At 37.4% G+C, this 68,504-nt stretch overlaps 2 protein-coding genes and 1 long non-coding RNA gene across 4 annotated transcripts in view; 1 reads left to right on the forward strand and 2 right to left on the reverse strand.

The window, feature by feature from the left end:
- Window positions 1–16,361: 16,361 nt before the first annotated feature.
- On the reverse strand, window positions 16,362–49,463 carry LOC113121024 (uncharacterized). Its single transcript, XR_003294663.1, has 9 exons — window positions 49,375–49,463; window positions 48,280–48,375; window positions 47,847–48,131; window positions 37,484–37,548; window positions 37,042–37,112; window positions 36,636–36,688; window positions 35,764–36,035; window positions 17,528–17,708; window positions 16,362–17,154 (listed from the first exon to the last, which is right to left on the reverse strand). It is a non-coding gene; the product is annotated as an uncharacterized LOC113121024 (long non-coding RNA).
- Window positions 49,464–54,186: 4,723 nt separating this feature from the next.
- btbd6b (BTB (POZ) domain containing 6b) lies at window positions 54,187–60,142 on the forward strand. Of its 2 annotated transcripts, XM_026291229.1 has the most exons (5): window positions 54,187–54,342; window positions 56,250–56,544; window positions 56,633–56,723; window positions 56,815–56,933; window positions 57,665–60,142. In XM_026291229.1, exons 2-5 carry the CDS (start codon window positions 56,339–56,341, stop codon window positions 58,695–58,697), a joined length of 1,449 nt encoding a protein of 482 aa, XP_026147014.1. In that variant the 5' UTR covers window positions 54,187–54,342; window positions 56,250–56,338; the 3' UTR covers window positions 58,698–60,142. The 2 variants fall into 2 exon arrangements, with proteins under 2 accessions (XP_026147014.1, XP_026147013.1); XM_026291228.1 differs by lacking the exon at window positions 54,187–54,342 and having other exon boundaries at window positions 55,730–56,544.
- Window positions 60,143–64,462: 4,320 nt separating this feature from the next.
- The window catches only part of LOC113037951 (transcription factor IIIB 90 kDa subunit-like), a 9,762-nt gene continuing 5,720 nt past the window's right edge, over window positions 64,463–68,504 (reverse strand). The window contains exon 3 of the mRNA XM_026195263.1: window positions 64,463–65,896. Coding sequence (XP_026051048.1) covers window positions 65,691–65,896 — 206 coding nt within the window. The 3' untranslated portion in view covers window positions 64,463–65,690. The remainder of the gene's footprint in view (window positions 65,897–68,504) is intronic.

A 68,504-nucleotide genomic window follows, 5' to 3' on the forward strand; every position in this document is an offset into this window, starting at 1 on the left:
CCTATCATGTGTTCCCGGGGAATCAAACCCCCAACCTTGCGCTTGATAGAGCAATGCTCTACCAATTGAGCTACAGGAACACTTTAAACATAGAAGTGACATGTTCGCAGCCCTTGTACACAAATTTTTAATGCGTGTCTATGCCACAGAAAGACGTGTCTCACAGCCCGTGAACACCAAATTTAATTCGGCATCTTCTTGTACTTGAAAGGAAAAACTTGAAATACATAAAAGTTTTGCCAAAATACCTTGGTGAGTGTCCTCGAAAAACTGTCGGTTATGTCTTAATTGAATGTGCAGAAATCAGAAATGTGAATTTGTGTATTGGATTCTGGCATTGTTGTCTTAAAGTGACCATGCCTAATTTACTAGCTGCCATCAGTGTCTTTATTGTTTATCCAGAAAAAAAGAGAGAAAATCTCTCACTGCTCTTGACTGAATTACTTTTGCAGTTTTAATAAGAATTAATATATATCAAAGTTAAAGTTTTAAGTTTATTGTAAGCCCAAGGGGCAATTTTTGATGCAGCATAAAATCTGTAAACATCACACAACCATCATACTAAAAACAGTCCATAAACAATACAAACAACACTCTCACAGGTTTAGGAGTCTAACAGCAATAGGAAGTTTTAACTCTTAAGTTTAGACATTCTATAACGTAACCCAGAAGGAAGCATTTTAAACTCATGGAACAGCGGATGAGTATGATCTCCAAGAATAGTTTTAGCTTTCTGTAAGACGAACCACTCCAAACTGTCTGATAACTATCTGATATTTAATTTATACAGTGAATACCATACATATGCAATGTTATTTTAAACAAGATTATTCGGTTTCTGTACCTGAAAAACCTACAAACTTGAAAAAAAAAAAGATTTGTATCTGTTTTCTGTGTATTTATTTGTGCTATTTAAACATTTGCAAAACACAGCTATGGCCCTGCTAATTGCCATTATCAAAAACTGTCTCTACATACTTTGAGCCAGTTTACTTGGCAGCCATAATTTCTTTCTTAATTCATGTGGCGATTACCTATATTACCTATATAAATTAGCATTTACAATATGGCTGCATGAATGAACTTACTGCTGAAATGAGTGAAATGCTAAATCTTTGGAATATTGATACTTGAATGGGGCGAGAAATCTCCATATCCATTTGTTTTGTTTGTTTTAATAGCATATTACAAATCAATATTACATTTTCAAATGTTGCTTTAAAAAAAAACAGGCTAATCTAGCACATTCTGAAGGATAAAAGGAAGGTCTTCAATTTCTGTTGTCACCATACTGAGTGTCACAATTTCTCCTCTCATAGACTCCCTGATCTATACACAGCCAGTATTCTAAGTGTAGAGCATGAGCTTCCACAGTGTAATGTGGAAGTGTGTCAGGAGACCCACAGACTGCAGTGTGGGGAGAGGCCATCTGCCGCTCTGCACCCAGTCTCCATCCTCAATTAAACACTCACCAATACAGGCACTTTTACAGATACCCAGTGAAATCTGAAACAACCCTGACCTTAGTTGGGATGCCATTCAGTGCAATTAGCAATGTCAATTAGTCCGATTCCATGTGTTCCCCATGAGTCGACTCGGCTAATAATGAGCCATATCATTTGGCAGGAAAGTGACTTATGCTGAATACCAAAAAGACCTCTGTGACCCTGGATATTCATAATCGACACCAATTATGCCACGAGCCAAAGTGTATCGGAGCACCAGCGCCTCTCACACCCAAAAATATAGTCTCATTAACATCATTTATTCACTGTCAGGCTGTTCCAAACCAACATGGCTTTCTTTTTCTGTAGAGCACAAAAAATATATATATTTTGAAAAACATTTTCAAGTTTTTAATTATTTTTCCCATACAATGAAAGCCAGTGTGGTTCAGAGTGTGGTTCTTCTTTTGTGTTCTACAGCAGTTTGGAAGTCATTCAAGTATGTTATTTTCATTTTTTGGTGACCTATCCCTTTAAGAGACATATGCACATAAAATATACATGCACTGTATTCATATGCAGTGTCTATAAATCATCAACTATTGATGTGAATTGGTGATAGGAAAATATTATAGAAGTACCTCCCTTTGTTTGTGTTTTCATTTAGTGTTTTCAGCCTTCAGCAACTTACCTGTTAGCTTAGCATAGCATAAATTATTGAGAAAAGCTCTTTTGATTAGCTGGAGCAAGACATCATAACACTGTTTTTGATCAAGCAATGAGTAAGGAGGGATGATTTTGTCAACTCGTGACCAACAGAGATCTGACTGTCTCCAGCAATAAAATCGCTGTCAGTGTAAACAGTATGTGAGCGAGCGCTTCCCTCTCAAACTATCATTCCTTCTTTCTCTACATATGCTGTAAACTAAGATCACAGCAGATGGTGGCAGAGAACTAGGCTGACAGCTGGTACATCACATCATACTCTTAAATAACAAATATAATCGTGTCTGTACTGAGGAAAATCGAAACCGTGAACACAAAGGACAGAAAGCCCCTGTCCATGAGTAAAACATTTTTTAATCTTGACTCTAAAGCAAAGCATTTTTTTCATCCTGAGGAACAAAATGACATACCGTGCTTGAAATTGTCATTAAACCTGCTAGTCTTAATTACTTTAAGAACAGGTCTTACGGTTCTTAATTATCCTGAGACGAGGGGAACTGACTGGGGATCCAAATTCAAACACCCACATGCCATGTGGAAAACATAAAAGAACCATTCACATAATGAGCTGCCATATACAGTATAAGGGGCATTAATCAGGAGTTCATTTGAGGTTTGGGATGTGAGAAACCCCTAAAATCTGGAGGATATCACATTAGATGGCAATATCCAATATATGACCTGACTCCTCCCCCACCAAGAAAAAAAAAAAAAAAAACATGGGTTGACATTGTTTTATAATAATGGGGTAAAACAAAAAGAATAAATGAACAAAAAAGTTATTTGAAACTTTTTAAATCACAATTCAGGCTTTTTTATAAACTCAGAATTGTGAGTGTAAACTCAGATTTCATGCTTTTTAACATCTTGCAATTCAGTTTTTATTTTTCAGAATAAAAAAGGTTATTTCAAGTTTTTATTTTACAGTTTTGCCCTTTTCCTTGCAATTGTAACTTTTCTTCTAAGAATATCTTGCAATTCCAACTGTATATTTAGCAATTCAATTTACACTGAATTGTGAGAACAAAAATGTTATCCTTCTGCAGAACAAGCTTACGTAAAATACATAAATAGATATATTTAAAGAAAAAATATATAAAATGAAAGATCAGTCAATATGGAAACAAATGATTCACTTTTTTTGGACATGTAGTCTTGGGTTTAAGATCCTTTTACAGTAATAAACCAAGCAAAATTTATAATAAACAGATATAGAAACAGAGTGCATTTGAACTTTAAAGGTTGTTTTGAGTGAGCAAACTCACTGAATCAAGACAGATTGTGTTTACTGGATCAAACAACCTCTGGTCTGGAACATACAGGAAATGCAATGGAATGACAAATATACCATAATATTTATGACAATATTTATTATATATTATGAATATTATCATATACTAGAATATTTAATATTTATTATACATATACATAAATATGTTAAGCAATATATTTGTTATACATTACATATATATATATATATATATATATATATATATATATATATATATATATATATATATATATATATATATATATATATATATATATATATATATATACATATATATGCCTAAAGCTGTGTGCACATGCTTTGTGAAAACGTTCTATAAAAACAACATCTGGCATCGGTGCCACACTATCTGTTGCTCACTGTAAATGAAAATACTCGAAGATGATCCATGCATTTTCCTGCTAAGATAATCAGTTGGTGTCTCAATAATTAAAAAGCCATTAAAGGTGCAACAGTCCTTGCTCTCCTCGCAAAATGACACAGTGAAGAAATGATGTACTGTAGGCTTTGAAAACAAATCTGTAATACCTGCTGCATAATGGTACCTGTAATGTTGCACCACTGAAACATCACCTATCATTTCTGAAGCAGTATGTCAACCATGGAGGCACTTTTTCTGCTCCACTGCATGTACATTCATATTATGTGATACATGCTATTATTTATAAAAGGGAATTGCAGTGTTCTGAGTGATATGGCTAACAATAGCACACATGCATGAGTCAGACAGTTGTGTAAAAATATGAATGGGAAAATATGAAAGGGTGCAAATCGTGGTGAGGATTGCATATTAACAGCCTGTCAACTAACATAAAAAATGAGCACCAGATTATATGGCCTAGTTATGATTATCAAAAACTGTCACTGTAATTATGTGTGATGTGTTTGACTAAGAAGGCCTGCTGCCAGCAACAGTCAGAAGAGCCTGTTCAAATTTAGTTTTTTTCTTGTACATGAGATATATATATATATATATAACTGTACTTTTTGGATATTTTGCCAATTTAAGGCAGCCTAATGCATTTCCATGACCCTAATATCTGCATATATAAAAATATTATACACAATAAAAATGTTAAAACACAAAACACACTATGAAAAATATATTTTGTAGATTTTGCAGATATTTTGTACATTTTTCTACTTAAAAATGTAATGTTTAATTCAATGTTACATTTAATGTTGCATTTAGCCACAATAGACTGTTACTGTTATGTTGTAACTACACAATTATGGGGAAAAAGCATGTTTCCCCGTCTCAACTGTAGGCCACTCACAAGTAATCATCTTTTCTGACTACAGTAGTTTTTGAAGGCAATATATCATTCACATGTATTTCATTATATCATAGAGGATATTTTGGAGGGCAGCTGAGCTACTGCCATTGAGATTAATGAAATGCTAGGATAGCTTTCTCCGCGTATTTTACGCTCAAGCATTGTAACGCGACACTCATAGTTCAAACAATTTCAACTTTGACCTCATTTGCTGCTGACCTTTCAAAGCACAGCCAATTATTATCAGACAATACACAAAGCATATGAAACATCCTTGCAGTGACTGCTCCACGTTGCCTTTTAGAGCAAAAGCAACAGAAAATATTTTAAAACAGTCAAAATTCATAAAGAGAATTTCTTCTTTTTTATTTGTACACTGTTTCTCAGTTTGTGAACTAATTTAAATTCAAGAGAATCCTGCAATAGTTATGGCTTTTGATACAATGTATCAAAAGCCATCAGCAGGAGGTTATTGCTGTTTTAAGCTCAAATTCAAGTTTTTTTTTGTTTTTTTTACTGTGTAGCAGCACTTACTGATTTCTTTCTGTCTAAAAAATGTTACTGTAAGCTGTCTGCTATGCTTTTCATGTGGCAGTTAAAGCAATGAATGATAACTCCCATGCCCTGATGCAAGTCATTTGAAAGGGCCTTAAAGGTACACAAAGGTAGTGTATGCCAAAAATAAACTGCAAATTGTATTAGTAAATTCACACCAGTGTGATTGGTTATGCAGTGAGAGCTCTTCTCTGTGATTCTAATTCAAAATGGAAAATAATTTCATTTAAGTTTTTTTTAATTTATATTAATCTTCAAAAAAAGTATGTTTTATTTTATATATATTTTCATATTTTTTCATATTTATAACAAAATGATGCATTTAAATAAATATTTTTAAAGATTTAGAAAATTATAAGCATAACAAAATAAATACAAAATTAAAACCTGTACCTTTGATGATTATCCAGAACGAAGAGTGGAAGTCATTATGTCTCATATGGTCTCAGCAGAACCCCTGTGGAGTGTGTCCATCTGTTGCATCTCACCCTCTGTGGTCTCTCTGGTCCATGCAGTGCTCGCCTCTCCACCTGCACTTCATAAAAACACTCAATCTGACCTCTATTGTTCAATTCATGTCAACACAGGGCTGAAGGTCAGCGTTCACTAGGTCACTAACCCTGCTCTTAGGAGACATCTGAGAGGCCCCACATGGAGTTGCCATGGAGCTAGACTGATCAGAAGTGATCAAAACAGACACGGCGTGTTTATGAGAGTGTATGGGTAGAGTTTGGGGTCTGGATCTGAGGATCTACCCTGTCCACGATCTGGTGACCAAAGGGGCCACAGTGAAGTCAGTCGCCTCAGGGGGCGTTTCTGCTCCGGGCCTCTTAATCTATTAATGAATTCAATTACAAAAGCTACAGCATGAGGCACAAAGGGCTGAGGGATGTCTAACCGGCCAAGAACTTCACCACAGAGACTGACGCATAATCAGGATTCTCTTTCCCCTAACAACCAACAGAAAGAACAACGTCAAAGACTCTTTAAAGACTAAAAAGGTATCTTTCTGAGGATTAATAAGGAATATGTCAGTGACAGCGTTAAAATTAAAATGGTTACCGTTTTTGATCATTAAAAATGAAGCTGAAGTTACTGAAACTAAAACCGAAATACAGGTGAATTAAAGCAATCTAGAAAAAAAACAACTAATTGAAATTATGCAATGCATATAAAATTACTAAAATAAAAAAAGTACTAAAAAAATAAAAGCTAATCCAGAATATTAATAAATTCTATAAATAATAACAAATGGAGAAATTAACTAAAATAAAAATAAACACTATAAAGGCGAGTTATCATCCTCGTGCACATAAAAAAATAATAATAGTGCTAATTTTTGGGTTTTATTCAAGCAAAATGTTATTTAACCTGACTAAAATTAGCCCAAGTTAATTTTGGATCAAGTAAAAAATGTGCAGGTTACCACTTTTTTGTTCATTTTATCTTTATTTGATGAATCAATGCCACCATTATCAACAGAAAGTGTACAAGGATCTACATATAGAATGACTAGTTAAAGCTGCAGTCCATAACTTTTTCAGGTTTCAAACACGGATAGCGACTGAGGAAAAACTTATGAACTGCAGCTTTTACTAAATCTCCCCAAAAAAACATTTGTTATTTTAAACTATATATATAAAACATACTGTTCAGTGTTTTTAGAACCTGGCGAAACTAGATTGCATAAAAGATGCAGGTTTTTGCAATGAAATACTGGACACAAAGAAGCGTAACTTAATGAATTTGCACTGTAACAAGCAAACATCACTCAGCTCAGCCTTTTTCAACTTTAGAGAACATCTTGTTATCTTAAAAAACAGCTGACAGAAAATACATGAACCCCACAGGAAGGGCAATTTTTGTACGAAATCTGCCAACACAGATTTCATTCTCTTATTAAATTATTCTCAGACCTTAGGGTGGCATTGAGAGAAAGGGTAATTTAAAGAGTGACAGTGAAAATGGATGAGAGCTGATCCAGGGAAAGATGGAGGCACCCTCACGGCCCAGGAGAGGCGCTGATTTATGAGACCTGAGGGGGAGATCAATGCTGACCTCAACCAAACCTCCCTACTGACACCACAACCACCCTGAGCCTTCATGAGCCCTTACCCTGTGGCCCAGAAAGGGATGAGGGAAAGTCAGTCAACCCTGAGGGAAAGGGATGGAGGAGCAAGTGCCGATCCAGGAGAAATGTCTCTTTCACCTGGTTCTCCTCCCACGTTATCCATCTCTGTTTCCAAACACCCACACACACAGAATGAATTTCCAACATGCACACATGCTATTACAAACATGCTTAATATGCAGTGAACGAAACACAGTCTGATTAGTGTCACCTTTGCCCTCTAGCATTGGTTATGTAAGAAAAGTCATTTGAATCCTGGCTGTTGTTTTATTGGCCCTGCGTAGGATGGAAAACTGCAAGTTCATTTTTAAATGGAAAACAACAACACTTAAGCTATTTTCACCCTGTTGATTGAAAGGTATTTATTTTTGTATATTAGTGGGTTATGTGATGTTAAGTGCATCAATGCATGACTAAAATCTAACATTTCGAAAGTTTACACCTAGAATATGTTGCAACAAAAAGCCCTGAAATTTTCCCTGAGAGACAATAAAATTTTTCAGCAACCTGTGTTCACGTTATCTAGTGGCATTTTCATGTTTAATGCAGGCTGTGAATGATAAGATTTTAAGTTTAAGTTACAATAAGCCATGTATCATCAACTAAAAACAATATATTTTTTTTTTTTTGGAGAAAATTTATTTTTTAATATTTTAGTTTTTCTTTTTGTAATTATATTATATTATATTATATTATATTATATTATTTTATATTATATTATATTATATTATATTATATTATATTATATTATATTATATTATATTATATTATATTATATTATATTATATTATATTATATTATATTATATTATAAATTAGGGTTATTATTGTATTATTAACCCTTTTGTTATTCAGTTAACAAATGTTTTAATTTAGTTTGCATTATTCTGCTAAGTCTGTTTTTCACACAAAGCTGTCATATGACCGCAGAAAAGTTGTCTTTTTTTTCTTTTTCTTTTTTTCTTTCAAACCTGTAAACACTACCAAAAATAGAGATCATTTTATTGTGTTATTATGAATACATTATACACATTGATTTTTCACAGTTGTTTTACGCATATTATAAATAATGCATTGTGTTGTGTTTAAGCGTTAAAGGACATATCTACAAATAATTTAGATTTTCCACAGATTTTTCTTTTCTAAGAGTGACATATATGCTTTTATTGTATAGAAAAGAGCAGCTTGAACATGGATCAAAATATCTCCTTTCATGTTTCAGAGAATAAATGCTTATGCTTTAACTGTCCTTCTATTGCCATTCATTTATTTAATTAACACAAGCCGAACGAGAGCCCTAACTTCTTTGATATAAAACTAATTTCTGAGGAAAAAGGACAGGTTTTTATTCTCTCGTAATGATGCAGATAAATTTGGACAAGAACAGGATGATAATTATGCTTCTTTATGCTCCTTATGAGTATCTGAGCAGCCCAGCAGGTCAAACAAGAAAAGAAGAACCCAAATCAAAAACAGCTATTTCATACCTCCAGTGCGCATATCAATTATTTGCACACACCTTCAACAAACTGTGAAAACGGCCCCGGCAATTTCCTGGGATGGAATGAAGCATAACACGCAGGGTTATTTGTGATCATCACAACATTTTGGGAACGACAGACAGACAGAGCACTTTTACTACACGTAAGAGAGGCTGCTTTCCACACGCAAGATGAAAAAGCCATAAGTGACTTGTTTCAATCTGATTAGACTCTTTAGGGACAGAGTGGACTGTAATGAATAACTATGATGAAAAACAGTATCAATCATGTTTAACCACATCTACAGATAAAAGCTGCGCACTTATGGCTATCATTTACATCCATTTATCAGCACTTGGGACTTTTTACTAGTGTGTGTCAGTGTGGGAGTGTTTCATTGAAAATACTACTAGTTTGACTGCTTCTTGTGTACATGGACACACCAAGTCTATAATTTGTGTAACATTAAAATTGGCCAGGGTTAATGATAGTGTGTATTCACATATATAGCCTACTCTCTCAGCACACAAAGATTTGGTTTTAAAATCTGCTGTTTAAAACTGTCTGCGCTGTAATTTTTTAAGCAATATAATCTGATCAGTCTGTTCAGACCGTGTAGTCAATATCCAGTGTACAACATCTGTTGCTATAGTAATGATGTAAACGTCAACACAATGTCAGCAGACTTTCTCACATTACAACTGTGAGCTGTCAGTGTGTGGAACAAGAGGACGGAAACTGCAAATTTTGCTTCTGCTCATGTTCGTAACGGCATCTGAACTCGTGCGGTGTGTGAGAATATAAATGAAGGGGGATTTTATTGTTTACTGTTTCCAAAACTGCTGTTCATTCGCTTATTCACTAAATAATGAACAGCAGAGTCACTACAATCTTAAAAATAAATGTAGCCTATTATTGGCATCTATGGTTCCGTGAAGAACCTTTGAAATCCACTGAACCTTTCCATTCCACAGACGGTTTTGTAGATTAATCGAATGTTCTTCACACTAAGAAAAACATGGTTCTTTAAAGAACATTTCTTTGAATGATTATTTGAAGAACCCAAACATGGTTCTTCTGTGGCGTTGCTGTGAAAGGTCTCTTTTGAAACTTTCATTTGTGTATGAGGAAAGAGTTAAGATGGCAGCAGTAGGTGTGTGTGTTTGCACCTTTGTGACCAAAGGGTGATAATGTGTTTTGCATGAAGTGACGAATTGCCCTAAAATGGACCCTGATTCTGATTATCACATGGAGCCACATGCAGCTGAGCTCCTGTTAACTGAAGTGATGTTCCGGGTTGGATGTGTCTCTAACAGTGCTGCTGAGGTGTCTAAAAGGAAAGTAAGAAATAAGTATTGGTCGGGATCAGGATACTGTATGTGCAATCCAGACAGTCACAAAATGAATATAAGTGGGAAAGTCCACAACAACTCTATAACAAATTGATAAATGGTGGGAAATGAAGTGGTTAATATAAACTCAATGTTTGACGAGGAAAAACTTACAAAAAGGAACAAAACAAAAGACAAACAAAAAGGTTCAGTATGAAATGCTGCAGTTGCTAAACAACTTCATGCATCCAGACCAATAGATGTCAGTACTGAGACCAAAACCGAAGAAACTTTCGGAGTTGCTAAATTCTGTCATAATCTGCTTACCATTTATGATATTTCTTAAAAATAGCAAGTGTACCATGCAGTCCATCTTATTTTTAACATAGCCGAAACAGACATGTATAACTTGAATGTGCGAGGCTTTCAGTATCGGCAGCTTTCAGTTATTTCCTTTGTACAAAAAGGTTTGCACACTGGATTGTGCAAATACTTCAAAAGTTTACTGCATTGTCATTATTCTTGTTATTTACCTATAGCGGCTAATGAATTTGAAGTCTTGCACATTTACAGCTTATATCAATATTAAAAATAATGTGGATTATAACTTTAACAGAGAAATACATTTCACTGCTGTTTGTCTTGCAGAAGCTAAGGACCAGTTTGTTTATAATGCATGCTGTCAAATGTATTTACATTTATGTTCTATTATTTGATTTTTAATGTTATGAGTCAACAATACACTTGAGTATCCAACCGAGCACCAAGCATGACTGTATATATGAGTGGGTGAGACAATTAAGTCTGATTGGAAGTGCGCCGAACATTTCAAAGTCAGGTTAAATGAAGTGTGCTACACTCTAGATTGAATAGCCAGACTGAAACGCATGACTTCCTAGGTTTACTATGGGTATCAGCTCTGAAATGAAGCGTAACTTTAGGCTTTTATTTTTTACAAAAACAAATAACTTCACGCAAGTAAAACATGTTCTCAGTTTAGCGTGTCAGGCATGTATTGTCTTGTCTGTCATGGCTACCTTGTATTGTTTATTACATTTGAGGTTGTGATGAACATACCTCAGTATCATTTACAGGCTACAAGTGAAGTGTCTGATGTTGAAGAGATTGCTGGAGGCTTTGATGATCAAATGCAACATTATGTCATGATATTATAACTGATGAATGGGACTTTCCCAAAATCTTTCCCACACAGATGGTGCTGCTAGACAGATGACAAGGAAGAGCACTAAGAAGAAACAAAGGTAGCCAAAACGAATTGTTGTTATACTATAAAAAAAGGTAAACCAATCGTTCAACAGACTAAAAATGAAATTAGCAGAAAACAAGTCAGTCCTTAATGAGCGTTAAATGCACATTATGAGAGAAACCAAATCAAAATATAATTTGATGCAATAGGTTTAAAAATAGATGTGGAAACATTGCTGATTTCATTTTCAGTCTTTCATTTACAGACAGCTCTAGCGAATTATTTGCAGACTGTTTTGAAATTGACATATTTTTACAAAAGTACTTCTATTTAATAATGTTAACATGATGCAACCGTGTATCACTGTGCAATGGCATTGCAGCTTTAATGTCAGATGTTGTCCTGTGTTGTTGAACTGCCCCTTTCCCTTTGCATCACAAATGAGAAAGTAATTAGGCCCACTGGTTAAATAAAGGTTATTTAAAAAAAGAAAAAATCTAGTAGAGAATAAAGGTCTGGGCTTAAGAAGCGAGGGTGGAGAATGCACAAGTGGTGGAGCAGCAGATGGCTCGGAGGGGGCTGGGATGAGGCTCGTTGTGTTTAAATAGATCACTAGAATAGGGCCCTGGTGAGTTTGACTCTTCATGGCTACGGTGTGTTATACTTCTTAATGTGCATGTTACATACTATTGTTCGCACCATTGGGCTTTTGTGCGTAATTAAGAGGGAAATGGGTATGGGTGAAGGTACAGAGGATGGGGGTCTTCCTCAACTAAACTGTTTCCCAGAACAGCTGAGCAGTGAGGGGATGCATGGCGCGCTGCCCCATCACGGCGAGCGCGGTAAATTTAGCAGACTACAGCACAAGACAACTCTGCAGGGAATGAAAGTGCAGAGGATGTTTTCTCCGTAGTGTACCGTTACAAGACGGCGATCATTTGGAGACGTGACAGCATCTCTGTGTGCCTGCGTGGGACAACCTCTGAACGGTTACATAATTGGTGCACTGCAGGAAAAGAGAGATAGGTTGCGTAGATCTCTAGTTCAGTCTGCAATAACTCAAAAGAGATGCAGAGAGACATGAAGAGTACGGCAGAGCAGGGGGAGATGAGAGGATGAAAGGACGACTTTCAGTGGAGAAATTTAGATATAACGAGGGCACATTATGTAACACGGTTTTGCTGTTAGAAATGGAAAACATGACAAAAATACTGATTAATAAGGAGGTGTTTACATAGAAAACGTGAGATGCATTGAAGAACAGTAAAAAATTTTGAGTATGACATATGCTACAGCAAAAAAATAAAATAAAAGGAATATAATGGAAAGACAAGATGCTTGGGATGGTTGCCCCACCCTCGAACTCTTCTGATTGGTCCACTGTTTTTAAACTGACATTAATTAGCACACAATTGAAATTTTAAGCTTTTAAATTGATGATGCACAATACACAAGAAAACATATTTTTTTTAAAGTTAAGCTAAGAAAACAAACAAAACAAAAAGACTCTGTTTACCAAATGAAAGTTTAGGATACTTACACATTTTATTCATCAGGATTATCTTCACAAATTAACATGTTTATGAATTTATTATGAATAAATCATAATTCAACTTCCTGAAGTAAAACGCTATTGTCTATAACATACAGTATAATCTAGGCTATAAACAAGCTACACCACGTAGTATGACTTCAATGTTAACATTTATTAAGCCTCTAACATCTTTTTTAGTCATTATATTTGTAGTTATAATAATTATAATAGTTTATGACAGGCCATTGATTTGTTGAAAAATAATGCAGACTCCTCTTCGCACAGTGGTTGCATTGCCACCTCGAGAGTGCGTTGTTTTACGATAATTCAGTGGCCCAAAATCATGTATTCCATTTATTCATAATAGACTTATAAATTCAAAAGTTTTGTAAATGTAAGAAGTTTCTACCGATTAATTGTATGCGGAATTTAGTATCAATAATTGTGTAAGATTTCTTAGTGTGTTTCCTATCTTATACTCACAAAATGATTTCCATATATCAGTTTCTTACATCTGTATATGAAATTCAGCTTCCTCTTAAAATAAAACAACACAAAAGTAAAATAATAACAAGCAACACACACACACACACACACAAAATATCTAGGCACAAACAGCATTTTAAAAATTCAGCACTCATACAACACACAATGTGTGTGGTTGAAAACTATTAAAAAGCAGTGTTCTGTGTTTTTTTTTTTTTTTAAGTGTATATGCTCAGTTTGGCCTGGTCCAAACAAACATAGTGAAGATCAATGAGGTCATGTTTACTCTCACCTGAGCCCAATGGAGTGACTACAGTCAGAGGAGACAGATGAGCTATCGGCCAGCACACAGGAGAAGTGTCACGTTGTATAAATCTCACAGCCCTCTACCCTCAACCTCCAGGACACAGCTGGCCTGTGGCTCACAGGAAAATGATTATGCACAATCCACAGGCTTTATCATAGCTCAAGGCGAAGAGAAGCTCAAAACAGCCTGTGACTAGGAAGGGTGCAAACAGCATGATATGTTGCATTTGCTGTGAAACCTAAAGGGACTGTATTTATCACTTATTCATCACAACCATCATCACCGTCATTGTATCTAATGAGTGTCATACGACATTATCATCCATTATTTTCCACTTAATGTCTACGAACAGCATCTGTGGCATGATGTCGATTACCAAAGATGGTCATTTCAATTCATCCCTCAGCTTTAAAAAAAGAAAAAAACAAAGCACATATTAAAAATTAAAAACAACAACACAAGAATTCAGTTCTGGTTCCCACTGACTTCCGTTAAATGAACAAATACAATGCAATTCAATGAAAGTAAATGTGAACCGAAACTCATGGTTACCAATATACATTAAAATATCTTATTTTGTGTTTAACAAAAAAAAAAAAAAAAATTAGTGTAAATTTGGAACAACATGAGGGAGAGAGTACATGATGACAGAATTTTTATTTTATGGGTCAAACCTTAAAGCTGCATTTAGTCATTTTATTTAAAAGTTTATATAGTATTTTTTTTATTATTTGCATTCAGTTAAGATGAAGACTCCAGTCTCACAAAATCAGTCATTTTATTCTCACAGAATAAATGAACCCTAACCTAAAACGACTATGAATAGTGTATTTCTGTGTTGGTAACTGCAAACTTTGGCATGATAATACATCCACACCACTAAGTGTCAGTATAACTGATGTATCATCTACCAAAACATAATCAACTGAGTGCACCCTTAATTGAAAACATGTCAGTTACTTGAAATTACCTTTATTGTCTTTTGAGGTGAAACTAAATGTTTAGGGAAGACAAACTACACTATGCATTCATTTTCCAGACCTAGGGAGAAAGTCAAACCTACGAACCTAAGAAATGTTTAATACCCAAGTCAAAATGCCCTACCTTCAGTTCAACAGATTGCTCACATCTCTACTTCAATGCAGATCTATGGGACTCTTTCATTGCTTCATCATCATCATCATCCTTCAAACACAATCTCTAAAAAAAGTAACAAATTAGGTAATAAGCATAACTCTCCTTAACAAGCTGCATGGAAACATAACTAAATTCAGTTTGAGATTATGAAACACAGTTCAGCGATACCTTGCGGTTATCTGCAGGATGTTAAAATCACAATGTTGACCTTGCTCCAAGAGGACCATGTGATTAATATACCAGCCTGACTGAAACCAGAGTAGGTCTACATCCAGACAGAGTGGGAAGCAATTTGCACACAATGCTTTGAAGAACTGAACCCGATACAGTTGAAGTATAAGGGCTCCCTGAGCCTGCATCTGTGGACAAATCAAATCAGATGTGAGTGACAGGCTGCAGTACTGCAGAACCAGACCATTATAGTGTCTTGTTACCCTTCAGTCTGATCAGCAGAGCGGGTTAAATAGGCTGGAGTTTCCCCTTACTCTCGAAAGCAAACACATCTTAAACCTCCAGGTAGCTGCATACTGCTCTACCATGTATGAATATGGCCTTTCACACAGAGAGGCTGATGGTTGTTTAGGGGTAAATGGTTCTACAGGATCTCTCTGGAGGCTTTCGTTCTGATGAGCTATCTGTTGATGAGCTCTGTCAGGATATATGAGCCCCAGGCAAAGCCCATGGTATTCATCTGACCGCAGACTATATCATTAGCCATTACAGTACTTACAAATGAAAACCGGTTTCATATGTTTCAGCTCTTGTGGTTCTTGAATGCTCGGATCACAGCCCCACCAAGACATTAAGCTTGATTCTTCTAATGAAATTCAGAAAGCACTGATAAATCGAAGTCTTAAACCACCTTGACCATGACTCCTGAACAAATCTGATTTGAGACATTAGCAATTGGATCACAGACGTGTAGCATGTGGGAAATAAGTCTGTGTAGATGTGTAGCATGCTGTGGTTTGGGAAAATGGGGTTTGTGAGGGAACTGCAAGTGGTTTTTGAGACAATGAAAAGGTAATAATGAATTAAGGTATAAAAATTTTAAAAAATAAAAATAAATTAATGGTTTGTCTGCATGTCATGTGACCATTACCCAAAATCAAAGAACTGTAAACATAGGAATGTGTTATTTAAATATTAACATAACATTTCTGGGTACTTCAAGTAAATATTTCAGTTTAAAAAAAAACATTTAAGAATTTCAGCTGTAAGGTAATACTGTGCATTATTTGCTTTACATGAAATATATATATATATATATATATATATATATATATATATATATATATATATATATATATAAAACAAGAAATGAAATCTAGGGAAAACATATAAAGTACGAACTCTGAAGTCATTTACTCACGTTATGTCATTCCAAATCTGTATAATTTTTGTTCTTTCTTCAGTGGAACATAAAAGAAGAATTCACAAAAGAAGATGTGCTCTCATTCTTTTTCATTTAACTACAATGAACGTGGATTTGGGCTTTTAAACTTCAAGATGAATGCATAAGCAACATAAAATCTTAATTAAAACATCCTAAACATATGTGAATTTATTTACATACAGATTAAAATATTTTGCTTTCACTGTGTACTCTGAAATCCACATTTGATGATCTAATGAAAACAGTACAAATGAGGGTCAACATAACATAGCTGTACAATTCATTAATATTGATCATAATCCAACACAGGAACATTTATCTTTTCATGGAAATAGGAAATATAATAATATCCAATATAACATAGAGACATATAAAAATAAAAAATGAAAACGCAACGTTTTTTCATTTACACAGCTTCCTACAATGAATGTTTTACAGCAAAGGTACATGTAAAACAAACTGTTATTATATTGTCCCACAATGCATTCGATATGGTTTGCAATCTCTGAGATACTCAGGAAACTACTTTAGAGTTTCCTGTCTCTTAAACTTTTAGTGTAACACCAGCAAAGTACTAAAATGGTTTAAAGTTCTTCAATCTAAAGCTGCGAGCCACCTTCTCCCATTGTAGCTCATTCGTCATCCAGATGCTGCAGTTTAACTAGTCATATAATGCATTGTGAGGGAGAATGACCTTTTGTAAACATGCAGCATATTATATGTATTTGAAATGTGCCTTAAAGTCTCCTCTCCTTGTCATAGGGAGTAACAGAAGTGGATAGAAGGATGAGTAGAAGTTCAGGGATCAGACGAGGGTGCAGTCTAAAATACCTCCTCTTCTCATCCGTAGTCTGTAAAGAGAAAGCCTGTGATGAATTCTGTCACTTCTGGATACAAGTTGAAAAAAGAGAATGCTAAAGATTAGATCAAATTACATTGGTAGCCTGCTACTAGGACACTTCTGTGATAAGCAACTATTTGTAGATGTACTGTATGACTTGCAGAGGAGCAGAGATAGGAGCAGTTTATCAAGATGATAAACACTTCAAATGCAGTCTGCCACGAGTGCTAGAGAGTTACAGCTCACTTAGCATTACGCGATTCGTCAAAATGAAGAGCCAGTCCTTGGAACTAATCTAGGAAGCTCTTGATCATTGAACCCTTGAGCCGTGACTTCATTATCCTTGTCAGTGACACGATTACAATCTGATGTGACATACTGACCATTTCCACCTATCAGCTCCATGGCGCTAATGCAAGACTCCTCTGCCTCTTCCTCATTCTCTTCCTCCTCAGCGGGTTCCTCATATGCCACAGGGCCACTTTCCAACACTGGGGGAGGGGTGGGGGCTGGAGGGGGCTCTGGGGCTGCAGGAGGCAACATCATGGTAATGCTAGGAGTGACCTGAAATAAATAATGTTTCAGAACAATAAGAGATTATAGATTTGCATAGAAACTAACAATGTTTCCCTGAAATTCTAATGTCAGATATAAATCATTGTGCTTATGTCATTGTGCTTACAGTTCCAATCTAGTCAGCAGTGTGTCTTGATCCCATTCCCCCTCAGTCTGCCTAATTATCTCCATAATGTTCAATACTGAAGTGTGCATCTAATGAATTGAACTGTGGAGCTCATGTGGGTAATGTAGATTTGAATCTGGCCCGATCCTATTTGCCCCAAATAACTTCCATAATAATGTCCATTATACCGATTCTTAGGTCACATCACAGTGTGATGACTAGCAAATGTGCTGCTGATGTTAAATCAAGGTGCTCATGTGGGAAATGCAGGGTTGAATCTGGTTGGAACAGGTTCCGAGGTCCTATTTCTCCCAAATTATTTCTACAATAATGTTCATACTTAGTCATAGTGTAATGGATAATATATGTGCATCTAACTTATTAAATCTGCTTGTATGTATAATAAAGGTTTAAATCTGGCCTACAAGAAGTCCCAATCCCATTTCCATACTTTATCCTGAATAATTTCCATATTAATTTAAATGCTAATTTTAGTCAGCACCATAGTGTAGTGGCTAGCATACGTGCATCTGACATTTTAAATCATAGCGCTCATGTGGGAAATGCAGGTTTGAACCTGGCTTACAGCAAATTCCAAGCCCATCGCCTGTGTTTCCCAAATAATTTGTACTTCATTCTGTATAATTTCCATAATATATCAATTTAAATGCTATTTTTAGTTAGCACTATAGTGTAGAGGCTAACATACATGCATTTGACATGTAGAATCTTGGTGCTCATGTGGGAAATGCAGGTTTGAATCTCGCCTGCAACAACTCCTAATCCCTTTTTCACAAATTTGTTCTATAATAATGCTTAATACTGATACTTACTCTGCCCCATAGTGCAGTGGCTAGCATTAGTTAATCTGACATATTGAATAATGGTGCTCATGTGAGAAATACAGGTTTGAATCTCGCCTGCAACAACTCCTAATCCCTTTTTCACAAATATGTTCTATAATAATGCTTAATACTGATTCTTACTCTGCCCCATAGTGTAGTGGCTAGCATTAGTGAATCTGACATATTGAATAATGGTGCTCATGTGAGAAATACAGGTTTGAATCTGGCCTGCAACAACTCCTAATCCCCTTTTCACAAATATTTTCTATAACAATGCTCAATACTGATTCTTACTCTGCCCCATAGTGTAGTGGCTAGCATTAGTGCATCTGACACGTTGAATCTTGGTGCTCATGTGGGAAATGCAGGATTCACTCTGGCCTTGAACGTGCGCTGATTCCCCTCCCCTTCTTTTCTCCATAATAATTTCCTGTCATTTTCTACTATCTGTCCAATAAACAAAGAAAAAAAGAAAAAAAAACCTAGTGATTCTACACAGTCGAGGAAAAAACTGATTAAATCGAAAAGAACGAGCCCAAGTGAATCAAGGCTACATTTCCCAGCAGGCATCTGTGTAAGGAAGTACAGCTTAGGGGAAGCAGAGGCCTAAATCAATTATCATGTTGTGAAAAATGGAGGAAGAGCATGAAAGTCTCAGTGTTAATTATAGCACAGACTTGCCGCTGTATGGTGAGGCAGCTCTTCAGGCAGTGCCAGTTAAGGGGAAACAGCAGCAGCAGGATTCTTGTAATAGGGGCTGCCAAGCTTGGCAAACGCCTAGAAGACACCCTGCAGCTCACCTGTGGGTAACACCCAGAGTGAGTAACCCGGGCTGGGATCACAGAGATAAGCAGAGGCCTAATGACTATAGAATCTGGGCTGGGGCATTAATGATCTCATTAGGAAGAAGAAAATTACGAAAAAGATAAAAGATAATATTCCAGCAGTTTTCTGTTTAGTACATTCTATGTTTTTTTTTTTTATGACATCTGAGCTAAGACCTTTAATGCATGTCTTAAGCACTGCATGAATGCTCTGCTTGTTCTCGTTTTGTGAGAAAAAAGGGCGAACAGCTAATGTTTCTCTGTTAAGAATGACTCTCCTCTGAATCTCTCTGAGAAAGGCACAATGCATTATATAAAACTGATTTAGTACAGAACATCTTGGCAGCAATCTGGTTGACCCCTGCAATCATATTGTGCGTGATTTTCCCCCCACAACAGCTATTTTGTCTATTTGTTCATGCACTTCAGGCCACACTGCTGTTTATTTAAGACTGGCTATTTTGAACAGAGACACTGAGACCAAGCGAGCAAAGAAGCAATCCATCAAATGTTGTGCCTTGAACATTATCACAAATATAGACTTTCAATTCAATGTATACGCCATATTTACCTTGTATTGTGAAATATGCTGGTTTGCTATTTACTGACATGATATTTAGGTATGAAGTTTTTGATTATCGTGATGGATTTACAACTGAAGTCAAGCAGGTTTAGTCCACTGAATTTGATTAGACCTCGATTAACCTAAATTAGGTCAACAAGAAAACAGACCACAAACAGTTCTGCACTGGGATGTCATTCAGTAATCATATTAGATCTTGGGTTGTGAAACAAGGTGCATAGTTAAAAAATATTTTTTTTAATATCCAAGGCTGTTCCAAATGAGTTGGTAGCAACAAGAATAACTATGGTTTGTGACGACAGGTGCTTTGTATGAATTATTGGCTGAAATCATCAAATTTCAAACCAAACATTTACAATTATTACATATTAAATTCATAAAATTAAATTTTGCATATTGTTGGGCCAACTAACATTGAAACATTTTTTTATCACAAAAATACATTTTAGTAATGTTGGATTACCACTGATTATCCAATGTAATAAGTAATAATACAAGGCACTGTGGATGCTGTTCTCTTATTCTTGGGCACGGATGATATTAATGGACAGAGTCTAAAGAAAGGAAAGCAGAAAGAATGAAATAATTATTTTGTGAATTTTCAGTGGCTTCTTCCTTCTTCAAAGCAGCTTATACATTGACATAAGAGCTCATAACCGGCCTAATTTTTCTTCAAAAAATGTGAAAATATGAAGCATACTTCCTGCCCCCTCTTTACTCCCACCCCACAGCAGATTACTGAGGCATATCTAAAGCAATAGATTCACACTGAGACCTGCACTACTGGGGCTAAATAAGCCCTGTGGCACTGATGAAATGCTTAGCTTACACTTCCCGGCGACTGGATTTAAACATCAAACACCAGCACTATTTTGGGCTACTATTAAAGAGACCAGTATAAAACATTAATTAGTTTGATGGGGGAAGGCGAGAGAGGAAAAAGGGAACTTTCTGAAATAAGAATGACCTTGATCTGGCTTCATGTTAGTCCACCTATTTATGTCACAAATTATGATTATATGATTTAGAGCTTAAAGTGCTACAGTGGCAGTGAAAGATTTCTGATGGTTTTGTTTTTGTTTTTTTACATATAAGACAGAAGAAGAATAAATAAATAAGTTATTTAAAGGGATAGTTCGTCCGAAAATTTACATTGTGTCTTTAATTACTCACCCTTTATGGCATACCAAACCTGTAAGACCTTCATTCATCCTCTGAACACAAATGAAGATATATTGGATGAAATCAGAGCTTTTTGACCTGTGCAGGCAGCCACATTAAAGTCATTATTTTTGTTTTCTTTGGGCACAAAATGTATTCTTATAGCTTCATTAAATCAAGGCTGTATCACTGATTTCACAAAGGATATTCTGATTATGTCCTACTACCTTTATGGGCCTTGAACATGGTAATAGCGTTGTTGTCTATGCAGGTTGTCTATTTTTTCACCGAACATATCTTAATTTGTGTTCTGAAGATGATATACTGTAGGTCTTATGTGTTTGGAATGACATGAGGTGGGTTATTAATGACAGACTTTTCATTTTAGGCGAACTATCCCTTTAAGTACAAAATAAATAGGATTATATTAATGTATGGTAATAATAATAATAATAAAATTATATAATACATTAAATTTCTTTAGCACAGTTCATAAATAAAAACTGCTTCACAAAGTAAATAAATAAACACACAAGAGGACATAATAACAATAATAATGATTTTAATTATATTATACATTTGATTTATATAGAACCTTTTATACATAAAATACAACACAAAGTGGTGGAAATAAATATAATAATTGTTATCATTATTGACAATTAATAATAATAATGTAAATGTCAAATTTAAAAAGATATATTTTCACCAGATTTTTGAAAATCTGAATGCTTGGAGCTCGTCTCTTTTCAATGTGGAAAAGTTGATAGATTTCCGGTCATAATAGCTAAAAGCAGTTTTGCCAGATCTCATACAGTAGGGTTCACATTAAAAAAAAAATAGTGTGTGGTTTGTTGTCTAAGGTGCCTTTGAATACCCAGAGCTTCACCTGAATGTGCTAGAATGACTGTGCATAAAAGCAGCATTATGACTGGGCAAGCATTTACACAATAATATGCAGAACAGCACTGACCATCTAAAACTTTTAGGGCACGTTGACACCAACGATGATGCAAGCATTTTCCATACATTAAGGAAAGCTGTCCCAAGACAGACATGAACGGTGCAAACTGTCCATTGTGTTATGTAGCATGTACATTTATTGTGTACTTGCAAAAGTATTGTTGAACACTGCATATGCAAAAGCAGCTCCACATAGTTTCAATATTGTCAAAAATACACAGAGCAACCCACACAAATACACACCAACACAGGCATATAAACACAAAATAAAGTGCAGAAAAGCTGGGCAGCGACTGCGCCTCCGTGGTGAGATCTCCCTGAGGACTTCGCGAGAGCACTTTCTTGGCCGATAAGGGAAAGTGCTGCTAATTAATCTGCTTAAGAAAGAGAGGAGGAGGACGAAAAGAGCGAGTGAGAGAGAAAATACACGCTGAGAAAGGGGCTTCCTTTGTGGTAACTCATTAGGAGTGGCGGCCTACATTAGCCATCTGCAGCATGCTGGCCAGACAGAGCCCAGTCGAGTCTGTTCGGGCCAGATCTGCTCCATGCACCAGTGTCCTGGCCCTGGCACACATCCTCAGCATAGCTCCAGCATTAGGATTATCCAACACATTACTGGAAAACACAATCACCCCTGAGCGGCCTCGCAGAGTGAATAGTCTTGGGAAGAGGCGCAGATCTACAACCGAAGTGTGACTAATACACTTACAAATCTTCAGCCATGGAAGTGAAATGGCCTCCAGTTAAATCTAGAGCACATATTGTGTATCGGATGCCTCTGCTTGTGGGGATTGAGAAACGTAGATAATCTTACAATACTGAATGCACCAGCTCAGCTGAAGTGAGTGAGGATGCTGCTAAAAATGAGCCAGGCGGAAGACCTGCGCAGAAGGTTCAGAAAGATTGTTTTCCCTCCTTCTATGGCAAGTCAAAGGCCCCCCAAAAAATCAATTTCTTAATCAAAAGTTCTTATTTTCCTGACCTTTTTTCTAGAAGAAAAACATACCTTTATCTTGTTTTAAACATCAGTTCATGTGTTTTCATTTAAAGCTTAAATATTAAAAACAAGGAGAAATAAAAAGCTGTTTACCACAGGGGTAAGGAAGATAAACCTAATTAAAGATTCATTCTCTGTAAACAAGTTTTCATTTCTTATATCGTTTTTCTGTGTGGAGTCAACTGAACTGTAACTGGGTCCTCAGAACACTACAGTAAAGTGCATCTGCTATAAAAGTAAAGTAATTACTGTTATTTACCTTGTTTTAAAGGTGCTAAGAGGGATGTTAGCCGCTTCACTAACTTCCGCTACTGAATTAGACCGCCAGCCTCTACAAGTCCTGTCCTCCAAACTAACCTGGCTGCTCAAAATGACTGACGGCCAGAGAACGCCTCAAAGTACTCAGACTAAAATAGCTGCCTGTGGTCAGATTCATTTGTTGCAGTTTACATGGCCTGCCCTGAGAATATCAGGCAGCTTTCAGTAATATCTGTCAGACATGACTCAGTCTGTGTCCATGATGCATTTATTCGTTGTACTTTCAAACTGTTAATTTACTGTTTTCACTAATACAAAAAAGCTGCTTGGTTTAGAAGTAAGTGAAGTAAGCACTGTTTAATGCATTACTACACTATTGACAATGGAACTACGTTGTCCACAAAAATTCACTATATATATAAATATTTATATACTGTATATAATGTGGTCCTGCTATTAAATGGAAGATGTCAGAATACAGTGTTTTTGAAAAAGGCAGCCTATGAAGACAGCAGACAGGCAGGAAGCTCATCAAGATTTGGATCAGAGCCATTAGCTCTCAATCTGATTCATATGTCAGACACTCTCGCTCGAACACAGACATACACTGGCTCCAGAGTACAGTGAGCACTGACCCTCCCATGGCCGCCTCTATAAATCACTGATGCAATTCATGATAGACCGTCTGCTCTCCTCTAAACACATTACAATCAGCTGGCTCGGCTCATGGGCGGCACTGAGGCCCTTTAACCGGGCAGAATTAACAGCCTAAACTCCAGTGTCAGATGGGCAAAACACTGTAAACACATCCAATTATTCTTCAAGAGCTCTTTTATGCATTTAATAGCAGGCATCTGCAGCCCAGAGATGAAAGATCAGTGAGCGGAAGAGAAGGAGAAAGAGAGAGAGAATGCAAGAAGAAACAGAGAACAGGACCATTCAGATATGTGTATCTCGAGGACAAGCTCTAAATATGACTGTTGAACTCTGGTCTTCCCCGTCTCTGTTTCCACAGCACTGACCCTTCATGCCCGGCAGGGGCTGACCACATCACAACCCAATCCCCCATAAGCCTCCTGGGTGCCACACTCACATATTACACACATGACTGAGAGTGACACTGAGCTGAACGGCCTCTAGCATGTGACCTGGACCGCTGGGAACCACGAGGGTCCTGTGTGTGTTTGGATGTTACAGGTCAAAATGTGGGTCTTGTATAAGCACACATTCAGTATTGTGTGTGCATACTCTGAAAAGTGAAAGGTAAGTGACTGATGATTTCAGTAGGTATGTGTTTGCTCTGTGAGCTAAGTGTGAATTACAGTGGAGTGAGATGCAGTGGTGTTTGCTAATGCACCTTGCTGGGCAATTTGTCTGCCAAAAACAGGGGTCACATTAAGGCCACAAACTAAATGTGTAAGACATGAGATTGTGAACAAGGTTGACTGAATTTTAATGAATTAAGTCTTTTTTTTTTATTAGTTAAGCTCCAGGCTTTGTATGATGTGTCTCATTAGTATGAATTAGCGCATTGTGAATACAAATTTGGTTACCGACAACGGTATTGATTCTCTGAACATTGAGACACTGATGACTGAGCATTAAAATATCTCTTATCAGCAACATCGCTGTAAACCACTGTTTGAAGGACTGGGTTCGGTAAGATTTAGTAATGTTTCGTGAGTCTCTTTTGCTCACCAAGGATGCATTTATTTGATCAAAAAGTAAAAACAGTAATGTTGTAAAATATTATTAAAATGTAAAGTTTTGTACTTTAATATATCTTAAAATGTAATTCCTGGCTAAACTGAATTTTCAGCATCATTACTCCAGTATTCTGTGCAACATGATCCTTCAAAAAATTATGATTTGCTGCTCAAAGAACATTTTGTGATGAGTGGGGCGGGGCCAAGAGCCATGGGAATCGAGCGAGGCCGGTGGAGTAACTCATAATGAGTGACACCTGCACCTCTCACCGGTCTCGAGTCCCACCGAGGAGCTCCGGCAGGATAGACTGAGGTGTAACGACAGTGAAAGAGAGAGAGGGCCAGGCCTGGATTTTATTTTGTGTTTCGGTTATGTTTGTGCGTGACAGCCCCTCGCGGATGACTGTTTTTTTTGTTTATTTTGTTATTAGAGTTTTATTTAAATCTACGCTGGTTCCGCGTCCTTCTTCCCACCTACGAATTGTTTTACATTGGTGCCTAAAACAGGGAGGAAGGAGGGACACGCTGTCAGAGAGCCCTCGCTGCTGAGGGAGATCACGATGCTGAGGAGATCATGGTGCAGCAGAAAGGTGTGGAGACCACAAGTGGCTGCCCGAGGTGGTGGTGCTTGAATGAGCAAGCAACAGTGTGTCTGGGAACCGGACCGAGAATTTTGTTCTTTTTTCCCTCTCTCCCCTCTCTTGTATCTGTCTCTCCTCATCCTTCCGTCTCCTTTTCTCTCGCCTTGTCTGTTCTTACCCCCAGGTACGCCACAGCCGCCGTGATCAGTTCTCCCGGTTGGGGGGTAGGGGTGGGTTTATGCCGAGAGCCGTGGGAACAGAGCGAGGGGATGTCGTGCTGTTTTGTGTTTATTTTGTTAGAAAAGTTTTATTTCAATTGTCTTCTTCCCGACCAACGAACTGTTACATTTTCATTGTAACTTTATAAAATAAAAAGTTTCTTTATTCTTACTATTGATCAATTTAGTGCATTCTTGCTGAACAAAAGCACCTTTTTAAAGAAAGTCTATTTATATAATCTTACTGACCACAAGCTTTTCAACAGTATAAAATAAAATGCTTCTGGGACAGTTTTTGTTTATTATTCAGCATCATTGTTACAGATAAAAAGTATATTGTCATTACAAAATACACTCTCAGCCTCCATTTCTGTTGAGACTGAATAAAACTTGGTGACAGTTCAGTTGGTGAACATATGCATTTTGAGAATTCTGTAGCAGTGTTAATTTCGTTGACTAAATATTTTCGTCATTATTTTCGTCACGAATATATTTTTGCGGACGAAAACGAAACGAAAACTAAAATAGAAGGCACTGATGGAGACTAAAACTATGACTAAATTGATTGACATTATCGTCAATGAATAAAGGACGAGACGAAAATAGACTGTGACGAAAATCAAATCAGCAGACGGGAGAGATGCGTTAATGAGCAAAAGAACCGGCAAAACAGAACAGACTGCATGAGAGAAGAGAACCAATCAGAGCCTGACTTATTGAGACGTGAAGCGAAGGTTTTCAGTTTTTAAATGAGCTCCCGGGAAGTCGGCATTCGAAGAGGTGATGTCTAAAAGAGCGACAAAATGTCCACAGCTCACTTCATGTTTGACGACAAACAAAACAAAGCGTAAAGCACGCGGAGCGCTCATTCGTGGCAAGAACACAACCAATTTGAAAAGACATTTACAGACGAGCCACCCGGACATTTTCTCAAATGTAATTTCACTACGATGTTCTTTTGTTTATTGAGCTAAGCAAAATTGGAAGACTGCAGTGCGTAGATGTTGTAGCATTAAATATTACGAACTGAAAGTACTGTAAAATAGCCCCTTCTTCAAATTAGATGAGAGCACAATACTAATACGTAATATCATGATAAATACATTTGATTAATACTAATGTTTAGTATATTTTATAATGTTCTACTTGTTGACAATATCACAAATATTTCTATATTAGTCATGTGAAACATGAACGTTCACATCCTATCATTATACATACAAATCTAGCAATATTGTAGTATTTAAAACATACAATATTGCTAGACAAATTAATACCTTATAAAATCTTGTTACTTTTTTTATCCACCTAGCTGCCAACTTATTAAAAATTTACTTTAAATGTATGCACTTATTGTTCAGCTCAGCTGTAAGCTTTAAAGTCCTGGACCTAACGTTATTTTTCTTTTATTGATGGTCAATTGGCAGCTAGTTATTGTTTACATTATCATGACAGTGTTTGTTGCTGCATAAAAGCTTTTGAATCGAAATAAAGACACAGTTGTGTTGAAATAAAGTTGAATTTGTGTTTTATATATTTTGGTTAAGTTTGTTTCCTATACCAGCTGTAAAAAATTGTCTGTTAAACTGTCTGTAAAAATCTGTTATTGATTTTAGTCTTATTTTAGTCGACTAAAATACCAAGCAATTTTAGTCGACTAAAATACCAAGCAATTTTAGTCGACTAAAATAAGACTAAAATTAAAACAAATCAGATGACTAAAACTTGACTAAAACTAAAAAGAATTATAGTCAAAAGACTAAGACTAAAACTAAATTAAAATTTCGTGTCAAAATTAACACTGTTCTGTAGGAGTGAACATACACACTGTGCTACAGCAACATCTTTTATGTCAGGCTAAAAGAGAACTTCATCTGAGACAAAGATATCATAAAGGCGATTAATCAGTCTGCACATGTAAACCAAAGCTTCCAATTTTGCCCTAAGACTAAAGAAATCTTTTATGATCTCTGAAATCTCTTTTAAATCCCAATGTGCACCCAGCTAAAACCAACTTAAAAGAGGATGATCTTTTAGCAGGACCTAAATAGCTGAATCTGACTCAAATATGACAGAACACAATGTTCAGTTTAATATACTGAGTAATGCATTTCATTAAATTGAGAAAAGTCTAACCTAACAAATGTATAGAGAAATCTATATCTTCAGATATACTGTACACAGGAGGTCTGAGGTACATTCACAGACTGCAACATCAGGTAGCATCTGTGCATTGCTTCCCCCTCACAGGATTTTCACAGGTGCCTGGCACCAGGCGAAAGTGTGAAGTCAAAATCGGTACATCTGCAGAACAGAACTGTGACATCTTAACTGAAAGTAAATCACCAGAAACAGATGGATAACCTGCATTATTGAACAGAGTGCTACATTTTGGATGTCCCTCTCCTGACCTATCAGGAGGAGGTAAAAATGGGCCAATCCACAGGTCAGACGGGGTGCCTTTGGGGCCGAATGGGTGAAGCTGCTGAGGACGCCCAGTCCTTATGCCAGTCTTTACACACCCCCCGGCAGCCCGCTCCCGCCCTGGGCCAGATGGTGAATGAGCTGGCTAATGGAGCGAATTCATGCAAGACAAATTTGCCCACTTAACAATCAATCCCAACACTGCTCTGTCATCAATAATTTCCTAGGATCTCCCAGGACTCTTCCAAAGGCAGAATGAAGCACTGATGAAAACACCATCAGGTCTGTGAGAGATAAAGCTTTGAATAAATGAGCAAGCAAACAAAAGCATATAGAGTTCTTTAGTGTGCAGTCCAAAGCATGTTTCCATAAACATATAAACACAACTGAACATGGTTGGACTTGATAAATCGATTAATGTAATAGATTAAATATTATAGTTAATTCTATTCTTAACGCCCATTATAATGTTATATTAAGCCCAAATTCAAAACTATAACCATACATTTTATATTAAAATGCTTGCTTGAAAACCATAAACAGCCTACAGTGATGCTGACAAACAATTTGATTAGGTGGAAGACTGTTTTATTATGATTATTAATATGATGATTATTAATAAAAGTACTGAACATTGATTTCTATAATCATGCCACAGAATGGCCTACTTAATCTAGAATCAATTTAATGCACAGCCTCATGGCTTTTTGCTTCTAGTCTAAATTTGTGCAGTTGTTTCCTCATCTTCTAGCAACATAAATGTAATTCTAGCAGCAAAGTATATGCATTTGAGGACCAAAGCTAACAGTCTATTCACATATGGGTTATATAACACATTGAAGGCTGTAGGGCGGAAATCAAACACTTCCACTATTACTGATGTGTTCTTATGGGCTTTGTAGCTAGGCAACACATTTAAACGGCTCTTAGTGTGTTCTCATTTAAAAAAAAAAAGAAGCTGGCCCAGACTCAGCCATTTCAGAGGGAGCACTTCTGCTCCGCCGGGCCCATATGCCAGTCTGTCAATAATGCATGTCGATGAAATCTGACAGGGGGAAGTAATATTTCTGTTGAGCCAATATCACACGGCAGCTGGCTTTGTGTAAATAAATCTGAGGGGGGAGAAAAGTGTAATGGGTGGAGGCTCTCCACCAGCTTTGGGTGCCAGTACGCAGCTGTAATCCCTGCTTTTCAGCTGGGGGTGTAAGTGTTTAAGTGGTAGGGGCAGTCGGAAAGCAGATTGAGGGGCAGGTCTAAACATAAAATCCTAATATTCATAAATAATTAAAAATTAATTAGCTAAAATATAGATTACTCCATCCCTTTTGCATTAATTCATGCTTAAAACAAATTTAAACCAGTATTCCGATTTCAGAAATAGCTTTAAGCAGAATGAGAAATGTGAAGGTGAAGAATAGAACGAATGTAAACAAAACCAAAACATCAGGCAATGGTGTTCAAACCAGTGTCTAAACTACTTTACAGCTAGTCTGGAATGACCTATAATAGCCAAACAACTATTACCTCTTTGGGAGTGGACCTCATTCCACCTCAAAGTGGTTGCACAGCTAGAAAAATATCAATAATAACCATGAAAAAAATCACTGAACTCATTTTAAACAGTGGGGAAGCTTACACAGAGTCGGTCTGCACTGAGAACAGCAGCAACATACAACAAAAAAGCTTCCCAACAAATACTGACAGAGCATCCTCTTCCTGAAGGACAAAGCCATTATGCATTCAGCTCCTTCTCTCAGATCTAGCATGATGGAGGAGATACAGAGGAAAGACCTGCAATCTGACCCTGGAGGAGGCAACAATTAGGGCCCAGTGGTTTCTACACCTCATGGTGACAAGGCATCTTATCACACTTCCTGCAGGCCACTAAGAAAGGCCCCCAGGGGTCTGACTCGGTGACAAGGCTTCGAGAGAAATAAAGATCCATGAAGGAGAAGAAAGGTGTGATTATACTTATATCTCACCCTCTAGCAGTCCAGAGCAACAGAGAGGAGGTGGGATTTGTCCCTGATTTCACTGTTGTGACTTGACTATTGAGTAGGTGTTTTTGAGTATTTGACCGTCTTGTTTATTGCATTGATGTAAATAGGACAATCTTGTACTATATTATAAAAATACAAAGTTTAAGAAATTATTTTCCATTCATTGTTTTTAACAACATGAAGTGCATTAAACATTATTTTATGTGAATTCATGAATTTGTGCTTTGAAAGACAAAATTAACACCATAATAATTTCAAAATTTCATAATTTTACTGTTCTTATGGTTTTCTGTGATCAAAAAAATGCTGCTTTGGTGAGCACAAGAGACATCTAATGTCAGCTGGCCTACACTTTCGAACCGTAGTGTACACATTTTAAACAGACACCGCAAAATTTCGTATAAAAAACATGCACACACAAATGTGCAATATACTAAAAGTATCCTGTAAACTGCCTCCAACACACATATTATTCACAGTCACCAACCATGGCGCTGTTGAAGCGACTTCTTAATCATTGCCTACCACCAAACAAAACAGTGTGTGGGAGTGAAAACGCCTGAACCGATCACACACGAAGAATTTGACATGCCGCGAAGCCTCCATGGAGCAAGTAGCAATTTTCTTCTCATCAGAGGGACTGCTGCTTAGTAACAGCTTTCGCCCAAAACCTGTAGCGCATTGTGTACGACAAAGCGATCAAAACTTCGCAGTGGCAAGGAAAGTGCACAGGAGGTTCAATCACCTGCAATCACAATAACATCTGTACATGCATATCTGCCCCATGCCACCGGGAGAGAGAGCAGAATCCATTAACGGCTTGGAGTCAGTAGGGAAGATGAGTGGGAGAAGCCTCCTGCTGACACAGCTTGAGAAGTGTGCTGCGACTGAGTCAACCTCCCTCTGTGACTCTAGAGCAGATGGAAGAGAAAGGTAAGAGAGCTCGCAAGGTTTTCAAGATGGCCTCTCGGCATCACCTGCAGATTTCTGGCCTTGTAACATCTGCTGAGGTGAGTGACGAGTGTGAGGTCTATAGAGCACAACAGGCAAGTTTTGGAAGTAAAAATCTCATTAATGTTCTCCATATTTTAACAGTGACATATAAACCTTCCAAGATTTATTGATATATGAGACTGTTATGATTATATATACAACTCCGCTCAACAGTTTGGGGTCAAATAAATGATTTCAAATAAATGCTGTACTTTTGAAATGTATTTTCTTTAAAAAATCCTGAAAATAAACGTATCAGTTTTCACAAAAGTATTAGGTGACACAACTGTTTTCAACATTGATAATAAAAAATGTTTCTTGACCATCCAATCAGCATATTCGAATGATTTCTGAAGGATCATGTGGCACTGAAGACTGAAGTAATGGTGCTAAAAATTCAGCTTTGCATCACAGCAATAAACTACATTCGAAATATATATTCAAATAGAAAACAGTCATTTTCAGTTTTAATAATATTTAATAATATGGGTTTTCTGTATTTTCAACCCCAAATTTGGAAGGGTAATGTGAATCTGTAGAATGCAAGTGTCTGAAATATTTTTGCAATATTGTGGATAACAATCAAATACTATACTCACAGTCCTGAAGCAGTCAATGTCATGGGTTCACCAATCAGAGAAGTCGATGTGGCCAAAAAACCACACCCATAAATGCAAATGACAGTCAAATCAACAAACAACATATGTTTATACAGTATATACTTATTTATGCAATTAATTGACATTTAAAATATATTTAATGACATTTTTTTATAATAAATGTTAATAATCTAATAGTAGTTAGACATTGGAACTTTTCATGGGCCAGGGTAAAAATAAACTTTTGAAAGACATTAGTGCATTTGTGCATTTAAGTATCTTTGCTCATGCCCCATCCCCCCCCCCCCCCTTGAGAAAATGAATGCGAAAATACTTATAGAACTAAGAAAAAAAAAGGGTGGTCTCATTGATTTTTAGCCAAAATGTTCATTCCAAAATGATCAACTACAGCTATTACAAGCACGCTAACATTTGGGTTGTCTTGTAGATCTATGATCAACAATGGATTTCTTTCCCTTATCATTGTGATTTCATTAGCCGCTCTAGAGAGTTATTTCTAGTGACCTCACTATATTAAATGAACAATCCAGCTGCTTTGCCTCAACCAAACATGATTCCCCTCAGCAGGATATGGCTCCTTTACTCCCACCACCAGACATCCTCTGGACTAACAGATCTCAACCCACTGATAAATGGCATCCTCAAACAATAGAGCCCTCCATGCTGAGAAACCCATCCTAAAACCTTTTCACCGAGCTTAGAGGAAGACAACCTGGCACAAGATGATCCTAAGAGGTCCTTCCTATCGCCTTATCTCACTTAGGCCTACGAGTACAACCATAAGAGATTCCCTGTCACAAAAGTCTTTAGAGAACGACTTTGCTATACAGCCAGACGGTTCCACACTGGTCCAGGGTCAACGTGTCCATGCTAGAAACAAACAAAATGACTCATTCTGCTGCTCTTGTTGCTAGGAGGTGGTGAAAGGGGTTTTGGCGACAAGGAGCTCCATTGAGACGGACCGAATGACACACTCCACAGTCGGTTGCCTGGGTTTCCTGCCCTCTAAAATCCAAGTCGATGGGGTCTAACAGTATGGACACTGAAAGCCTGCTGTTATAATAAGCGAAAAGCCATACTGCTGGAAGTGGACTAACGTTAGGGTGAAAACAGAAAGGGAGGGATCTGTAAAACGCATCAGGGCACCCGGGCTCATTGGCCATTTCAGGATGTGCCAGGCAAAATAAATGAGAATGTAGGCCTGGTGGAAAGCACATCTCAGGAATAACTCATACCGTCTGACCTTAAGCTAACATTTATGTATAAATCAATCTCCACTCACATTGTCATGGAGCTAAAATCCAGACTGGATCTGGTAGAGAGCAGAAATACATATACTTCTTCACTCCCAAGTCCCCACGGTCGATGCTGCTCCTTAAATTGTGGGTCTGATTTCAAAGCGGGAGCTGTTACTGTAAAATGAGGATCAGAAACAGGATCAGGCAGCATGCTGGAGCTGTTCTGTCAGGCTGTCACTTTTTCTGAGGTACGCCGAGAAGAGTGGCATAGACAGGTCATCCTCGCGCGCCGAGATCAGATTTACACTTCAAAAAGCAAATCCCAGCAATTTTAAGAACGGTAAGCCTTTACAAAAAGACAAGGCTAGAAAAGGAAAAAGGTTCGAAGAGGTGAAAAAAGGGGGAGGGAAATGAAAGAATAGGAACTAGAGGGCAATTATCTTTTTTATCTTTTTGGAGGAGCGCTTTAACCTTGCTGTTAGTTTGGAGGTCGTGCAGAGGTTCAATCTGGCAGCTGGTGTGTGAAGCTGGTAAAGGGGGAGGGATGTTACCAATTCTACCTGGTTAGCAGAGAGTCTAAGGGGTCTGTCAGCTACTCAAGGCAGTGAAGAAGAGTAACAACAGGACCTAGAAAAATAGAGCAATGACAAATAGATCGATTCAGGCCCAAAAATGAGTTGTGGAACAGCTCATATAAGAAAAAATCTTTGAAGAAATGTGCTTTGATCAGTTGGAGTGTGAGTTGTCTGACAGAAAGCACTGCATGCATTGTGAACAATGTGCAATTGGGCGATTGTAGACATTTATTTCTGCAGACTTAGTCGGTTGAGAAGAGAAAAGTGGCTACTGGCTCTTTTGAAGCATTTATCTCTAAAAGTACTGCGTGAAATATCTTAGACAGTTGCTACTTGCAAGTCATGGCAATGAAACTAAAACTCTTTGCCCTCCCATGACAGCTCATTACAAATGTTCCCATGTTTCAACAAGCTCTCTCAACTGGAGCTGGAACTAAATTCAAGTTTATCATCCAATTTGTTCCACAGTGTCATCAGACTATGATGATTTCATATTTTTACACTGGCCTCTGCTTTTCTGCCAGCTGATGGAGCGAACAAAAGTTCAAGCAAAGTGACTTGCATCATGCCTTGCAACGCTAGAGAATTTTCATGAACAAATATTGATATTAAATTAACAAATGAAGTAAATAAATGTAAAAATGGCTTTTAGGACAAATATAATTTAACAAGGAATTCCTGAATAACATATGGGAAAATTAATTAAGAAATAAAAAACTGACACTACCATTCAAAGGTTTGGTTACATTGTTTTAAAACAATTAGATTCTATTCTACAGCCTAAAAAAGTATTAGATTTTCCACAAAAATATTACACAGCACAAATGTTTTTAGCATTGATTATCAGCTTAGAATTATTTCTAACAGATAATGAAGATCCTAAAGACTGCAGTAATGATTCTGAAAATTCAGCTTGCCGCCACAGGATTAAATTAAAATAACACAATTATTTTAAATTGCGAATACATTTTACAAACATTTCTTGCATTGATAAATGCAGCATTGGTGAGCATTAAAGAATTCTCTGTATAAACATAAAAAAAGTCCACCCGACTCCAAGGTTTTGAAGGGTAGTGTAACAAAACTAATAATTTCAAGAAAATATATTGGATTTCCACCAGGGAAAGAGTGACAACACTGGCCAGCTATGTTTTTATATCTTCAGGATATCCACTATATTTAGATCTAGTGATAAAATCTCTTAGATAAAATCTCAAAGGTAATAAAAGCTATGTGAGAGTTGTATAGTTTGTTTCAAATACGTTCATGAATATAAGATTGAAAACAAAGGGGTCAGTAAATTGCCTTTTCGAAGCTTCAGGATATGAGGTCTCCGACAGCGTTCATATGTCTGATTCATCGTCATCTCACCATTCAGTATGAAATTAGTAATTATCATTAACGAAATGGACTGGAGGAAAGACATCACACAATGAGAAATTATCTTTCAACGCCAAAGTGTAGAAGTCATGATCTTGCGCTCCGTCTGTCGTATATTCATTACTTCTCTCACAGGGACGTTTGGAGCCCTGGAGGACTATTAATTGGAGAAGGGGCAGGCTCCCAGCATGCACTACAGGGTGCCAGGTGATGGCAGACAGACAGTCCTGGCACTGAATTGATGACAAGCTTTCTCCTGGTGGAAATGACTGTGAAGGTCAGCCAAAGGAGCAAAGCAAAGACAAAATGTTGGAGGCCGACAAGAAGAAAAATGTAGTCCTCCAAGGGCAAAGGAACAGCCTTTTTGATCACGTCCTTTGTCTGAGGAACAAAAGAGTCTCTTTGCCACTTGGAGCAGGTCCCCGTTACTTCCAGTACATAAAGACAGACTTAGTGGTTTCAGGGAGTGAAAAACGCAGAAAAAGTTGCAACGCGCACCATGAGCCAACAGTAACCAAGTGAAAAAACAACAACAAATAAACAACAGATTCACTCTTATATAAATCCTCACCTCTTGCCCATGAGGCTTGCAGGTTTTGAGAGGCCAAGATTGCTCTTGTTTGGCTGCTTCTTGCGGCGGGTCAGCTTTTTGCGCCCAGAGCCACCGGCAGGCACATCCTCGGCTTGCTGGGTGGCGTTGCTCCCGCTGCTCTTGCTGTTGAGGTCCCGCAAAACATCATAATTGATCTTACTGGAGATCTTTTTCTGCTCCAGCATCTTCTCTATGGCCTCTCCCGCAGTGCTGGCTAGGATCGGCTCTCGCTTCTTGGACAGCCTCTTTGGCTAGACAAATTGGAATAGGACTTGTTTACAGTGAAAAACAAACATTGGAGTCAGCGCTTACATGGCTCTTATTCATAGAGTCCTTTGGCTTTCTAAAAACATTTCTGAAGGCTAAAAGCATACTGGTAACTTAAGTAAGTGATCATTTCATCTCTTTGGGCATCTGGGTCTCATTTAAACAGTGCATTTTCCCCATTGGGCCTAGATATAATGATGTCAGGCTTACAGCTGTCAACAGCAAAGTGGCAGAATCCCATTAGTAGCCTGGAAAAGCTATCAAGCCCATCTGATCTAGTCACCACCGACCGTGTTCCTCGTGTAGCTAAGTGGAACAAGTCTCTTCACAGTCAGCAAATTGACTACTGTACCTGAAATTGCTATTAGGCTCAAGGCACCTCATTAAAGGTGCAGAGCAGGGCTGGCTAATCCAACCCCGACTGGGAGTCACGGTGCAGATGTCAGAGCAGACAGGTTAAAGAGAGGTGACACTGAGAGCCTGGGGTGAAACCAGAGGAGCAAGGACCTGCAGCGGCTGAGTATCTGAAGACCCTGGCATGTGAGGGAAGCCCAGGCAGTCGTACACAGTCACAGCTTGCTCACCTTCTCTTTACGGGTCCCTTGTTCCTTTTCTTTAGCTATTCTCTCCTCTTTTTCTGGAAAAAAAAAATAAAGGGACACAATGGCTTTATCAAATGTAGTGGTTTAAAGTAGACACGAAAACCAATAAAAAATAAAAACCCAACAAACTCTTAGAATGTCGAGCAGATTAACTTTAGGAGGTTAATATTTTTATTTTTTTAAATCGAACTTAATCTCACGAGGTTCAGTCGTGGGATGAAACTGCAGGAAGCAGTTCTCTGTGCAAGTATTTAAAAACAAAATCCTTCCTTTCACTGAATTTTTATCTCTGCGGTTGAGTAGTCGCTTGCCTTTGACGTCAGCACAGATCGAGTGTATGAGCTTGTGTTAATAAATGCATCAAGCTCTTCTTTTCCTATTGGCTTACCTTTCTGTTCCCTCAAAATATTCCACCCACAGCTCTGTCTTGGCCTCCACCTCTATCTCATTCAAAACGTACTGCAGAGAAGATAACAGGCCTATGCTGATAAGTACAGTACGGCTAAGAAGTGATCATTTATAAATCCGGGATGCAGAACATCAAGACAGTGTTTTGAACTTTACACGACCTGCTAAAGTTCAATAAAAGTTTCAAAATCTATTTTCAGCAAACAACACAGTAATGTGTTACACTGCAAAAAAAAAAGCATTTTTGTCCTAGCTTTTCCACACAAGGCATAACACACGCTTTCAGCATAAGCATAAAGAATTTTTATTTATGTAAATGTATCTTCCTGTAAAGTTGTTTAGATATTTCAACCAACAACAACAAAAAAAACAGTGCAAGTGAATATGTGTTTATCCATAAATCTATTAACAAACCTACATACCATTTCAATTTCCTCTTCATCAATCCCATCTAGATCCAGTTCCCCATTATCTGATATATCCTCCACTATAGAAAGACAGAAAAATTAATAAAGTGAAAAAAACATGATGACAAAGGAGTCTGATTATGTGATTTTTGGGGAAGCAATTCCCATCAGATAGCTTGCAGGCTATTCAGGTGAATTTCCCATTCAGAATGAAACTGAAGAAAACTGTCCTGCTTGACTGGAGTCTGCAGCTGTCAGAGATGGTACACTACACAGGAAGTGCTCTGGTGGCGTTCTCCCAATAACGCACGCACTGCCAGCTCTTTGTTGTGTAATTGCCATTAATAGGCTTAGCAGTGATATGAAAGGATTTTGTGTGTTCCTCAAATACTTTCCCAAATTGTCTTAAAATCCACAGTGTCACATTCATTAATCCCTAAATTAAAATCTCATATTGAGGCAAATATGAACAGCAATGTAACTGTGTGCTACAACACAAAATGTCCTGATGTGACCTCAGATTCACATAAATATGTGCTATAAACACCACCTGAATATAATTAGCAAGTGTCTGTAAGAATATATAAATATAGATGAGATCAGGGCAAGAAAAGAGAGCTGTAAATAGACACGATGAAAGAAAACAATCACAAAATAAAGCAGCATCTCTGCCTGTAAATGGGTAAAGAATTAAAGACGTGAACATTTTGAAATGCAATGTTCAATAGTGTTTACTCAAGATGGATCAAGTATATTAATTAACACAAAAGAAACACCCTGATCCTGAATATCATTTCTCTTTAGTTTTGCATGATCTATTTAAGCTAACCTTTTTAAAAACCTAACCAAAGGATTGAACTAAAGCAAACAACGACATGCAAAAACCTTTCTCTGTAAGTGACTTTAAAGCTGATTTTCATTTGACAAAAAATCTTTCTCCAAATATAAAGAGCTGCAAAGTTGGCCTGGGAAAAGTGTGATTGGATTGGTGGAGCCTCTGTGGATCCAGACCAGATGTTCATTAATTGAACATAGAGAGATCTGAATGTCGTCTCTACTGTGGCCATCCGATTCACATTCACACGCGCCGACATGGCCAGGGAGAACAGATTTAAATATCTGAACTGAGACAAAAGAAAATAGGTCACAATCTGTCCCCATCTCAGATTCTTACACTTGCATGTGTGAGGTTTAAGACACATCACACTACTTCAAAGGCTGTAGTGTCCAGTATCATTTGACTGAGTATCATTTGAGATGCAAACATCAGAGGCACCTTCTAAAAAATGGATTCTAACTCCAGTTTAACAGCCAGGGAAAGAAAAACAAGCCACATTATATAACGTGGGGTCAGCACTGGAATGCTTGAGAGTCCATAGAAAATTTGAGATGGGGGGGGGGGGCAGTAATTTTAATGCATTAGATGTTATTACGGTTTCATTGCCTTTTATAGACCAGATATCTTTGAATCAATCATGACTTTTTTATTCTATTGACAATTCTAGATTTTAAAAGCAACGAATAAATCTAAATCTTTACAATTTTATTAAATAAACAGATTTAGTTATATATATATATATATATATATATATATATATATATATATATATATCATCATTTCAACGAAAGGAGCATACTATTTGCAGTTCCTTGGTATGAAATAGTTTAAAGTCCCCTTAAAAATCTAAACTGTTGACATATTTATTACTAGCTTCCTTAATAACAACACATTCAGATCAATGGCACAGATATTGGAAGGTAAATCTATTCTCCCCTTGAAGACTGAGAATTGTAATTTGGGTGAAGTAATTGTGTAGAAATGTTTTTGTCCTATCACAAGTTCTTTGTCACATGGTTTCAGTCAAAGGCCAGTCTAATATAAAATGTTTGTGGTTGCACTCACTACCTTATTCACACCGTCTGTTACATCTTCTACTATCTCCAATTGCCTGCTCCTCTAACACCTGGTTTTCAACGGGTAGGTGAATTCTAAATCTTTAGCAGGACTGTAATTGAATCCAGGTATATCGTCCATAAGACAGAGATAGGATACTTGCTCAGGCATGGACCAACATGGGCACACTGGTCTATAAGGGAATTGGACTTGTTTGCAGGCATCTCTGAGTGGCTGTCACATATCAAACCTAGTGGAGCAAATCACAGCGTTTCCCCGGAGTGATTGCACAGCCAGCTTGGATAGAAGGGAGAAAGAAAAACAACATGGCGCGATCAGGTTTCTGCTCTTTAGAAGGCTGTCGTGTGGCTGATTGGGGTTGGATAGATGATGGTAGCCTCTCACAAGGAGCTCCAGTTTCGATGGGGGTTGAAAAATGTGAAAGTACTCACTCAAAGGTCACACAGACTAAGCAATACAACCAGCAGGGAATGGCATACAGCTTCAAGACACCAATTTTAGCTACATTTTAAAAGTCACCAATTTTTTATACATTTTGCAGCCAAAAAAAAAGGTCAATTGTAAAATAAATTATCTACAGAATACAGATATATAACAGTCTGTATGGGGAACTTTTTTTTACCCTCCCACAAAACTCTCGAGTCCTATTGGAATGACGAGACCTATAGGGGTGTAGCAGCTTTTGTCAAAAAAAAAAAAAAAAAAAAACATCCAATTCATCTCAAATTGTTTTTTTAATCTTAAAGGGATACTCCACCCCAAACCCTTAAAAGCTTAGTTTGTCTTCGGAACACAAATTAAGATATTTTGGATGAAAACCGGGAGGCTTGTGACTGTCCCATTGACTTCCAAGCAAATGACACTGTCAAGGTCCAGAAAAGTATGAAAGACATCGTTAGAATTCTCCACCTGCCATCAGTGATTCAACCGTAACGTTATAAAGCAACAAGAATACTTTTTGTAAGCGAAGAAAACAAAAATTATGACTTTGTTCAACAATTTGTGTCCTCTGTGTCTCTCAGCATCGCTGTAGTGCCATTTTGGAGAATATCCGCTGAATGCATACTACGTACGCTATTCTGTGTCAGCCACTACACAAGGATACATTTGCAACGTGTTTTTACAATGTGATTTGAACAAAAACAGCGCAACCGTGCAGCGCGGCTGACACAGAAGCTTTCATGGGTTTGGAACAACATGGGGGTAAGTGATTAATGACAAAATTTGCATTTTGGGGTGTAGTATCCCTTTAATGGCAAGAAAGAAATAAGAATATATGTTTTTCATTCAATAGCTCTAAACTAGCACAACAGTAAGAAAGCAATGTGTTAAACTCCACAAATAAATAAATGTACAAAAAAAAAAAAAATCCAAGTACCAATTTTTTTAAAAAAAATGAGTACTTATGAGTTTAAGTAGCTATGTGATGAATCAATGAAAATGTAAGTCATTAGTTATTGTCAAATCAAAATGATACCTGTGGCACCATATTTGATTTGAAATCTGGCTTCACAAAAATGAAAGAGTCTCAGATTTTGAGATGCCCTTTATCATTTTGGATTTTGCAATTGACCCTTCTCAGGGAGTTTAATAAATGTTCGATCTGACCAATAATTACGCTGAATCTAATTAAAGAGCCACAAAACCGTATTTATTGTTTGAATTTCTTAAAAAATGACAACATTTGAAAGCTGATACTTTGTTTAATACCTAAAGTAACCTGCTCTGTCTGGCGTGTTGTCAGTTCCCGGTTTCCTCTTTGCTCAGTGATGTATTTTTCACTGCATGAGATCATGATGTGTAGTGTGAGAGCAGACATAGCACCAGTAACTAAGGGGGGGAAGGTCTTTGCGAAGGGTCAATGAGTATGCAAAAAAAGCTGTGTTAATTCCTTAAAATTCTCCTTATGTGTTCCACAGAGAGAGGAACAGTGTTAGCCAGGTGAGAAAATGATTGAAGACTATTCATTTTTGGGCCCTTGCTTTATTCGTTAATGTTGCACGTTGTTTGTATGATGATATCAAGAATGGAAGACATGATTAAATGCTCATAATCCAATATGCTCAAACATATTTCAGTGAGGATCGAGCCTCTAATAGGAGTATGCACTTGACTGAACATAATCCAGATTACATAATGAATCATATGAATCATTATGCAAATAAACAGATCAGCTTGATGCTCCACTGTGAAATGCCACAGAGATGAATGAGTATTGGGAGCAACATTTGCATTTTGAGATTTTATATGTCATTATATAACTGCAACCTGTGATTTGCTGGAGAAAATAATAATACCTACCATCCGTTTGTTCCCATTGAATCAAATCAATTTAAAGATCAACTGGTATTATCCTTTGAGGATAAATTATTAGATTTCTCATAATGCTAAAAAGAGATGCCCATGTTATGAAGATCCACTGAGAATTACTCTAGATGTAAACTAGCTTCTTTTGCTCAAAACTTAAAAAAGAATCAAAAGATCTTGAGGACTAAGAGTGTTTCACGCTCATACAAAAACGAGGACATGGTGGAAAAAAAACCTCTTGCAATATGGCACGATAACCTCTGAGGGCCTTTTCCAACCTCACCACCTGCTCACACTGTCTGTGCCATGGGCAAGCAGGCCAAGAAGTGAAGAATATATGTGTGTATGTGTGGGTTTTCTTGTCTTCGGGTCAGCTACAGTAGGCAGCTACAGTATATTTTAAATCAGACTCCACATTGACATTCTGCACATGCAGTTAACTATAGATGTGGATGGACTATAAAAGAGCCTTTTGCTCTCCGCTATCCCTCAGCATGTTTTGATCATGTCAAACACATCTGCTTGAAAGGTTAAATGCTGAATTTGCCTGCGGAAGATGTGCTTTCCCATGCGTCATTCAGCAAATGTCCTTCTAAACTAACAGTGACTCTACACGCATTCTCCCATTTCTCTCTCGTTCCCCAAGCCATTGGTCAATCGCTCTGAATCAAGCACAGCTGTCTGACTGCATGCAGGCCATTAAATCGATACTTTACACACGCAAGCAGAAGTGGCATTAACAGCAGAGAGAGGGAGGGACAGCGCTCAGAGCGCACTGGAGCGTGAGGCAGCATCACCACAGCCGAAGCTCAGTGCACAACAGGAAATGAAGTGCAGCAATGCAGTATGGGAGGAGTTACGAGCAGGTGTAATCAATCAGTGTCCCTGCTGCAGAACACTCATGACATGCCTCCTCAATACATACAGACAGGACAATTCCACTTTTTACCCCTGGAAGAGGCACTTAACACTGTAAGCTTTAAGGGCCGTTTACAAGGCATGTTGGTGCTTTTTTTATGGTTTCTATGTAAACATGCATTATCTCACTGGTTTTTCAGGGACTCACAGCATGAGTGCTGCATTTTTGAACAGATTGTACCATTAAATGTACACTGTAAAAAATTTCTTGTTGTTTTTACAAAAACTTTTTGGCAGCTGTGGTTGCCAGAATAATTTTGTAAAAATACAGAAAACTGTAAACACATTTACGTCAAAAACTGTTAATTTTACAATATAAAGCTGTAATTTACAAACAAGAAAATGTGAATATAAACCAGTAAATTCAACAACACACAAAATTAAATCTGTTTTGTACCTTGAAAATACTGACAACCACCATAATAATAAAGATGGTACTGTATAAGAGAAAGCCACATGAAGTATCAAAGCTCATCACAAGTAGCTTCACCACAAGCAGAAGTATATATTAACATATAGAAGGTGCACATTTATGGAAACACAAAACACCATCATGGTAACACACGTGATACTTAAATAATGCAAAAAACTTTCATTAAGCAACAGAAGATGTAACATAAAGCTCAAATGTACATAACTGATAACAAGAACTATTTAAAAACATGATTATTTAAACAAAATACTTTCAAACGTGGAGTGTCACGCAGGGAATTCTGGGAATATCAGTTTACAGTTTTAGACTGTAAATTATACATTGATTTGTTCTTTTTTAACTTCTAAAAGCTGTATAATTAACAGAATTTTACTGTAAATTTACATTAAATGCTTTGTTAGATCTTTTACAGTTTTTCCCTGTATATAGTACGGGAACTTACTGTTAACCTATTATCAGTTTTTTTCCGTAGCGTTTTTACAAAATTTTACAGTTAAAATTACACTTATTTTTTACAGTGTAGAAATATCAACCAATACATGAAAAAAACTAATAATGGCGGATAACCACTATGGTATCAATATAATGTAGTACCCTAGTAGGAAAAGATTGTGTGTGAACAACCCATTCACATAAGTCCATGAGGGGATGAGGAAACTCATTAATATGCTCATTATAAAATCATTAGTGTGCCACATACTAATTTGATTTAAACCTATAAAGTCACATAACTGTCTTCAATAAAATCTATATGCGCCTTTTTATATTAAGCCTTTTTCCACTTACATAGTAAAGAAAAGAAATGGGGAATGAGATTAGTAAATGACACAATCTGTATACAAACTGTTTCGCCTACATGAGCACCACAGGTCATCATAGGAAAGCATGTGTGCTAACTGTTTGGTTCCAAAACAGTAACAGTACTCACTTATGATTCAGAGTCATTTGGAAAATTTGATGAAAAAAAAATATTTGTCTATGCTGGGAAAATTTAGATTATTTTTAAAGCCTGAGTGGTCAATGTTCTCTGTAAACCTGTGATGCCGGTACAATATGTTTTTTTTTTTTTTTTCCTTAATGCTGCAAGCTGCTCATCACACCAGAACATCACAATATCCTGATTTCAAAGATCCAGGAAAGGGAGGGTCACATGAAGCTTTGTGAGAACAGACAGGCCTCTCCTTTGAGGAAAGTTCCTCTCTATATCTCAGTTGTGGATATGTTGGCCAATGCCTGGCATTTGAAATGGCAAAGTTCAAACAAGGTTCATAAAACCATGGCAAGCCCAAGGGAAAATCCTTCCTGTATTTTTATCTTTTCATTCTCTCACTCTCACGCACTCGGAGAGTCAATCTGAAATGCATTACCCAGGATCTGGTGGCCAGCTCTGTATGGGGTTGGAATATATTGAATAGTGAAAAACAAGAATTGATAATGGACTCCCAAACCCATTTATCATCATCAGATAAAATTCATATTTCACTGCACTTGCTGGTCTGGAAAAATATATATTGATTAAATAAGCGGGACTCCTTAGATGCCTCTCGAGGGAGATTTCTAGGTTAAAACTGGTGCGCCGGTGGGAAGCGAACCTGCGTGAAACAGATGCTATTGATGGAAAGGAGGCTATAGAACTGGCCAGTCGCTCCCTTCACTGCAGAGAAAGTGAGAGAACGAAAGAGAGAGAGTGAATCTCATGTACCCCAAGAGAAGTGAAGAGACAGACAGTCTGAAAGAGTGAGACACTTCAGTACCGACAGCCTGTCAGAGTGAGAGAGGCATCTGCCAGACCTCACACACACACACACACACATTCTTGGTCACTTGCTTTCTACCTCTTTCACTCACTCTCACTTTGTATGTGTCCGTCTCATGTGTTGCCTATTTAGATAACACAAAATGTATGCAGACCTGCATACTGCAGCAGTTTAAAAATGCAAGTTTTTGCACTTTTGCACTTTCCTGCTACACTAAAATATGCCTGCTTATAATACGATTATAAATACTAATAAAGTGATAATACTTAAAAGTAAAATAAAATAACATACAATAAAAACAGACTGGTCAACTATACAAGGTGTTTCCTTCCCGGAGGCCCAAGAAGATAGGATAGGCTCCAGCATCCTTGTGACATTAAATAAAATAAAATTGTAATTTGGCTCATATCTGTTAATAATATTCATTTTTACATCCTCATGACCTTCAAAAAATAATAAAATAAAATTATAATCCTATAATATTTTCTTGATAGCTGTAGAATTTTTTTTGAATATATATGCACATTCTTTCATAGTTTTTTGTGCTTTCTTGTTGAGAGCCAATTTGAATTCTACATTCTGGTTTTTGCTTAAACAATTCCCATAAATCAATTATTTCTTGCTCTTTGTAATTTTGTCTTCATTTTTCAGTGCACACATAAACACACATTCACAGTCCAACATTTAGAGTGACCAGAGATGCATCTGTGGCCTTCATAGTCTGCTGTATGTATTGTTGTGAGCAGTGAGAGTCATCCATGCTAAGTGGAACCCCAGAAAGCCGTCTGCATGAGTGACTCTAAGAGGCTTTCAGTCCTGCAAAATCATCACCTTCTCGTGCAAAAGTACAATGATGATGAAGGAAATGTATCAGCAAACTGCCATAGCAGAAATAGTCCACGCAAAGCTGCTCAGACAGCAAATCACAGTCTGAACTGCTTTAAAATAAAGCAGCTCGGCTCAGATCTCCTAGATCTGGCCTCAGGAGACATATGCTGCGTCAGATAAAGCACTGCTCCTCGTCACTCAGAGCTGCAGGGAACACTTAGGTCGAGGAGCCGTCGGGGTCAGGGTCAAAGGTTAAAAGGGAACAACCCGAGTTCAGCTAGCGAGCAGGTGCTGAGGTCAGAAAAGTATTCCTGGGCAGATCTTGTGATATTCTGTCCTGTCACTATGACATTTTATTTTCAGTGTGGTCTTTGATGAATTTCAGTAATCTAAAGCTCTCGGTAAATCAAGAAATCTGTTGCAGATAGCCACCTCAATCAATGCAACCTGACCAAAAGATGGTTCGTAGATCAAGAAAGACCAGTAACTTTTTCAGTAAGTTTCTTGTGCAGCAAATCGTCACATTAGAATGATTTCTGAAGGATCATGTGACCCTGAAGACTGAAGTAATCATGCTTCAAATTCAGCTTTGCCGTCACAGGACTAATGCTATTTTCAAATATTTTAATATAGAAATTGTAATACTTTTTCACAATATTACAGTTTTTCTAGTATTTTTGATCAAATAGAAGCAGCCAGCAGTGTATGGTTTTTAACTGAACCCACACATGTTGAACGACAGTCAAATAACAAATACAGTCATCTGTGCAAGTAAAAGAGGACAGCATTTAATAACCTCGGAGTAAAGCTCCATACGTTTCCCGTCTCTGAAATCATATGCTCGCTATAAACTGAAATGAGATCATCATAAAAACACTATAATGAGAAAGTACATCTGTGGCTTTTGCTCTGCTGTTCAGCATGAAGCGGACAGATTGGAGCAGCTCTTATTAAAAGTCTTAAAAGGATTTCAAAAAGCTCTAAGTGATTATGTCTGGCATAGCCTCCATCGGAGCGCTGACTTTCACAATAGCAAAGGGTTAAAGCTTTCCTCAAGATTAAACATTCACCACACTTCCTACAGTCATCCATCTTATAACAAAGAAACCCAGTGGCTTTGAAGATAGAGTCAGGAAATATTTCATTTAAACTGACAAATGGACCACAAGAGTTTGGACCCATATAAAAACGGCATAAAATATAATTAATAATATAATATTATTATAAAATTATGAATTAAGCAATTAAGATAATTTATGAAATAATATGAAGAGTTCAGATGCAAAATCCTCTAAGTGCCATTTGAAATGTTATTCTAAAAAAATCATTATATGCACTGACGATAAATTTACAATAGGACAATTTCTATAAATAAGGAATCGTCAGTTTTGCTTTCATGATGAATTTCAATACTGTGGCTAATCTGATTACGCATTCAGCCATACCAATAATCATACACAATACCTGATCCCTAAATTTCCAAGAAAGGTTCAGTCATCTGTGACCAGAATTCATTTAGTCTATTTTCCAGATTTTCCCATGACCTTTCATGATTGCTGTGACTTTTCCAGGCCTGGAAATCAAACCATGGAAATCCCTAATATTTCCAAGTTTTCCAGGACTGTGGGAACCCTGGTACTCTGAGCCCTAATCAACACCTTGTACCACATTTCCCCTTAAAATGCCAACAGAAAATGTGAAAGGTTTGCAATTCCATCTAGAATAGTGGTTCCAGACTTTTAAAAGCACCCAAACATCATACAATTATTTAATAATTAATATAAGTATTTGAATGAATATTTTAAGGAAATCTTAATTAATTTACTATTAAATTAAATTAATTTAATAAACACTAAAAATAAAGATGTAAAACATCAAACTGAGTTTTTCTTTATTAATAAATTATGTGACTTATTTATTTTATTACCAGAGAGGTAATACTCATCAGTTTGAATAATATCTTGTCTTGGGAGTTTCTGAGTCAAAACTGCTGACAACCACTGATCTAGAGCTACTAATGACTAACTTAACAAATTTAAACAGAAAAGGCACCATCAATAGTAAAAAAAAAAAAAAAAAGAGTTATTGCTAAAATGATGCGTTTACAGTAGGGCCACAGTTCCTCACATAAAACAGCAAAGAAAGATGCAGTATTTTGTAATGAATGCAGTGTTTGGCCAAAGACAACATCACACTGTACTGAGGAAGTGGTAATCTTACAGGTTTGTTGTGTCCTCCTATGTGATGCTTTTCCGAATGGAGTCTGTTAGACCAAGACTGGCTGCACTGGGCAATGGGCCGAGGCGAGGAGCGCTGTCAGAGGCACATGTGTGGCCTGACTGGAGAGCGCTACTGTATCCTGATCCTCCATTCCTCCCTGGTCTCCCTGATCAAACATCTGATTCATGAACTCCTGGTTGAGATGTTAAGCTGCTGCCTCCATTTCCTCATCCTCTGGGTCTTCGTCTCCAGTCATCCCAGAGGCCAAAGACGCACAGTCATCATCTGAAAGGGTGTCACAGCATGAATCAAAAACCAATATCGGCATAAAACCCCACAATAATCTCTATTAAGAACAAATATCATCAGCTAACTGTGCTCAGCTGTGCCTAGGTGTACTAAATAAACATGCAGAGCACTTGATTTGATCTACCTTCTCTTGCGTAGGAGGCATGAATCCCTCTCAGTTTGGTTCTGCTGCTCACTGCCAGCTGTGTCTCAATCTCATCACGGTATGAGTTGATCTCACCTGCAGACAACATACAGACACATACACCTAAGCCTGATGTCTCTGATTGACAGTTTGATTTTTAATCTGAAAAACATTCAGCATGCAACATGAATTCCCTGGTAGAGTGAGCTAATGGCACGTCAAGTAATAACATATAGTCCTAATATATGGAGACATTTATGGAAACAGCTGCTGTCGCGCCAAACCACAAGGGACTTTGCCATTCATAATCATTGGGAAAATGTTGAAATGCTTAGTGTAGCTGAGATAACGCACCGCAGAGAGCATTCAGATGCCATGTTGAGTCAATAGAGAGAATCAATATCTTATTCCAGGAGGACAGACTAACCTTGCTATTCCTCAAGTTTCTTGGCCAACTCCTCCTCCAGCTGAAACTATGACATTTCAATTAAGAAAACCATTTATCCAGAGTCTCATATGGCTGAATTTCATACTCATAGCTTCATATCTTGTCACACACACATATACACACACACACACACAAACTATTGTATTGTGTCAGTACGATTTTACGAAGTCTCTTATGCTTACCAAGTCTGCATTTATTTCATCAAAAGTACGATAAAACAACCATAAGGAATATTATTATAATTAAAAACAACTGTTTTAATTTCAAATACATTACTCCAGTCTTCAGTGTCACATGATCCTTCAGAATTGATTCTAATAAGCTGATTTTCTACTCAAGAAACATTTCCTATTATTATCAACACTGAAAACTTTGTGGAAACAGTGATACGTATTTAAACAACCGGATTTATTTCAGGTTCAGTTCAAAAGGACAGTATTTACAGGACAGGATATACTCAATGTTGACTGATACTAATATGGTACCGATATATATTGTACATCCCTAGTTTTACTGTGACAAATTAAGTGTAGGGTATTTAAGCATTACGTATCAAACACAAGTCGGGTCACTACTTGTTTTGGTAAAAGCAGACAATTTCCCTACATACTGTATAAAAATATGTTAGAATCTACAATGAACTTCACCTTTTTCTCAGCGTGGCCTCGCACACCTTGACAACAGATATCACCTCCTTCACTGTACAACAGAATTCATGCATACGAGCTGCTAGGAGCAAAGCTGGGGGGACGTGGGAGAGAAAATGAGGATAAATGTTTTGTCCAAAACCGTATTGTTCTCAATTTGTATGACATTTCACCACCATGCAACCATACAATGTATGTTTCATGCAAAAGTGTTGAGGGTGCATTTTCTATAGTAATGGAGCATCTGTAAAAAGACTCTCTGCAGATGCTGAGGTGTGTTGTGTGATATAGCAATCCGGTTAGGAGGCATTATGTAAATTGTGCTGCAGAGTTTGGTTTAAAAGAACAATAACAAAACAAGCCGATACAATAACTTTTGTCAACATAAAAGCAAATGCTCGTCAAATATATTTACAGAATAGTTCTATAATTGCACTATAAATTTAATACATTTTAACACAATTTAATACAAATTTAATTAATTCCTGTGATGCAAGACTGAAATTTCAGCAGACATTATTTCAGTCTTCAGTGTCTTTCAGAAATCATTTTTTTATATGCTGATCTGCTGCTCAAGGAGCATTTCTTATTATTATCAATGTTGAAAACAGTTATGCTGCTCGTTAGTTTATTTGTTGGTTTCAGGATTCTTTTATGAATAGAATGAGAACAGCATTTATTTGAAATATAATTTTTAAAATTAACAGTTTATAATTATGTACTGTCAATGTATTAAATTATTAATGCATACTTGCTAAATAAAAGCATTAATTTTGTCCCAAAAAACTATATATATATATATATATATATATATATATATATATATATATATATATAATATATATATATATGTATGTATCCTAAATTCAACAAGAATCTAAGTGCGAACTTACTGATGAATTATTATTTCTGGGTAAAAACATTCCCACAAACATGTGCACAGTGAGTGACACCCATTATCTTTCATTTTTGCTTTTATCTTGATCTTTGTTGACTTGTAGTTGTGTTTACTCCCCTCGCTCTGAAACAATCAACCTCAATACAGAAAACTGACATTTACACTTACCATATTCCCCTGAATAGTGTGAATGATTAATGATGAATTATGAATTATTCAGATATTGCAGCAGCGGATGTTAGATGGGAGAAATGAGACAGCAAGAGAAGGCTGAACTAGAGATGCCGGCAGGAAGTCTGCCTTCTATTCCTGAGCAGTTGAGGCATCTTGCTGACGACAGGGTGCAGAGACCAACGTGTTCTGCTTCAGATCGAGGGCACCGAGATCTGTGCGGTGGTAAAGCACTTGCCGTGATCTTGTTTTTATCCTTGTTATGGAACTCGCTGCTCCAGTTCCCGTGTCAAACTTTTAGCACATTAAGGGATTTGCTTTATGATCTGACAGATCTGCACAGAACTGAAGACTGAAAAAAACACGTAGACTATTTTCATTTCAAGCTGACAAAGGAAGCGCCTAGTGAATCTTTTATCAACTTGGAGGTTCATCCAAAACAAAGAAAGGATTGGGTTTTAAAGGGATAGTTTATACAAAAATGGAGATTTTGTTGTGATTCATGCTGTTCCAAACATGTGTGATTCTTCCTTCTGTGGAATACATTACCTTCTGTGTTAAACATTTGAACATTAGACAAACTACCTGCACCACACAAGCCCGGTGGTCACCGTCCCGTGTACATTCAGTCCCTTTTCATCCTCTGCAGCAGTCTGAGAGCAGTCATCCAGACCTCATGAGTCTTTTCACCAAACTCCAACATGTGGGCGAATCGTGGAATGTACAGACATGGATCTATAGATAGAAATAAACAGATCTGTAATCAGCATCTGGACTGAGAACATGACTTAAATATGTAACTTTAGATTGAAGAGTTTGAGTTTATTACAAATCAGGTCTTCAAGTCTTTGTGTACCTTATTTAACTGTTGCCCTTCTAAAAGATTAAAAAGAGCATCATTTTTTGGTGTTCTCGGTGACTCCATGTTGAATCTAGAACACGGTCCTCCTATGGGAACCTTTAAAAGAGGCTTGGCTCAAGGCGGTCGCACACCGGACGAGACGCGCCGCGTCGCGTCGCGCCACATGTAGGACAACTCGAGGTATCGCACACTGGACGCGCACATTCTAAATGCGTGAGCTCAATTTCGCAGCAAGATGGGAGAGTTTTAACTTCATCTATTATTTTATATTATTTATTTTAAATATATGATTTTAATTGATAAAAGCTGAGTTTTTAACGTTAATTAATGAAAATAATCTGTGTTATTATAATAAGTCTGTTATTGTTTTGTTGTATCTGTTGTCTAGGCAACTGTGCTGCTGAAAACGTAACCAAACACTTTGTAATGTTTTATTTGAATGAAACAAGTGTGCTGTACTTTAATTTCAGTTTCAGTTTATAACATCTGGGTTTTTTAATATAAAACTATGCGGATGGCGCTCTGTGGCGCGGCAGAAATTTGAACAGCGTTCTGAGTCGTAGCTGGGCGCCGCGGACAGACGCCGAATGGCGCCGCCGGTGTGTGTACTCCCATAGAGAATAATGTGTTCGAATTTTAAAGACGTGGCGCGACGCGACGCGGCGCTGCGCTTCTCGTCCGGTGTGCGACCCCCTTTAGAGTCACTCTGTGGGAGCAAATATCCCTCACTTCCACCTACTTCTAAGTCCTTGGATAAACTCAATCTGCTGGCCCAATAAAGCCCAAACATCACTGCTGTCCTAATAAGAAGGAAATGAGCTCAGCTAAGAAAGGCGTAATCTATGATCCTATCTAAGGCTACACTAAAGGGACTGCACTTGCACTTACGAGAGTATGTTCATTGAACTCTCCCGACTGTCTGTCACTGGCGGCTTTGTAATTTTATATTAAATTATAATATTAATGCAGTAGAGCAGAGCGGTTGACAGAACAAATATTCAGTACCATCTGTGAAACAGGAAATAGTTTAAGTCGTTTAAGAAAGATTTAATTTTCTCATGTAACATTCTTCGGAATGATCCATACAGCTCTGAAAAATAAATTGATTTTCAGATTTCTATTTCAACCATGGCTGTAAAATTATCTGATTTGTGAGACTGTGGCTGTCAGAGTTTGATTAAGGGAAAAGTGATAAATGAATACAGTGAGATATAATCAAATAGATCTTTGAGAATTGCTGCTGGGGACGGGAAACTTGGCTTTACAGAAAAAGAGGCCTCTTGGTGAGGGTTGAGGACAGCAGTTCAGTTAGGGGAAATTCTTTATAAGAAAGCTACATGCTGCCTATTCCAACAACAGAACCCTTGTGAAGCAAAAATAATGGATGATCCTCTTAATTTTGGTGCTAAAATGGGTTCTGATCTAGGTTGAACAAAGACATGCCTTAAAAGATGCATTGAGGCATCAGATGCCTCAAACTCAGTCTCTGACCTTGTCTTTCACATGTCTGATGTGTCTGTAATTGTTAAGATCATCACTTGCTTGGGGGGAAGCTTGATTTTGACACAGTGGGAGTGCTAAATTGAAAGCGTTAATCAAGACCTTTTGCAATTATTACATAGCAGAAGTGGGAACTGTGTTTTTACTATACAGTTAATTCTGCAGCCCCCGAAAAAGTGGAGATGTATAAAAATCCACATAAAACTATAGAAATGCACAACTAAGAGGATGAATAGTAAACGACAATACCAATTAACAACAACTTTCATCTTACGGAAACTGCAAGTATTATGCTGTTAAACCTCTAAATGGTATATCATGCATTAGAGTTGTATGGGGTGGGGGTGTGGTGGCATCACAATCACATTGCATTGTGGTATATGCCTGAAGTGTATGCATGAGTAGACTCGTGTCCTCTGGGTTAAAATTGAGAGGTTAAAGGTCTGTCCATATAAACTTTCCTTGTCCACCTGATGAAATGGAACACACTTCCAAATTGTGGTTGGGATTATGGCATATGGGAAACGAAAACAGTATGTGAACAGAGTAGTGTCCAATTCACAGTACTCACAAAACAGTAGGTTAAAAAACCTGGATGACTTACTACTTCCAGTGAGATTTACAGTACAGTACATTTCTGTACAGTATCTGCCAACAGTGTCACATTAACAGCTTCTGCTATTACAAAGCTGCCTATTGCATTGCATTTTGACTGATTTGATTTGTGTGTTTGTTTAGATCTACTTTTATGTCACATTTACACTCACTTAAAGCATTATATCCACCTTATTTATAATGCAAGAGTGGGTGCAGCCATCAGTAAACTGAATGTGCAAGACTTCTAGTGTCTGCTTCCAGTTATTTTTAGCTATATAAAAGCAACCTTTAATGCTGCATGATAATGCATTTCTTAGCATATTATTTTAATATATTACTGTAATCTTAAACACTGTTTTTGTGCATATAGTTTCACCATTTAATGCACTTTGTTATCATTCTAGGTATTTATCTTACTATGTTAATAACTAAATGCATTGCTTCCATGGGTGAGCAGCTATATCACAGAGAATAAACAAAGCGTTTTCTATAAGACTGGTAAGATTGGAGCAGTCATCTTATGTGAGTTTGTCATATTAATCATCCTTTCTCAAAAAGGTTATTACATTTAATAAAACAAAACTTTTTAAGTAGCAAGACGTTACTCGATGTACTTTTAGACGTGACTTACTGAAAGTGCTTTACATTTAGTACATTTCACTCTCTGTGTGCATGTTTCACACACTCTGACTGGCAAAAAAACATCATTGTCTAAATTGTATGAGATAGATAAGCCGCTTATCGTAGGCGAAGGATCCAGTTTCCAGCGCCGGAGCCCTCTGTTGGAGATCCGGGAAAGCTGTGCAAGCCCAACCCCCCTCTCTCTCTCTCTCTCTCTCTCTCTCTGTAGATTTAACATGGCTCCTGGCTGCCAGCGAGCCTTCAAACATCAAACCTGAATGTGTTTTCCTGCAAGCTGAGCTTCGGTCGGCTCATTAAGGTAAAGAACGACTAATAATGTGCTATTTGAGTTCCTCTGCGGTTATTGTTTTATTGAATTGCGAATAATGATTCATATTACTTCGACTGAAGAGTCCGTTTTGGTGGACAAGTCTATGCTGACGGTAGCTCGGTTCTGCTTCTACTTATCTCTTTAAAACCGGGTTGTAAAGAACGCTCGCGCTATAAACACTGATAGGACATGTTCATGGTGAACGAGGACGATATTTCTACCGACCACTTCAAAGATTTGCTTAGTATGAGCACTTCGTTGCAGATGTTTATCCCCTTATGAGACATTTAAGGCTGCATCAGCAAATTGACTGATCCTATGAAGTTGAAACACTGCAACTGGAACTCGATGATGGTTGTAAAGCTTTGAGTTCTGTATTGCGCGTTGATAGAAAAAGTTACTTTATGAAATACCTTTTTTTTTTTTAAATCCCTTCAAAAGCTTCGCGCGGGATTTCATATAACGCTGGTCAAATCTGGCCTCAGGTGATGACATGGATAACACTAGTGTAAGATATGATACATTTTGATATTTTTTAATTCCCGTGTTGGTCGAAGTGGTGACGTGAACACGTATTTTCCAATAAAGATGCAACGTTTTATCTAGAATTGAACAATTCTGGTTTCGATGCAGATTTTTGTTAACGATTCATGTTGCTTACGGTTCCATTATTATTAGGTTAACTTATATAAGGAAGAAGTAACATTTAATGCTCTAAATTTATAAATTATAACATTGTGTCAGATTCAACAGAACATAAATAAATGCAGTAGCCTACGTTTATTTCCAAAAGGTGTGCATACATACAGACTTTTAAATGACTTTTTAGAAGCACATTGGATTGTACTTGTCTTGCACTTTAAGTAGTAAAATGAATATGCGATACCGTAAATTATATGTATCTAACTACACGTTTCCATGTAAACAACTAGTCAGTATACACATATTTAGGTCTCACATGCCTTAAACATAACACATTAGCAGGTTGTGTTTCATTAACACATGAAATGAATAACTTGCCAGTCAGGTTATTTCAATAACGCCACGCAAAGATTGATGCGTAAATGTTTTGATGCATAAGAACCGACTCATAAGAATCGCTCCCAAGGTAGTCGGACTACCCTGGTCGCGTATGTTTTTGACTCATAAGAGTCAGTCGTTTGGGAATCAATAATGCTGTTCAGTGTAGCAGAGTATTTTAGCAATGTGTTCAATAAAATTAATTCGTTTTTAAAGGAACAGATATCGGTTCCAAACCCTAAAAAACCATGCGCAAAGGGTTAATATGCGCTCGTGTGAGCGGCGAGAGAGGGACTGGCTGAGGGAGGCGCCTCTGGGCCACTGACGTCCGATTTACTCGTAGCTTGATTTGTCAACAGAGAGCTGGGCGTCCTCGCCCGTCACACAAAACGGGCTTTACAATACAGAGTAGAGGAGCTTGAGAGGGATACATCACAGACATGTAGGATGACAAGGATCACGTAGCATTTTCCTTGGTCGATTAGGACCTCTTCAGACTTATTTAACCGAACGTAGTGGCTTGCTTTACTTGTATCGTGTTACTTACACTGCATAAAGTTCGTATTGGCGCGAGATCAAGGATCGCGAGGATGCGATGATGACGAGGAGATAATTTTCTAGCTGGAATATTTCCGCTGGACGGATACGTTGATGTAATTTTTAATGCCCAAAATGGGGAAAAACGCCATGGAAGCGCATGTATTTCGAGTTACTGAGGCTTGTAGTTTCTGATTAAATTATATGAGCTGTTTTCCCGCTACACCTGCCTTTTAATTACTCTGCAGACTGGTGGATAGACTTGCTGATGCCAACAACGCCAGATTGCCTATATGGCAGGATCATGAAGTTTTTGACGTTTTTCCTTTTGCTTCCAGAAACCTTAAAAAGGACTAGAAAGAGTGGGAAACAGCTCAACAAGCTGCCAGTATGCTATGAAATCGTGACATTGTCCTTGAGGAAGAAGATGGCTGCAGAACTCTATCCTGCCAGCATAAATACCAACCTTCCCAACAGTAACAGCACAGCAGTCACAGCTGCCAGCAAAAAGACCATCGTCCAAGTCACTCAAACGGTGACAACGCCGACTACAACTGCCACTCAGCAGAACATCAACAATAATAACGTCGAGACTGCCAGCTGGCAGTCCACTCACCCGACGCTGCGAGAGAGGTAAGGGCGCATTCGGCTTGCTTTTCGAGTCATACACGCTCTTATGGGTTCATAAACTAAATATTGTGTTACATTTTGTTCTCTTCAGGAATGCTTTGATGTTCAATAACGAACTCATGGCAGATGTTCATTTTGTTGTGGGTCCGCCGGGCGCGTCCCAAAAAGTTCCAGCGCACAAGGTGAGCGCATCCTCCCGAGTAAAAACGCTTCTCAAGTGTCTGTTTCATCAGGCTCTGCTTAACCGCTCTTGTGTGGCTTTTGTGCTTCCAGTATGTGCTGGCAGTGGGGAGTTCTGTATTTGGTGCCATGTTTTATGGAGATCTAGCAGAAGGAGAAGCCGAGATTCATATTCCAGACGTGGAGCCTGCTGCTTTTTTAATTCTTTTGAAGTAAGTTCTCCCCTTAATTTTAATGCCTATGCATCAGTGATTTCTTAGTACACATCTGTACATGTTTTTTTACAAATATATAATTCAAACCATGTGTAGAATTACTTCAATACACCTGTTTTTAGTTACTTTACATTCTCCAAATTCTTAGAAAAAAAAATGAACAACTGTTTATTAATATTTGGCAAACTTTTGGTGTCATTTGTTGAACCCAGTGGTCATGATTGTCTAGGTGAATAACTGATAAAATATCGTGTAATTACACTTTTTATGACTATGTGAGTTCAGGTTGTTAATGAATGTCATGTGGTACAACTCCTTTAAAATCTAATGATATCTATGAATTAATAATTGTTTGTTTTTTTACCTTGATAAACAAGCAAAAAATATTAATCACATTACATATTTATTAATACATTCATATTTATTCAAGGTGTAAGGAAAATGTAAAATTTGTTACATGGTTACACCACATGACATTTTTTTTTTTTTCAGAATCACATTGAACATTTTCTTAAATGTTGCATTCATATGGTTTTGAAAAACATAACATTACAAAGAGTGGATCTCTAAGATGCATTTTAACTAGATTTTCCTCTTATTTTATTTTTTTAGCATTTGTTGTTGACCCCTACATGTAACTCTAAACTAATTCACTGCAAAAACGAAAGCTTCTATAAGTTCTTATAGAACAACATTGTTTATTTCTAAATTTTTCTATTCACTTCCAGGTACATGTACAGTGATGAGATTGAACTTGAAGCGGACACAGTGCTGGCCACTCTGTACGCTGCCAAAAAGTATATAGTGCCTGCTCTGGCTAAAGCCTGCGTCACCTTTCTGGAGACGAGCCTGGAGGCCAAAAACGCCTGTGTGTTGTTGTCCCAGAGTCGACTGTTCGAGGAGCCTGAGCTGACCCAGCGGTGTTGGGAGGTCATTGATGCTCAGGCCGAGCTGGCGCTTCGTTCTGAGGGTTTCTGTGAGATTGATCTCAAAACACTGGAGGTCATACTAAAGCGAGAGACTCTAAACACCCGAGAGGCGGTGGTCTTCCAGGCGGCTCTCGATTGGGCAGTGGCTGAATGCAAAAGGCAGGGACTGGGACTGACCTCTCGTAATAAAAGGGCAGCACTGGGCAAGGCTCTCTACTTGGTTCGCATCCCAACCATGACCCTGGAGGAGTTCGCCAATGGAGCCGCACAGTCAGACATTTTAACGCTGGAAGAGACTCATGATGTCTTCCTGTGGTACACGGCAGCCAATAAGCCCAAGCTGGAATTCCCAATGCAGAAAAGAAAGGGTCTGACGCCACAGCGCTGCCATCGTTTCCAGTCCTCGGCTTACCGTAGTAACCAATGGCGCTACCGTGGACGCTGCGATAGCATCCAGTTCGCGGTGGATAAGAGGATCTTCATCGCAGGGCTTGGCTTGTACGGTTCCAGTGGTGGAAAGGCAGAGTACAGCGTCAAGATTGAACTCAAGCGCCAAGGAGTGACACTGGCTCAGAACCTAACAAAATTTGTTTCAGATGGATCCAGCAACACCTTCTCTGTATGGTTCGAACACCCAGTCCAAGTGGAGCAGGACACCTTCTACACAGTCAGTGCCGTATTGGATGGGAGTGAACTTAGCTACTTTGGACAGGAGGGTATGACGGAAGTGCAATGTGGAAAGGTGACCTTCCAGTTCCAGTGTTCCTCAGACAGTACCAATGGAACCGGAGTACAGGGGGGTCAGATCCCAGAGCTGGTCTTCTATGCCTAAAATTGTCAGGATGTCCATATTGCAGTGCATTCCGCTCACTGGAATTAAATTTGATTGAATACAGGGTCTTGTGAGGCTCTTGCCTTTATTATGTAGCAGTGGTGAACTTAATGGTAATGGCGCTTCAGAACCACAGTGGACTCAGATGAAAGGAATGTTCTTCAGCTTTATTTATTGCAAAAATTATATATTTGATTTAATTATTGACACTGCACAAGCAGATCTCTATACAGTATAAATATATATATATAAATGAAGATAGTTGTACTGCTCTGATAGTGGACAAAAGCCACTAGTGTGTCATGTTTTGTACATAACTTATTTGTTTTCAGCTTGATGCTGACTGACAAATAAAATGTCTTGTATTAGTGGTCAGCTTCCTGAACTGCAGATTATAAATGTTTTTGTGATTCAAGTCCTAAGTTGTTTCACTTATTCATAGGATTGGGAATCGAAAATCGACTCAGATTCCAGAATCGGATACTTAATGTCAGGAATCGGATTCTTGTTATCAAATTAATATTTTAATTCCGCCTATCGATTCCTATGAGCTTTTTTAAAAATGTTTTATTTTTTATCTGAGGACCAGACCTAGTGATCTGCCAGGACCTTGCTCGTTAATCTAAATGCTCCAAAGTTGGGCTACATCTGCGATCAGATGCCCAAAAAGCTAAGCAAGTTATAATATCTGCTAAACATGTTGCAAGAGAGGTCTCATCCCCAATTTAATTTAATAGATTGTTAAAGATCACAAACACGAATCAAACACCAACGTGATTCTATTCCTAAATTACGATGATTCATTTGTTTCATTCCTCAACCTTTGACATGTGCGATCAATGTTATGATCACTTGTTGGTTCGTCCGTGCAGCATACGATCTCACCAGTGTGATTTGAACATTTACATTCGCTCTGCCGTTGACCTAAAGAGAGCCGATGTCATGTGTCATGAATGAAACCGCTTCACAGTCTTTTCAGCCACACAGCATCATTTTTTTTTCTGTGTAACAGACATTCAAATCACAGAAGGACTGGGATAAAAGTTTATAGTTGAAGGTATAAACTGTGTGTATGGTAACAATTAAAATCGTAATTTAATATTTCAAATGAAGATTTATCAATTACATTGTTTCGCCAGTAGAACGTGAAAAGGGGGCGTTAAAATGTATTTGTTTTTGAATCATATAATAAGAATATTATATATAAATATTATAAGAATGCGGATTCATCCAGTAATGAAACAACATCTTGAGTGAGTCATTGAATCATTCATTCATAAATTACATATGATTTTGTTTAGTTCTCTGTTTTACCTTCAGAATCGTGAGAGAACCACAACTTACATTGGGGAAAGAAAAAAAAAGTTATCACGTAGCATGTTGATTTTTGTTCATGGTATTCAGCTTCAATAAATGATTTGGAAAATAAAGAGACACAGGATAAATGTTTGATATCATTATTTAATCACATTGGAATCGAAACTGGTAATCGAAAAGAATCGCAATCGATAAGCAGAATCGGAATTGATAAACTTCAAAGATACTTATTCATAGGCACACATGAAATGCACAAAAGAATGATGCTATTCTGCTCAATTCTGATTTTAACATTGAGAGAGGTTGAACTCAATCTATATTTTCGATTCCCAAAAAGTGTATGGTATATACACTTTAAAATAAAATCATTTGAGGTAATATGAGCATATGGGCTTTTTCTATAATGAAATGCATTATGTTCAAACTGAATAAAAAAAAAATGAACCCACACACCACAACAGCAGTGGGCTTGTGTAAATGAGACAGTTATTGTTAAGTGTGGATGAAATATTCATCTTGAAAGGCCATATAAAGAACCTATTATCCAAACGGGCTGCATGAAGAACTGAAAAGGAGTCTGTTTGAATTGAGCCCATAGAATCTGCTGCTCCAACGTTTGCATTCTAATTGAGGGTTTAGTAAACATGGAGCAGATGCAGCTTGGTAAAACAGCAGATTTCTGACCAAAAAAAAACCCCACACAAAAACAGATGAATATGGTATTATGGCACATGGAGAGCTGCTAATCAGACTACATTCTTGGCTTATGCCCAGTACTTTGACATTGGGATGTTCTCTGGTGCGTATTTGAATCATTTTGTCTCTGCTTCTTCTAATCTGATGAGTCTGTTAAAAAACTGCAGGCCTGTTCTGTCCTCACAGTGTGCGCAGAAGGTGGAAAAAGGGTTGTGGTGAATATGATGGACCGTAATGGATTTTTTGACATGACGCAGTGCCCCCTAGTTACATCTGGCTAGACTGCATCTCGCTATGAATATAATTTCCAGATGGGTAAAACATTTTCAACCTGTGCTTGAAATAGCTTGAATTACAGACTACTGCAGAAATTGTAGTAAATGAGCGTACAACAACAGCAAATCTCCCTTTTGATGCAAGCAGGAATCCATAGGCCACATCAGACGAACAGATTGAGTATACGTTTTATTGATCTAGTCACGGTATATTATTGATAACCAATTCAGCAAATTAATTGTTTTGAGACATGCTGCCTGCTTTATTAATGAGGTTTATTCAAATGTACTGCTCAGGTCAGCTAAATTACATTAGAGATGTCTTAGAGAGGTCATTACAGGGAGACTCACCGACGGCCGGAGCGTTGATACAGAGCTCTCTAGTCAACAGGAGGAAGGTCTGCCAGAATGTAAACATTAACCTACAACAATAAGAAACGTATTTAATAGGTTCAACTTTGCATGTTAACGTTTAAGTTGGTTTGCGGCGCCTCTTGCTTCAAGCCAATGACAATAATACAGTAAAAACAATATATAGATATACACTTCAATTCAAATATTTTGTGGGCAAGATATTGTTTTTTATATATATATATATATATATATATATATATATATATATATATATATATATATATATATATATATATATATATATATATATATATATATATACATTTAGTGTATGTGTGTAGTTACATATTTTTAAGTATAAATTTAACACACAAATACATAAATATACATAGAGTGGTGGCCAAAAATATTAGAACACTATTTTCACCAGCTGTGTGTCAGTAGGAAATATCAGTTTCCAAACATTCATTTTGCCATTAATTGTAATAATCCAGTGAGATTTTTTGACGACAGCCAGTGCTCCACACAGAGATCTGATCTCTTCACCCAGTCTGTCTGAAATGACATGAAGAAACAGGACAAACTGATACAGACTAAATCCAGAAGAACTGTGGCAATGTCTCCAAGATGCTTCAAGAAACCTGCCTGCAAAGCTACAGTGCTGTTAAATGTTTTAGGCACTTGTGTAAAACTATACTGTAAAATGAGGATTCTGACAAAAACATAATAAATAGATTTTCCTTATCAGTTAACTTCTATTATCTAAATTAATTCAACATTTGGTGTGACCATCCTCTGCATTTAAAGCAGCTTTAGCCCTAGGTGCACTTGCGGATAGTCTCTCAGGTAACTTTTCCTTAAATATACCTTATATGGACCCATAAATATGTGAACTTCAGAAGTCCCATAATAATGACGAAGGGTTATGACCTGACCACCAGGTTCCTAGTGAGCCAGGCATCCAGGCAGGTTAAATTGGGATCTTGTCGGATTTGGGTGTGGCTACACTTGTTAAAGATTCATGACATATTTGAGCCTCCGCCCCAACCGTCCAGTGTCTGTTCTACAGCAGATGCAGCTCAGTGGACAGCTGGGGAGTAAAAATAACACTACACCAGTGCTTAAGCACAGAAGTATCTAACCCTAAAATAACTACTAAAAACTGTAAAGTACATACAGTCATAAAGACGGTACTGTGTACTGATTCAAAAACAAAATGTAGCCTCATATCCTATACTTGCTGTTTACAGCAATATGGCATTAAAAGTTGTGCATTGCAAAGGTTTTATGTTCTTATTGAAAAGTCTAATGTCTTCGTGGTTTATTAAATATTCATAAATAGTTCTTATCTTATATCTTATAAATCTTATATGCAGTCATATCATGTGTGAGTATATTAGCTTTGCACATTAAGATTTCAGAGTTACAACATTTTGTGTACGGCGTCTACCTGCATTTATATCTGTGGAAATCATTGAAATGTGAACAAGTTTGGCCTATTAATTGAAGAGAAACGATGCTAATATATTTCATGAACAGAAGAATTTCTGTTGTCCAAAAACACTGGCATCTGCTTACCTGTTATGTCATATACAATGCCTTATACAGTATCACTTTCAATGGTCATATAGAGGGTACAAAAGATTATTTGGAGGTTGAACATCATGCACCTTAACACAGCCGCTTAGGTTGCGTCATATTATTCAGAGTAAGTATAGTGAAAAATATGGGAAACACAAAACGGCTAGATATTATCATTAAAAAGGGTTGAAAGTGTGATAAAGATATAAACATCTTTATCCAACTACACACCTAAAAATAAGAAGTCGATCCTGCTCCTAAATTAATCCTGGGTCACAGTGGTTAATTAAGCATCGGACAGCTCAGTAATTGTCACTGGGGGAGTTTTGACGTTACTGATCATCTCTACATCAACGGGCTTCAGGCAGGATCTCCTTATCTCTGCAAGAGATTGACCCTGACCATCTGTTACTGCTCACCTGAGCGCCACACACACACCTGAGGCACGTGTCTCTAATGTGACTAATGCCCCCCTTAGCAAAGAGATTAGCATCACTACAAGACAAGCTAATCCCACTTTATCAGGAGTCTGACGGCCTTAATTACGGCCTGCCATGAAAGACAGAGAGTATTTATACTTCTGCGACTGACATCAGTGATACTGATAACCATTTTATCTCTCAAATGCTACAAGACCAGATATGAACCATTGGCAAAAACTGCAGATGTACTGCAAAGGGTCAATATTACATGTTTAGCAGCATCATTCAAAAAAGAGTGAAAATATATCCATGTTATTCATGTTAGGACATTTCTTTTAAGTGTTTAGTATTCTGAAAATTATAATTATGTTAAAAGAAATGTATGTATTATTTTTTTCCTGAAACACCAAGCAGATACCGACATCTTCATGGTTCTAGATATCTTGCAATTATTACCAATCCAGTTTATTAATGCCCATATGATGATGGTTCTCAACCTTTTTGACTCCAAGCCAATGCCCTCATGGTCCACAACAATATTTGAGGGTCCCATGATTTTTTCAGTCATTTGCGATTTACTCAATAAAGATTATTTTATTATTATTTAACTTCTAAAATACTTAATATTTTATAACACTAAAATAAAACCTAAAACTTGGAAAATCCCGGTTTTCCAAGAACAACCATTTCTGACTGTGTAAAGCAAAGCTAGGTAAAATAAATAAATAAAGGAAACAAGAAAGAAAGAAAGAAAGAAAGAAAGAAAGAAAGAAAGAAAGAAAGAAAGAAAGAAAGAAAGAAAGAAAGAACCTTTTAATGAAAGTACGAGATTTCCCTATGGATTTATCACAAATATGCATATTTGTTCATATGCATTTAAAGGGATCCTTGTATTTAGAACTGGGTATTTATGTATGAAATGTACTGAATCTAAAATAATCTGATGATGAGTCTCTGAAACCATGACCTGTAAGCTCTGGCAGACATTTGAGAATTGACAGATCAAGGTAGGTGAATCAATGTTTCCAGAAAAAGTCAATCATCACCTAAAGAACCTGGTTTCAACAGATGTGAGGTGGCTAAAAGCACTGCTAAATGGCAAGAATGAACAAAAAATATATATGATGAAATATTTTAATGAATCCTAAGTTAATAGTAAATACTTCAGGTGAGAATTACCTAAAAAAAAAAACTATTTTAAGTGAAATCTAAAAATAATACAGTTATCCATATACAGGTCTGTATATCATATCACAATGATGCATGAGATAAATGCATGAGTGTTTGTTGAGGCACAGCAGAACAGTACACATTTAAAAATAGGACAGTATTTGGAATGGGTTTGGCAGTCTGTAAAGTACTGGACGAGTTCTTTTTGTGTTTCTGCTCTTTAGCATGAAGTCCCATATCTTAGCACGCAACTAAAACAGCCGCACCCAGAGACAGGTAACAACTCTAAACGCCACACCAGGTAAGCAGTCAGGCCTGACGCTTCACAAAAGCAGAGTGGAGATCTGGGTGTGTCCCAAGCAGACACATGGGACGGTGCTTGTCAATGTGAGTAAGAGTCTGTCTTTTCATGAGACAGAGTGAAAGCAGTGGTGTAACACTATCCAGGAGTGCTGGGTTGTAACAGGAGTGGTGAGTCTCAAACTCAAAATCTGGGAACAGAATTATGACAGGTTGGGGGAAAAACAAAAATGTGGAGGAGGGGAATGATTTTCTCTCAACTATCACTTCAGAATTCCACTTCAGTCTCTAGGACTTAGGTCAAATAAGTGTCACTTCAGTAGCTTTTGAACACAACTATGACAAAGATTGAAAATCTGAGCTGTTTTCTATTATTTACTTCAGGGAACATCCTCCGAGTTTCTGAAAGATGCAGTAAAAACACTCTTCCTCTTCCTTTTTTCCTCTCTTGCAGTACTATTGTTTTCACATCCTGACACGTCTCTTCAGACCCTAAACCAGGTTTTCCCTGGGGAAAGTATGAACTGATAAAAGAGACAACCATAGACCAGCATGAACTTCTACACTGGTTCAGACTGGATTACGCTGGTTTGGTTCTGGTTCTGATGAAGCTGCCTAACCAAAGAAATCTTGCAAAAAATTCAGCTAATTGCTTAAAACAGCAACCAAAACATATAAAGGTATATATATAAGTTCACATTTCATATATAGATATGTCAAATCCATGACTACAGAATTTTGCTACAGGATTTTTTTTATTAAAAGCCAGAGATTTACTCTTTTTGTTATTACCTAATTTAGATAAGATGCCAAACCTAATTTCGATTGTGCACACCTTTCCCCATGGAGTACCATTCACAAAGGATGTAACTAGGGTTTCACTCCCTAGGGATCAATGTGAGAAGGATACGTGGCGTTCCCTCTGTCCTGCAGACCAGGTAGAGGCAGGCGGCTATGACGTGTGTCATCTTTCGCCCTCGTGTCAAGTGCTTGCTCACCACCATCTTGAAGAAATTAAAGGCCGTGTCTAGGCAGTGCTGGTTCAGCTGCAGCTGGCTGCCGAGGTTGTGTATCTGTCGTTTCCCTAGAGACAGGACACACATATGCATCAGATTGAACAAACACACACAGATCCACACATGCACACTTGCGCACCAAGGCATGACTTCACACGCAGGTGTTTGGTTTTCCAGTAGCACTGATGTCATGAGAACGGTGCACAGCCAGACAGGCTTTTAATGGAGACTGGAAGTGAAAACGGGCAGAGAGACAGCTGTTTTATGTCCCATATGAGGCCATGTCCCTCTTTTCCTTTCCTTCACAGTCGCTCATACATTTACTCCTTCACAGAGGATCTCAAAACAGGCCAAGTTGTAATTCATTGGACACAGAATAAATCAGTCTGCCTGAAATCCCACACTGGACTAAAATGAGTTTAACATATTCAATCCACATTTTAAAAGTCCAGTGGGCTATCTGGCAGATTTCTGTTTACTTAACACATCATTTAGCAACAGACCTTGTTCACCCAGACGGTGAAAGTTTCCTAGATTGTAAACAATGAGAATGATTTAGGCCGCTTCACCATGTCATAACACGCAAAGCTTTTTTTTCTGGGCAGAAAGGCTTCAGATGTGATGGAGTTGATGAGTTTGACATGTTCCAGTCATTCATTATGCTTGAAATTCCACATGTAAACGTGTTTATAAGAAGCAAATGCTTTCATCAATCTGTCCTCTAAATGTGCAAATATGTGATAATGAGTTCAGCAGATGCATAGACGCATCTAACTTTTTATTTAACCTGTAGATTCTGGAAACCGATGATCCCCATGGGGTGGAGAGGGGGTCCTTAGAATTTATGGGTATTTTTAATTATTTCTCCATTAAGAAATGAACACAAATGTGATATATGTAACTATACTTTAACAGTGGGTATAAGATTCAAGTCAACTTAATATTTTCACATAATATTTTAATTTGTTTATATTTTAATATGTAATTAAGTAAATAAAAATATATATATTCAGTATATTTTTACATGTTTACATATTTTATACTATTTTATGTTTTACAGTTAACCAGTAAACATAAAAATAGATGGCTGCCGGAAAGGTGGTCCCTTGCAGCATATTTGGGGGACTTATTGGCATCAATAAGTATAAAAACTTTTGCTTTGCTTTGCTTTTTGCCAACAGTATAGATAGAGCCACATATGTTAATGTGGATGTTTGACTATTTGTTCTCCAACTGTGGAGCCCAAAGCTACAGTGTCAAGTGTCATGTTGGCAGGCCAAGACCAAAAATAACTCTAAAAGCTTTTAAGAGCGTAATCCTTCTATTCTGGAAGCACTGTGTGCCAACTCTCCGGTACACACTCCGGACCGGTCTAATCCCAGAGTATTTTTTATGCTGTTTATGCCATTGGATTATCCAGGTCTGCGGTGACCTCTCTGAATGACAGCAGAATTACATAACGGCATACAACACTGCAGGGACACGGGACACGGGACACGGGACACCTTTATTTAATGAATGAAATCTTTTGTTTGTGACCAAAGGAAGACATTCATAAATCAGAACATTTTATATAAAATAAAACTACCATTTAAAACAATGACCCTTGGTGCATTTGGACAGTCATCCATGCCTGGTGGTAGGCCTGCTCAGCGGAAATGATGAGACGGCCTACAGGGACGAGCTTCAGCATCTAGCAACATGGTGTGACTAGACATGTGGCGGTATTCGTTAATGCAATATATCATGGTAATGGTTATGAATATGAACAATATTGTTATTGTGGGCACTTCTAAATACCATTAATAAATATTACAAATTATTTAGAATTTGGAATGCATTTTAAGAATACCGTATGCTGCTTAAAAGATGCTTGTGCACTCTGATGTAAACAAGTATACATGAGAAGCACATGGGGGAACACGTGAGAGACGCGCTGAATGAAAGCACATTCACTCTCTGACAGCAGATGGCGCTAAACTGCAGAAAATGCAGCCGTTACCCTGGATACCCCATAAATAAAGCAGCTGCGCTACTTTATAAAAAGTAGCCATTAAGATTTGTAGATTTGCTGTGCTGTTCATCGCAGTGCTTTTTTTACTATTTATTCTGGACTACAACATACCCTATATATTGTTTAAAAGTGTTTTGATTCTTTTATTGTTCGTTCACACATTACATTAGGGGTTCATTGCTAGTTAATATTAGTTAATTAATTAGCTAACATAAACTGCCAATGAAACCTACTTCTAAACATTTATTAATCTTAGGTATTCCAAATAGTTACGTTGTTAAAATCTAAAGTTGCAACTGTGCCATTTAATGAGCTGACATAAACTAAGACTTGTATTTTTTATACAAAGTTTAATAACTTCTGTAGCAAATGTAACTATTTCTCAATGTGAATGTTAATGCACTAACTAAAGTTAACTAATGAGATCTTAGATTTTAAAGTGATACCTATTGGTCTTTATAGATCTTTTGCACTTTAATCTGTGTAAAACTTCTAAATGTATATATTTTTTCTGTATTGCTTTATTGCATAGAGTGTTGCGCAGTGTATAAGACACATGCCATTGGTGTGAGAGACCCGGGTTCGAATCCACTGTAAGACACCAATGTGTCCCTGGGCAAGACACTTAACCCCTAGTTGCTCCAGAGGCGTGTGACCTCTGA

The sequence above is a fragment of the Carassius auratus genome, chromosome 20, assembly GCF_003368295.1.
Source record: "Carassius auratus strain Wakin chromosome 20, ASM336829v1, whole genome shotgun sequence".
Lineage (NCBI taxonomy): Eukaryota > Metazoa > Chordata > Actinopteri > Cypriniformes > Cyprinidae > Carassius > Carassius auratus.

What these genes read in the sequence shown, in the direction of transcription:
- btbd6b (XM_026291228.1), top strand. Translation starts at nt 56,180, where the DNA reads ATGCCAACAACGCCAGATTGCCTATATGGCAGGATCATGAAGTTTTTG. An exon ending in CACCCGACGCTGCGAGAGAG is followed by an intron (nt 56,545 to 56,632) that starts GTAAGGGCGCAT and finishes TGTTCTCTTCAG; the next exon opens with GAATGCTTTGATGTTCAATA. An exon ending in AAAAAGTTCCAGCGCACAAG is followed by an intron (nt 56,724 to 56,814) that starts GTGAGCGCATCC and finishes TTGTGCTTCCAG; the next exon opens with TATGTGCTGGCAGTGGGGAG.